This window comes from Chionomys nivalis, chromosome 26 (assembly GCF_950005125.1).
Source record: "Chionomys nivalis chromosome 26, mChiNiv1.1, whole genome shotgun sequence".
NCBI classification, from domain to species: Eukaryota; Metazoa; Chordata; class Mammalia; order Rodentia; family Cricetidae; genus Chionomys; species Chionomys nivalis.
This window is the reverse complement of record NC_080111.1, coordinates 35944732-36016820: the sequence shown is the minus strand read 5'-3', so window position 1 is coordinate 36016820 and position 72089 is coordinate 35944732. Positions and strand designations below refer to the sequence as shown.

Below are 72089 nucleotides of genomic sequence, written 5' to 3'. Positions count from 1 at the left end.
AAATGGGATACCGAACTAAACAGAGAATTTTCTATACAATAATCTCAAATGGAGGCTCGCAGGTGTCCAGGGAGAAGTCCCCAGTTAGTTCCTTGGCAACTGAGGAAAGGGAAACTGAAATGGCCCTATTCTATAGCCATACTGATGAATATCTTGCATATCACCATAGAACCTTCATCTGGCGATGGATGGAGATAGAGACAGAGACCTACTTTGGAGCACCAGACTGAGCTCTCAAGGTCCAAATGAGGAGCAGAAGGAGGGAGAACATGAGCAAGGAAGTCAGGACCGTGAGGGGTTCACCCACCCACTGTGACAGTGGGGCTGATCTATTGGGATCTCACCAAGTCCAGCTGGACTGGGACTGAATAAGCATGGGATAAAACTGGACTCTCTGAACATGGTGGACAATGAGGGCTGATGAGAAGCCAAGGACAATGGCACTGGGTTTTGATCCTACTGCATGAACTGGCTTTGTGGGAGCCTACTATGTTTAGGTGCTTACCTTCCTGGAACTGGATGGAGAGGGGGAGGACCTTGGACTTCCCACAGGGCAGGGAATCCAGACTGCTCTTCAGATTGGAGATGGAGGGGGAATGAAATTGGGGGAGGGGAGAATAGTGGGGACAGGGGGAGGGAAATAGGAGGCAGGGGGGAGGCAGAAATTTTTTCAATTAAAAAAGAATAAACATTAAAAAAATATCTCAAATGGCCAAAATACACTTAAGGAAATGTTCAACATCTTTAGCCATCAGGGAAATGCAAATCAAAATGACTCTGCAATTCCACATTACACCTGTCAGAATGGCTAATATTAAAAACACCAGTGACTGCTTATGCTGAAGAGGATATGGGAGTAAGGGGAAGACTCTTCCATTGCTGGTGGAAATGCAAATTGTACAACCACTCTGGAAAACAGTATGGCAGTTTCTCAGAAAATTAGGATTCCGCCTACCTTAAGATCCAGCAATACAAATGACAATGGTGTAAACCTCTTTATACATTAATATTGATTGCAGAGTAAGGATATTCGTGCTACAATCCACAGACACAGAGTTAGTTAACAACAAAGGATCAGGGAGGGATACATCAATCTCCCTGAAAGGGGCACTAAAATAGGTTTTCTAAATTGAGTGGGGGTAGTTGGGAATGGGAAGAGGAGAAAGCAGGATCAGGGTGCTTGGATGTAGATGGAATGGGGAAAACTACAGGAATTGGAGCACATTTGGGAGTTGGTATGGTACCTAGTACAGTAAATACTCAGTAGATTGTATGAAAATGGCCCTAGCAAAGACTTTTAGTAAAGGGGGATAAGAAGCCTGTGGAATCTTCTCTAACCAGGCAAAGTATTCAATGTTGGGACTGAGACACCAACCCTGCAACAGTACCTTCATTCTACATCTAGTCCTGTTTGCAAGATATGTTGAGTTATTTGATCCCCAGAACTTGTAGGAGTAAACAACAAATAACTCATGAAACTTCAGGCCCATTCTATTAGAGGGAGACCATGCCCATCCTAATTGGATGACCAAGAACCTGAAGCTCACTATACTACACGTCTTTTTTTATTTCTTTTATTATATATATATTTTTTTATTGAAAAAAAATTTTCCCACTTCCTCCTCGCCTCCCATTTCCCTCTTCCTCCTCCCGGCCTTCTCCCCCTCCTCCCACTCCTCTTCTCAACCCTCTCCAGTCCCAAGAGCAGTCAGGGTTCCCTGCCCTGTGGAAAGTCCAAGGTCCTCCCCCCTCCATCAAGGTCTAGGAAGGTGACCATCCACACTGTCTAGGCTCCCACGAAGCCAGAACATGAAGTAGGATCAAAACCCCGTGCCACTCTCCTTGGCCTCTCGTCAGCTCTCATTGTCCACCATGTTCAGAGAGTCCGGTTTTATCCCATGCTTTTTCAGTCGCAGTCCAGCTGGCCTTGGTGAGCTCCCAATAGATCGGCCCCACTGTCTCAGTGGTGGGGTGCACCCCTCATTGTCCCAACTTCCTTGTTCATGTTCTCCCTCCTTCTGCTCTTCATTAGAACCTTAGGAGCTCAGTCCAGTGCTCCAGTGTGGGTCTCTGCCTCTATCTCCATCCATCACGAGATGAAGGTTCTATGGTGATATGCAAGATATTCATCAGTATGGTTATAGGATAGGTTCATTTCAGGTTCCCTATCCTCAGGTGCCCCAAGGAACTAACTGGGGACATTGCCCTGGGCACCTGGTAGCCATTCCAAGTTCAAGGCTCTTGCCAACCCTTAGGTGGCTCCCTTAACTAAGATATGAGTTTCCCTGCTCCCTATCCAAACTTCCTTTATCCCCAATCACCCCGATCCCCCCAGTTCCCCTCATCCTCTCCTTCACACTTTTCTCTCCCCATCACCCCTCATCCCCATCCCACCCCACCTATTTCCCATAGCTGGGAGGATATCTATATGTTTTTCCTTGGGTTTACCCTCTTGTTTAGCTTCTTTAGGATCACAAATTAGAGACTCAGTGGCCCCTATCCATGGCTAGAAACCAATTATGAGTGAGTACATCCCATGATCTTCTTTTTGGGTCTGGGTTACCTCACTCAGGATAGTATTTTCTATTTCCATCCATTTGCATGCAAAATTCGAGAAGTCATTGTTTTTTACCGCAGAGTAGTACTCTAATGTGTATATATTCCACACTTTCTTCATCCATTCTTCCATTGAAGGACATCTAGGTTGCTTCTAGGTTCTGGCTATTACAAATAATGCTGCTATGAACATAGTTGGACAAATGCTTTGGTCATATGATAGGGCATCTCTTGGGTATATTCCCAAGAGTGGTATTGCTGGGTCCAGGGGTAGGTTGATCCCAATTTTTCTGAGAAACTGCCACACTGATTTCCAAAGTGGTTGCACAAGTTTGCAGTCCCACCAGCAATGGATGAGGGTACCCCTTTCTCCACAACCTCTCCAGCAAAGGTTATCCTTGGTGTTTTTGATTTTAGCCATTCTGACAGGTGTAAGATGATATCTCAAAGTTGTTTTGATTTGCATTTCTCTGATCGCTAAGGAGGTTGAGCATGACCTTAAGTATCTTTTGGCCATTTTAACTTCTTCTGTTGAGAATTCTCTGTTCAGTTCAGTGCCCCATTTTTTAATTGGGTTAATTATCATTTTAAAGTCAGTTTCTTGAGTTCTTTATATATTTTGGAGATCAGACCTTTGTCTGTTGCGGGGTTGGTGAAGATCTTCTCCCAGTCAGTAGGCTGCCTTTTTGTCTTAATGACAGTGTCCTTTGCTTTACAGAAGCTTCTCAGTTTCAGGAGGTCCCATTTATTCAATGTTGCCTTTAATGTCTGTACTGCTGGGGTTATACATAGGAAGCGATCTCCTGTGCCCATATGTTGTAGGGTACTTTCCATTTTCTCTTCTATCAGGTTCCGTGTGTTCAGATTGATATTGAGGTCTTTGATACATTTGGACTTGAGTTTTGTGCATGGTGATAGATATGGGTCTATTTTCATTCTTCTACAGGTTGATATCCAATTGTGTCAGCACCGTTTGTTGAAGATGCTTTCTTTCTTCCATTGTATACTTTTAGCTCCTTTATCAAAAATCAGTTGTTCATAGGTTTGTGGGTTAAAATCCGGATCTTCTATATGATTCCATTGGTCGACTTCTCTGTTTTTATGCCAGTACCACGCTGTTTTCATTACTGTAGCTCTGTAATAGAGTTTGAAGTCAGGGATGGTAATGCCTCCAGAAGTTCCTTTATTGTATAAGATTGTTTTGGCCATCCGGGGTTTTTTGGTTTTCCATATAAATTTGATTATTGTCCTCTCAAGATATGTGAAGAATTTTGATGGCACCTTGATGGGGATTGCATTGAATCTATAAATTGCCTTTGGTAGAATTGCCATTTTTACTATGTTGATCCTCCCAATCCAAGAGCAAGGGAGATCCTTCCATTTTCTGGTATCCTCTTCAAATTCTTTCTTCAATGCCTTAAAGTTCTTGTCAAATAGATCTTTCACTTCCTTGATTAGAGTTACCCCAAGATATTTTATGCTGTTTGTGGCTATAGTGAAAGGTGATGATTCTCTTATTTCCCTCTCTGCTTCCATATAAGAGGGCGACTGATGTTTTGGAGTTGATCTTGTATCCTGCCACATTACTAAAGGTGTTTATCAGCTGTAGGAGTTCTTTGGTGGAGTTTTTGGGGTCGCTTATGTACACCATCATATCATCTGCAAATAATGAAAGTTTAACTTCTTTCTTTCCAATTTGAATCAACTTTATCCTCTTATGTTGTCTTATTGCTATTGCTAAAACTTCAAGAATTATATTGAAGAGGTATGGAGAGAGTGGACAGCCTTGGCGTGTTCCTGATTTTAGTGGGATGGCTTTAAGTTTCTCCCCATTTAATTTGATATTAGCTGTCGGCTTGCTGTAGATAGCTTTAATTATATTTAGGTATGACCCTTGTATCCCTAATCTCTCCAAGACTTTTATCATAAAGGGATGTTGAATTTTGTCAAATACTTTTTCAGCATCTAATTAAACAATCATGTTTTTTTTCTTTCAGTTTATTTATATGATGGATTACATTGATAGATTTGTGTATGTTAAACCAGCCCTGCATCTCTGGGATGAAGCCTACTTGATCATAATGGATAATATTTCTAATGTGTTCTTGGATTCGGTTTGCCAGTATTTTGTTGAGGATTTTTGCGTCGATGTTCATGAGTGAGATTGGCCTGTAATTCTCTTTCTTGGTTGAGTCTTTGTGTGGTTTTTGTATCAGAGTTACTGTAGCTTCATAAAAGGAATTTGGCAATGACTCTTCTGTTTCTATATTGTGAAATACATTAAGGAGTATAGGTATTAGGTCTTCTTGAAAGTTCTGGTAGAATTCCGCATTGAAACCATCTGGTCCTGGACTTTTTTTGGAAGGGAGGTTTTTGACAACAGCTTCTAATTCTTCGCGACTAACAGGTCTATTTAGGTTGTTCACCTGGTCCTGGTTTAACTTTGGTATATGGTATTTATCTAAAAATGTGTCCATTTCTTTTAGATTTTCCAGTTTTGTGGCATACAGGCTTTTGTAGTAAGATCTAATGATTCTCTGAATTTCCTCTCTGTCTGTGCTTATGTCCCTCTTTTCATTTCTGATCTTATTAATTTGCAAATTCTCTCTCTGCTGTTTGATTAGTTTGGATAGGGGTTTATCAATTTTGTTGATTTTCTCCAGGAACCAGCTTTTTGTTTCATTGATACTTTCAATTGTTTCCTGTGTTTCTATTTTGTTGATTTCAGCCCTCAGTTTGATTATTTCCATTCTTCTACTCCTTCTAGGTGAGTCTGCTTCTTTTTTTTTCTAGAGCTTTCAGGTGGGCTGTTAAGTCTCCAATGTGTGCTTTCTCTGTTTTCTTTAAGTGGGCAGTTAGTGCTATGAACTTCCCTCTCAGGACTGCTTTCATAGTGTCCCATAGGTTTGAGTATGTTGTTTCTTTATTTTCATTGACTTCAAGGAAGACTTTAATTTCTTTCTTTATTTCTTCCTTAATCCAGGTATGGTTCAGTAGTTGACTGTTCAGTTTTCATGAGTTTGTAGGCTTTCTGGGGGTAGCATTGTTGCTGAATTCTAGCTTTAATCCATGGTGATCTGATAAGATACAGGTGGTTATTAATATTTTTTGTAACTGTGGATGTTTGCTTTGTTACTGAGTATGTGGTCAATTTTCGAGAAGGTTCCATGAGCTGCAGAGAAGAAGGTATATTCTTTCCTATTTGGGTGGAATATTCTATAGATGTCTGTTAAGTCCACTTGATTTATCACCTCCATTAATTCTCTTATTTCTCTGTTAGGTTTCTGTCTAATTGACCTGTCCATTGGTGAGAGAGGAGTATTAAAGTCTCCTACTATTAATGTGTGCGGTTTGATGGCTGCCTTGAGTTTTAGCAATGTTTCTTTTATGTACATGGTTGCTTTTATATTAGGGGCATAGATATTCAGGATTGAGACATCATCCTGATGCATTGTTCCCGTTATGAGTAGAAAATGTCCTCTCTATCTCTTCTGATTGATTTAAGTTTGAAGTCAACTTTGTTAGAAATTAGTATGGCCACCTGTCCAGGGCTGCTGCGGCGGGTCACAAACTCACCCCACCTTTTTTTTGGTTTTTCAAGACAGGGTTTCTCTGTGGCTTTGGAGCCTGTCCTGGAACTAGCTCTGTAGACCAGGCTGGTCTCAAACTCACAGAGATCCGCCTGTCTCTGCCTCCCGAGTGCTGGGATTAAAGTCTCGCACCACCATCACCCGGCATTATACTACAGGTCTATGATAGAACCAAACATGATAGAAAAAAAAAATCCATGAAATGATTTCTCATAATATTCTGCTATTCTCATAGAATGCTACCTCATCCACTTGTTATCAGACTGGCCTATTCCAGGAACAGAAAGCACCAGGAGCAGACACAGGCAGTCAAACAATAAGTGGAGTTAAGGAGACCCTGCTGGCAATGGGGAGGAAGTATCATAGCAAACAACAACTACCTTGATTCAGGACACTAGGTTAACACAGCCCACAGAATCAACTAAGCAGGAGTTATTAGTGCTCACAGAGACTCGTGATCCTCTAGGGGCCTGTGCTAAATGCTTTGCATATATGTTTTCAGTTCATACTTTGGTGTTCTGTGGGACTCTTAAGATGGGTGTGTATATATGTGGGGTGTACTCTAACTCATTTGACAGCTTTTGAGATCCCTTTCCTCATACTGGGTTTCTATATCCAGGCTTTATATGGATTCTGGATAGTCTTAATTTAACTTGTTGTACCATGGATGTGGGCTGGTTTTCCATGTCTACTTGACAATGACCTAGAGACATCAGAGATTATCAGCCTCAGGGAAAAAATGCCCCCATGGGATTCAGAAATGAGGCATTCTCTCAATGACTGATCAATGGCAGAGGGCTCAGCCCATTGAGATTTGTGCCATCCCTGGGCTGCTCCTGGGTTCTATAAGAAGAGAGGATGAGTAAGTCATGTGAGGTAAGAAAGGAGAAGCACGGCCCCATCACATTTCCATCAAATTTTGACTCAGGGATCCTGCCCTCCTTGAGTTCCTTCCCTGGTATGCTTTAATAGTGAACAACAATTTGGAAGTATAAGCCAACTAAGCCCTTTTCACCCCATTTTGCTTTTTGGTCATGGTGTTTCATCCCAACAGTAGAATCCCTAATTAAAACAAGACACCATGTTTTGATGATATGAATGAGATTCTAAAGGTAAACAAAGAAGAGAGCCTTTGGGGAAATGTGAGACTGAGATGAATGGTGGAAGGAAGCACTGCAGTCAAGGTAAAAAAAAAAAGAAGAAACAAAAGACTAATGAAAGAGAGGAATGAGGACAAATGAGGGAAGATTGGGTCAAGGAAAGGTGAAAATTCAGCAGAGCAATGCCAAATCCTGTGGTTCTCTCTTAGGTACATGGGGCTACATATTTTGTTTGTTTGGTTTTTTTGTTTTTCTTTTGTGTTTTTTGAGACAGGGTTTCTCTGTAGCTTTGGAGCCTTTCTTGGAACTAGCTCTTGTAGACCAGATTGGCCTTGAGCTCACAGAAATGCACCACCAATGACTGGTGAGGCTTCATTTTCCAAGGGCTTACTTAATTAGCTTTATCCCTACTGAAGCATTAATCTAATTGATTAATTCCAACACGAGGGAGGCAGAGGCAGGCAGATCTCTATGAGTTCAAGGCCAGCCTGGACTACAAAATGAGTTCCAGGACAGGATCCAAAGCCACCGAGAAACCCTATCTCAGAAAAACTAAACTAAACTGAAAGAAAATAAAATAAAACTCAGGCATCAGGGGCTGAGAGATGGCTCAGAGGTTAAGAGCACTGATTGTTCTACCAGAGGTCCTGAGTTCAATTCCCAGCAACCACATGGTGGCTCACAACCATCTATTATGAGATCTGGTGCCCTCTTCTGGCCTGCAGGGATACATGCAGGCAGATGCTGTGTACATAATTAATAAATAAATCTTTAAAAAAAAAAACTCAGGCATCAGAGATCAGGGTAAGAACTTGAAAGATCAGAAAACCAATTGATCAGCCACTGGAGACTACTATCTCTTCAATTTCTCCATGCAAGCAAAGAGCCCATATCTTCTCTCAAGCCTGCCTTAATAATTCTTACTCCTACCTGGCCAAAGTCCTTTAACCCTCTAGGGTAATTCTCAATCAGATTGTTGTTAGCTGTGTCCTGACTCCAAGCAAGCTTTATTATGAGAACATGATCAAAACGTCATACCTTTTCCCCTTTTTTATTAAATAAAAAGTGAAGAATTTAACTAACACAGTAAAGCTATATACAAAACATACAACAACTATAAACAAATATATATAGGAAACAATGAACAATCCATTTGTATTTGGTAAATTTAGAGAAAATACTTCATTATCTATCCCATCTAGGTAAGTCCAAAGCGTTGTACCTAAATCATTTATATCCCAACCTAAAATAAACTTATTATATCTCTTAACCTTACATATTTCATGCTAGTTTCTGAGTTCTTTCAATTTGGTAACAACAGAGAGAACCACAGTTTTCTAGTATTTAACTATATTAGACACCTGAGAAGGATACAATACTACCTGAGTAAGCAGAAAGTATAGTGTTTATCTATCTCCATGAAGAAATCTCAAGTCCAAATAGATAAAAACATAAAACCAACCACATTGAACTTCATAGAAAAGAAAGTGGAAAGTACACTTGAACACATTGGTACAGGAGACCACTTTCTAAATATAACCCCAGCAACACTAACTCTAATAGCAATATTTAATAGATGGGACCACCTAAAACTGAGAACTTTCTGAAAAGCAGAGGAAATGTTTGATAAAATGGCAGCCTACAGGATAGAAAAAGGTCTTCTTCAACCCCACTTCAAACAGACGGCTGATATCCAAAATATATAAAGAGCTCAAGGAACTGGTCATCAGAAGAATAAATAAGCCAATGGAAAAAAAATGTACAGACTTAAACAGAGAACTCTCAAGAGATGACTATAAAATGACTGAAAGACACTTAAGGAAATGCTCAACATCCTTCCTTAGCCATTAAAGAAATGTAAAGCCGGACGGTGGTGGCGCATGCCTTTAATCCCAGCACTTGGGAGGCAGAGGCAGGTGAATCTCTGTGAGTTTGATACCAGCCTGGTCTACAAGAGCTAGTTCCAGGACAGGCTCCACAGCCACAGAGAAACCCTGTCTCGAAAAACCAAAAAAAAATGTAAAAACAACTCTGAGATCCCACCTTACACCTGTAAGAATAGCCAAGATCAAAAACACTGAGGGCAGTTTATGCTGGAGAGGATGTGGGGTGAAGGGAAAACTTTCCATTGCTGGTGTGTAGGGACATAGCCCCACCCATTGGGGGCGTGTTCGCCTCGGGCTAATGTTTACGGATAAATCTGCCGGGCATGAGCCCAGCAGCCCCTTTTCTTTTGCTCCGCTTTTCCGGTACACCGTGGGAACCTTTGGTCCTGTAAGTTTATTTCCTTATTAAAGCTGTATATATCTATATAATCTGTCTACATTCATTTGCGCCGCCACATTTGGCGTCCCAACGTCGGGCTATTTTGCCCCCGACCCGGCACAGGAGGGGCGCAAGCTCCACCTTTCCCGGCTAGTTGCCTGAGCTCAGGAAGGCGATTTACAGCGCGCTCCCTGCTCGCTTTCCCTTCCCCCACTCCAGGCCACTACAGTCGCAGAGCAGCGACCCCCCACAGAGCAGTTAATAGCTCCCTGCTTCTTTCAAACCCTCACTGCCTGTTTTAAGTGAAGCACCCGCAGTTTTGAAGTAAAAGCCACCAAACCCCTTCCCTTAACAGGCAGTACAATAATTTTTGTTTTGAGTTAATTGTTTCAGACCGGCTCTGGCTTAGACCACGTGGACTCAGGTGCATTTCTTTAGCCACCACTGGCAGGAAAACTTCATTACAGGTACATAATTTTCTTTTATAAATAAGAAAAATGTCTGAAAACATTACCATTCAAGACTTTAACAGCCTTTTCAGTTGTACCATGTGGGAGATTTTACAAGAAGTGTCTGTCAGCCCACAGATATGGATCTTTCTGGGATTCGTAGTTTTCCTTGGTACTGTATGGTTTGATAATAGAAATATGATAAAGTCTTTACGAGACGAGGTTGAACGCTTAAAAACAATTGAGAATGACAACAATCTTCTCAAAAATCAGTTTGAAGTTCTCCAGGCAGAGAACAGATCTTTGTTTAACACAACTCGACAAACTGAAAAAAATTTAGAAGAGGTACAGGCTGATGTTAAGGAGAAATTCATTACTATGGAAGAGGGAACAGCTGATTTGGATCGTAAGCTTCAGTCCCTTTCTGAAACATTAACGGCTGATATTGAGGAGAAATTCATTACTGTGGAAGAAGGAACAGCTGATTTGGATCGTAAGCTTCAGTCCCTTTCAGTAGGAACAGAAACATTAACTGAGAGAATCAAAACTGCTGAATGTGACAATCGGATTTTGTCTAAAGCTTATGACAGATTGACAGAAAGATTATCTATACAAGAAGGCACGGTATATACTATAAAACTTATGTCCAAAGATGAGACATTATCTCTAATGGACAAACTTCATACTTTAGAATCCTCAATGAAGGCTTTAGAACATAATTCTGGACAGGAGATTCAGACATTAAAGAAGGCAATGGTGAATAGAATTGAAAAGATTGAGGAATTTCTAAATTCTGAGGAAGAAGAGCAAGAGGTAGAAAGGCATATTTTAACTAAATCTGTGGGTAAATCCCTCCGGGACAATTCCCACAAAGCTCTACCTACAGTTCTACCTGCCTTTCCAGTTGTAACAACAGAGAAAGTAGTTGGTTCCAGAAACCCTAGGGTCATCAAGGAAGATACATGGGAACCTGTCCGTATGAATGATCTCAAAGAAATTAAACAGGCTGTAATGACTTTTGGAATGAATGCCTCTTTTGTTAAAGAGATGCTAAGATCTTGGGACACGACGAATAGGGTCACGCCCAATGACTGGTTTCAACTGAGCTCTGCTGTCCTTGAGAGTGGAACGCAATTGAAATGGAAATGCTTATTCAGGCAAGAGGCTAGACTTTTAGAACAGCAGGAAAGAGCAAAGGGAATTGAGATTTCCATAGATCAAATTTTGGGAGAGGGGCTATTTTCTGAGCCTCAGGAACAAGCTAATTTGGATGAAAACATACTCTCCGTGTGTACTACAGCAGCCTTAAGGGCTTGGGACAGGGTGCAAGACCCAGGACAGAGGATGGAATCATTTGTCAGAGTTAAACAGGGTCAGAGAGAACCCTTTAGTGACTTTTTACAAAGAATAACTAAAGCTGTACAAATAGGGATATCTGACCCAGAAGCAAGACGTATAATGATCGAGACTTTGGCTTATGAAAATGCAAATGTGGAATGCAAAAGGATTTTGGGACCTTTAAAGCTCAGATCAGCGCCATTAGAAGAATGGGTCTTGCATACACTAGATGTTGATACATTTGACTATGGCACTGAAGCATGGGTAGAAGAAGCAATTTCCAATGGTAAAAGGAGACATCAGAATACCAAATGTTTTAATTGTGGCAAAATGGGTCATATGAAAAGGAATTGTAGACAACGGATTTTCAGAAATAATAATAATGCATCTTCTAGAAATAACAGAAATAGGAGGACTCAGCCTTCAGGTTTATATAGAAGATGTGGAAAGGGCAGACACTGGACGAATGAGTGCAGGTCTACAAGAGATAGACAAGGCAACCTGATACAGACGGGAAACGTGAGAGGGGGGGCCTCACAGGCCCCCATGGCAAACATGGTTCAGTCATTTCCAGTTACTACAGAGAACGTGACTCGTCAGGACAATTAGAAAGCCCCATGCCTACTGTTACAAGCAATAATGATCAGAAAGATGAGTTCCGTGTGTTTTGGCAAACTTCTATAAATGACCAAAGACCAAAGCTGAGAGTGTGTGTAAATGGCATTTTTATTACTGGCCTACTGGACACAGGTGCGGATGTAAGTATCATTACCCCAGAATCTTGGCATCCATATTGGCCTCTTCAGAATGTAAATGTTCAGCTCCTGGGAATTGGAACCCTATCTCGAGTAAGGCAGAGCACGAGATGGGTTGAATGTATAGGTCCAGAGGGACAAATAGGAAAATTAAGGCCATATGTAGCCAATATTGCAATGAATTTATGGGGTCGTGACCTATTACAACAATGGAATACCCAAATTAACATTCCTGCTACTTCTAGAGCCTATATTTCTGGGGATAATATTAAAAGATATTACAAACGGAGAAAACCGGCCATTCGGGCTGTACAAGAACAAGCAATTGATGTCCCTTCAGAGATACCAACAGCCTTGCCTTTAAAATGGTTGACTGAGAAACCAATATGGACAAAGCAATGGCCTTTAGCTGAGGAAAAGTTACAGGCTTTAGAACAGTTGGTACAAGAGCAATTAGATGCTGGACATATAGAAGAATCTACCAGCCCTTGGAATTCTCCTGTATTTGTGGTTAAGAAAAAATCAGGTAAATGGAGAATGGTGACAGATCTCAGGGCTATCAACAAGGTTATTCAACCTATGGGCCCTCTGCAATCTGGAATTCCTTTGCCCTCTTTATTGCCAAAAGGATGGCCTCTCATAGTTATTGATTTAAAGGATTGTTTTTTCACTATACCTTTACAAAAAGAAGATAGAGAAAAATTTGCCTTCACAGTGCCTACTTATAATAATTCTCAACCTTCGAGGAGGTACCACTGGGCCGTCCTCCCCCAGGGTATGTTAAATAGCCCCTCCCTGTGCCAATATTTTGTGAATCAACCATTGCAAATAATATGCAAGAAATTTCCCAAATCGATAGTATATCATTACATGGACGACATTTTGTTATCCGATTCAAACATGGATACCTTGAACAGACTGTTTGAAGAAATAAAAATACTTTTACCAAAATGGGGATTGCAAATTGCTCCTGAAAAGATTCAGAAGGGAGATTCTGTTAATTATTTAGGTTATAAAATAGGTTTACAAAAAATTAAGACACAAAAGGCACAAATTCGGAGAGATCGCCTACGGACTCTTAATGACTTTCAAAGACTATTAGGGGACATTTTCAGTCTACGGCCAGCTATTGGGATAACACCTGATCTAATAATTCATTTGAACAAAACCTTGGATGGTGACAAAGATTTAAACAGTCCCAGAGAATTAACAGCTGAAGCAGAAAAGGAACTGACGATGATTGAGGAAAAATTACAACAGGCACATGTGGATAGGGTAAATCCAGAGCTCGACTGTATTCTCATCATACTACCGTCAAAAATTTCCCCTACAGGAATTTTAATGCAGAGAGATGATATTATCTTGGAATGGATCTTTTTACCACATAAACCAAGTAAGAAACTGAAAACTTATGTAGAAAAAGTCTCTGAGTTAATTATAAAAGGCAAGTTGAGACTTCGTCAACTAGCAGGCATAGACCCAGCAGAAATTATAGTGCCTTTCACTGCTGATGAACTAAAGAAATTATGGGAAGATAATGAACCATGGCAAAGAGCTTGTGCTAATTTCTTGGGAGACATTAATAACAACTATCCAAAAAGCAAGAGGCTTAACTTCATAAAGAGAACTTCTTGGATCCTTCCTCGAATCGTCCGTGATACTCCAATAACTGGAGCCCGTACGTTCTATACTGATGCCAATAAATCAGGGAAGGCAGGTTACAAATCAGAAGACTTGGGTAAGGTGGAACAAAGTCCTTATGATTCTGTCCAGAAGGCAGAATTATATGCCATTCTTATGGTGCTAAGGGATTTTAAAGAACCTATTAATATAGTTACTGATTCACAATATGCAGAAAGAGTTATTTTACATATTGAAACTGCTGAATTTATACCTGATGATAGAGAACTAACCTCTTTGTTTATCCAGGTGCAAGATTTGATTAGGAACAGGCTTTGCCCTATGTACATAACACACATCCGATCCCATACGGGTCTGCCAGGTCCTCTAGCACAAGGTAATGCAGAAATTGATCAATTATTGATTGGTAGTGTGCTACAAGCCTCGGAATTTCATAAAAAACATCATGTTAATAGCAAAGGTTTGAAGAAAGAGTTTTCTATTACATGGCAACAAGCTAGGGAGATTGTAAAGAAATGCCCTACTTGCTCTTTCTATAACCAAACGCCACTGCCTGCAGGGGCTAATCCAAAGGGCACCCAAAGGAATGAAATCTGGCAGATGGATGTGTTCCACTTTGCAGAATTTGGCAAATTAAAATATGTTCATCACACCATTGACACGTATTCAGGCTTTCAGTGGGCAACGGCCTTAAGTTCAGAAAAAGCTGATTCAGTTATCACTCATTTATTAGAAGTCATGGCTATCATGGGTATACCTACACAAATAAAGACAGATAATGGTCCTGCTTATGTCTCTAGGAAAATGAAACGGTTTTTTGATTATTACAATATCAAGCATGTTACAGGTATACCATACAATCCTACAGGTCAAGCAGTCATAGAAAGATCAAATCGAACTATAAAGGATATGTTGAACAAACAGAAAGGGGTGGAAAACACCCCCAGAAATAGGTTACATAATGCTTTGTTAACCTTGAATTTCCTCAACGCTAATGAGAAGGGAACATCGGCTGCAGAAAGACATTGGATAATGGAAAAGTCTACTGAACTAAATCAACCAGTTTATTTCAAGGATGTGCTGACCTCACAATGGAAGCCAGGAGATGTGCTGCGTTGGGGAAGGGGATTTGCTCTTGTCTCCACAGGTGAGGAAAAATTGTGGATTCCATCAAAATTGATAAAGATTCGTTTTGATGAAGAGAAGCCAGTTGGGAAAGATAAATAACAATTCAATCACATGGATGGCAATCATACTGATGGTAAGTAATACAGATAGGTTGGGGGTAGGGTTCTCTTCTTATCTCCACAGGAAAATATCCATCTTCAAAGAATTTAAGGTACCCCTAATATTTAATTACTGATGGAGGGACTTGTTCTGTAAGTATTAATTTATATATATATATATGTCTTAAACTTTCTTTGCTTTTCCTCATATCTGTGTCTTTCTTTATATGTCAGTATATGTCCTTGTTGTTAATGTTTAAATTTCCCATAACAAGCAACAAATTTTCCTACAGTAATCTTTGAAGTTTCCAGGATGAAGATGGGGCCCCACAACATCAACTTCATCTGGTTTTTATGACGTCATGAATTTTTTTTTTTAAAGCGCTAATATTAGACCTGTTTTTTGGTACCAACTACAAGAGACAATTTTGAATGGTGCACATTTTTGACAACACTCTGGTCGGACCTTCTCAAAACGCTCTGAGACTAGTTATAATTTTCTTAGGTCAAAGGTTAATTTGGGAATTTTACCATCATTTGCTTTCACAGGACCCCCTAAGAAGAACGTCGCCCCCATGTCAGCTAGAAGCAATCTTAGAGGACGACATCCCCTCTCCCAACAGAGTTTGCCCTCAGGGTTGGGGACATCTTTTAATGGTTGGTTTAGGGTTGAGGGGATGGGGTGATTTTTTTTTTGGAAAAAAAAAAAGAAGAAGAAGAAGAAGAGGAAAAGAAGGGGATAACTGGTTTTTTGGGATGATTGGTATTTGTGAATTACTGTTTATAAAAAATTGTACTGGTACTGTTTCTTGTATACTGATATGTTGAATATTGAATGTGAGTGTTCCTACCTCTATTTTTGTATGAGTATGCTTATAACTTTGTCTATATTGTATTGATACATCTACCATATTACATTGTACATTTCTACCTCTGATACTATGACATTGTTCACAGTTGAAGATCATTGTCTTCATATATTGCACAGTTGTTTATTCTTTTAGTCTTCAAAGTTAGATAGGTATTGAGAATTATATGTTTGTCATATTTATTTTTAAGTTTATCAGGTCTTTTAGTTACATAGAGATTATATTTAGTATAGATAGTATGATCTTCAGCCTCTTCGAAGAGCTGTAGAAAATGGCCTTTAATCTAACCTAAAATTTCTATGCCAAAGAGACACAATTACTCCTGGCAACACCACTCTACTCCCGAGAGAACGTTGAGCACCAAAGACACTCCACTGGGAGCTTGTCTTCTTGGCAGAACTGGCCTTTGGGTTAAGAAAAGCCCATACCTCAACTTCTGACAAAGATACAGAATATCCCTAAGTGGATGAAACAGGATTGTCTTATCTTGCCAAGACAGGGTAGGATAGTCCTAAGAAAGTTCCTTGCCTTTAATAATGGTATGCCAGTTATGTTAGGCCTTAGTCAAAGTTGGTTGACTCAACATTGCAAACGAGACTTTGGGTGATTGCCCAGGTAGTCAGTTGTCTCTGTCAATTGTTGCACATTTTGGATATCTCTCGATTGTTAAGTAATCTTTATTCCCTTCTCAGATCTTTGACGGAGTTGAAGATTATATAATTGTAGTTACTCTCTATGTTATTTAGACTCCTTGAGATAGAATGTTTAGCAAAAGTTTTGTTCTCAATATTGTTTGTTATATTTATTATTTGTTATTATTGTATATAGTTGTATTTGGTTTGGTTCTATCTTATTTAGACAAAAGGGGGAGATGTAGGGACATAGCCCCACCCATTGGGGGCGTGTTCGCCTCGGGCTAATGTTTACGGATAAATCTGCCGGGCGTGAGCCCAGCAGCCCCTTTTCTTTTGCTCCGCTTTTCCGGTACACCGCGGGAACCTTTGGTCCTGTAAGTTTATTTCCTTATTAAAGCTGTATATATCTATATAATCTGTCTACATTCATTTGCGCCGCCACACTGGTGGGCACACAAACTGGTACAATCACTTTAGAAATCAGAATGGTGATTTCTCAGAAAATTAGGACACAACCTACCTCAAGACCAAGCAATACCACTTTTAGGTATAACATAAATGATTCTCAATCATACCGCAAGGGCATGTGTGAAGCTATATTCACAGCAGCACTATTTGTATTAGCCTGGTAACAACCTAAACACTCCCTGACCAAAGAATGGATGAGGAAAATGTGCTGCATTTACAGAATGGAGCAGAAAAAAATAATAACATTTGGAAATTGCAGGCAAATTTATGGATCAAGAACACATCATACTGAGTGAGGTAACCCAGACCCAGAAAGACAAATATACAATGTCCTCACTCATAAGTGGCTTTTAGACCTAAAGCAAAGAAAACCAGCCTACAATTCTCAACCCCAGAGAACGTAGATAACAAAGAGGAATCTAAGACAGACATCCATGGATATAATCTACATGGAAAGTAGAAAAAGACAGAATCTTTTGAACTAATTGCAAGCATGGAGATCATGGGAAAAGGTAGAAGAGGAGAGGAAGGGAGGAGAGCAGAGAAAAATATATACCTCAATAAAAACAATTTTAAAAAACCAAGAAATGACAAAAACAACTGACTGCCTGGACAGTCACCCAAGATTCCACTGTACTGTTGGACTTTTAACTTTAGCCTATACACCTAGAAGATCTGACCAAGTTTCTGTGAAGCAGGAATTTTGAAGGATTCTCCTGCCTTGCTATGGCAACACTCAGCTGTCACTTTCTTTCGTGTCCTGCCTATCTAACTTAGACAGTATCCTGTCAGTAGTTAAGTCAAAGGGCAGTTTGTTGCCAGTGCCTAAGTCTTGCCAGCATAAAGTTAACTACATTTAGTCATTTCTATGATATCCATCATTTCTCTGAAGTGGATTGGTGTTGTAAGGAACACCTCATACCATCTTAAATGCCATATTTTGAATAGGAAATGTTTGATGAATTATTTAAAATGTAGTTTTGGCCAGGCAGTGATGGTGCCTGTCTTTAATCCCAGTACTTGTATGGCAGAGGAAGGCTGATCTCAGTGTGCCAAAGGCCAGGCTGGTCTACAAAGTGATTTCCAGGAAATCCAGAGTAATACAAAGGAACCCTATCATAAAAAAAATGGAAATGAAATGTCTTTTTGTTTCACTGTGAAAGACTCCCTAACATGATCACAAGTATGATTGTAACATGTAACTATTAACTTGTAATTTTATTAATTTAAATAGCTTTTAATAGTAATTTTAAGAACTAGAGATTTATTTTACATCGTAAAGTGACTTGTTGGACACAAAACAATACATAAGAGTTGAAAAGTATTTATAGTATGTTTTATCAAAAATAACCTTGAATTTGCATGAATATACACAATATGTTAAATAAGATTAGAAACATCCATAATATAACAAAAATAATCTCAAATACGTATTAATATATAAAAGCCATGCTAATGTAAAATATTTAATAAAAATTGTTGTTTTTATTTAAAGTCAATTTAGTAATCTATCATTTATCCTATAATTTATACATCTTCCCTTTTTCTTTTCAGAAGATAACTGAATATTATCTCCTTTGTTTATATTTTTTACCATTACCCATAGTAACTTGTTACCACCTCCACCTCAATGATGATATAAATCATGACCTAATGCATGATCAAACTGCTTACCCCAATGTGAGAATTGCAGCCCCGAGTTGATATCCCTGCCCCCATTTGAGGTGCTTATCTGCAAGGAAAACATAATAAATTCCCTCTGCTCCTGGAGCGGGGAAGGAAGGAATTTTGAGTGCATGGTGACTGGTCCTTGATCCCTGCCAGGGTCAGGTTACAGTCCCTTTGCAGACCCCTCCTCATTTGGTGCCATGTTATAAAACCAGCCCAGCAGACAATAAAGGAAGCTGTTGCACCTCAACCTCCTGCTCTGTGTATTCATTCAACCTGGACACCCTCCGCCAAGACTCTTGGTTCCAGCCCATGCTGGCGTGGCACCCCAACTCTTGGAAATATGGGAACCGTGTTTTAAAAATTATTTTTTGTTGTCTGTGGGCAATGGCATCTATAAGGGTCCCTGAAATAAACCTAGGATAATTTCAATTCATGGGAGAATTGCCTGTATTATCTCTTGTCCAGTCTTTGTGTAATGGGAAAGTGGAGGAATTATCTCAAGTTCTGGCTAGTGTAGTGCATGAGGACCATCTTAGATAGTAATCTTGGAATTGTCCTGAATAATTTATAGCCCAAAGCTGACCTTTGGAGGAGGGTAGTCAGTTTAGTGGCATTACCACACTCTAGGAGGAATCAATGGTGTGGGGCCTTAAGCCCTTGTTTAAGATTTTAATGGTCACTGCTAAGAATGATCATAGTTTACTGTAGAAAACCTTTTAAGTGCTATATGTAGTAAAGCTCAAAGAGGTTAAAGGAGCATAGTTTTTTTTATTTGTATACAGAATTCAAAATCATAATTTTAAGTTACTTGATAGAGATTTAGACCCAAAATCATGAACAGGAATTAAGAAGAAGCCTTTTTTGATGGAGAAAGGTCATTGGTTAATTAATAAAGAAACTGCTTGGCCCTGATAGGTTAGAACATAGGTGGGTGGAGTAAACAGAACAGAATGCTGGGAGGAAGAGGAAGTGAGCTCAGACGCCATGCTCCCCTCTCCCGGGCAGAAGCGATGAAGCAAGCAGCCAGGTCAGACATGCTGAATCTTTCCTGGTAAGACTGGTGCTATACAGTTTATTAGAGATGGATTGATCGGGATATGAGAATTAGCCAGTAAGGGCTAGAGCTAAAGGGCCAAGCAGTGTTTAAAAGAATACAGTTTGTGTGTTGTTATTTTGGGGCATAAGCTAGGCAGGCGGCCGAGAGCCGGGTGGCAGGAATGCAGCCTGCAGTTCCCTACTACACATTTTTAAAATTAGATTTTAGATATAGTGCAAATTGATCTTATTCATAAAATCTGTAGTCAGATAGTAGGGCTGAAAGCTGAAAGATTAGAGAAGCATAGCATCTACCCACTAGTTCCTAACTTTATGAAATTTGCAGTCCAATATGGGAGCCCACATGTGACTCAGTTTCCATCTGAAGTCATTTCAGACTTGAAGATTCCATTTGTGTTCAAGCATGCCTGCTGTTCTTCCAGTAACCTTGTGGGCTGTGAGTAACATCTGTGTTTCCCAACAGAAAAAGCATTTTGCCCAGATGAAAGAGCCTATCTTTTCTTTTCTTTTCTTTTTTTTGGTTTCTCGAGACAGGGTTTCTCTGTACCTATGGAGCCTGTCCTGGAACTAGCCCTTGTAGACCAGGCTGGACTCGAACTCACAAATATTCGCCTGTCTCTGCCTCCCGAGTGTTGGAATTAAAGGTGCACGCCACCACCACCCAGCCCTAATTTTTCTATTAAGATTTGGGCTAGTGTAGGGCAGCCAGGGGCACTCCTTGTTAGTGATTAGAAGATTCTTAGCTGAATCAGATAATGCACAGGTTTGAGCTGCCTCCAAGCACAGTGCAGGGAGGTGGGGGGCTGACTGTACTGCTTTTTGATCTGCCTTTTGACTGTGTTTAGTATATATGCTGGCTGAGAAATAAACTCAGGCTGTTTTCTATTGACCTTTCATCCTCTCAGTCTAACCAATGATTCTGTCTTCATTTCTCTTAATCTAACTTTTCCTTAGCCTCAGCATTCCCTCCAAGGGAAGTCCCTAGATAAATGTTGTTAGACTCACCAAATGGGATATCCTGTCTCCGTAAGTCCTCAGAGTAAATGCTATTTCTACAAAACACTCAGTCCTCAGCTCCTCTCTTATACCAACTTATATTCCTCTCTCTGCCTAGGCATGCCACTTCTTATCTGCAACTCCTTGGTGACAGGATTAAAGATATGAGACACCAGCATTTGACTCCACAACAGAATGATGTGACTACTGGGATTAAATCTATGTGTCAGCCTTGAATGAGGTGTAAGGCTGGTCATAGCATCTGTTTTACTTTATGATCTTCAGGAAAGCTTTATTATTAAAATATAAATTAAAAAATAAAATTAAATAATTAGAAGCAAGCTGGGCGGTGGTGGCGCACACCTTTAATTCCAGCACTTGGGAGACAGAGGCAGGCGGATCTCTGTGAGTTCGAGACCAGCCTGGTCTACAAGAGCTAGTTCCAGGAAAGGTTCCAAAACCACAGAGAAACCCTGTCTCGAAAAACCAAAAAAAAAAAAAAAAAAATAGAATCAAGCATCTGAGATCAAGAAGAGAAAAGTAAAACTGTTTATCACCAAAGAGGATAAAAAATATTCTGAGTACAAACTGGGGAAGGTCCATCATTTTCAAAAACAATGAATAATATAAATAAAATATGGTTCACAAAATCAACAATATAGATGACACCATTGACAAACACAAATCTACACACACACACATACACACACACACACACACATATATATATATATAGTATTGTATCTTAAAGAAGAACGAGAAGGGGGGCTGGAGAGATGGCTCAGCAGTTAAGAGCATTGCCTGCTCTCCCAGAGTTCCTGAGTTCAATTCCCAGAAACCACATGGTGGCTCACAACCATCTGTCATGAGGTCTGGTTCCCACTTCTGGCCTGCATACATACACAAAGACAGAACATTGCATACATAATAAATAAATAAATAAATAAATAAATAAATAAATAAATGAAGAACAAGAAGGTTCTATTCAAAATCAATTCCTAAGAAATCACTGGCCATCACATATCCTGTATACCCCTGTTCTCTCCTTTACCAATAATAGAAAATGGGTTGGGTGAGAAGGGCTGTTTCACCAAAATTTACAATTTTCATTTGAAGTCTTCTTATGTTTTTACTCTACAGAAAACAGATTTAATTACTGAAAGCATCTCATTCTCTTGTGATAAAGAAAATGATGTCTGTTAGGATTACTTACAATGCTGTTTCCTATAGTTGGTGATGGAATCCAAGTCTGCATTACAGTGAGGAAATGAAATCTTTTTAAATGGAATTTCAAGAGAACAGATTTTTAAAGAATCAGTGTACATGTAAATCCACTTGATTTACTCCAACTGCTTGGAGTTCCAAGCACTTTTGAAAATAAGGTTGCTGCTATTTTTTGTGTATGTTTGTATATTTTTGTGTATGATATTCTCTGTATGATTGCTAGAAGTGATCAAAGCTTCATGGAGTCAGGAAGATAGAGGAAGAGAATGAGAAGTTAAAGGAGCTACAAAATGAGGTAGAGAAGCAGATGACTAAGACTACAACCCCAGGCAATGCTGGCTCAGTGATCTTGTCTCTAGAGAAGATGGAGGCTGATGCCAGTTCCATCTATGTTGGCAATGTGGACCATGGTGCAACAGCAGAAGAGCTGGAAGCTCACTTTCATGGCTGTGGTTCAGTCAACCATGTTACCACAGTCTGTGACAAATTCAGTGGCCTTGCCAAAGGGTTTGCATATATAGAATTCTTAGACAAAGAGTCAGTGAGGACTTCCCTGGCTTTAGATGATTCCCTGCTTAGAGGGAGACAGATCAAGGTGATTCCATTCAGCACAACAGACAGGTTACCCGTGTGCCCAATACCGTGCCCAAACTACCAATTACAACAGCTCCCAGTCTGGATTCTACAGTGGTTTAAACAGCTGGCCCCTGGATCAAAAAAAGAATTTTAAAAAAAGAAAGATAAACAGAAGGTGGAAAATTACTTTTTCCAAAACTAACTGAGGAGGGACCTGCTCTGGGCAGTAGGGCAGGTCCAGGGAGTGGGGCAGTGGTGACTTGTTCCCTCTGGAGATTCGATATGGACACTTCTCAAATGTGCAACCTGCTCCCTATTTTCCTGCTCCACATCACTCTCTTTGGGCCTGCTCAAGGGTAGGTGGGCATGGATGGTAGGAGTCCTTTTTTTTTTTACCTAGAGCTCTGGAGGGCACCAATCTGTCCAGTTTGTTTCCTTCACTCATCTTCTCTCTGCCTTTTTTAGTCCCTGCCTGCTCCTGATTTACCAGGTCTAGGCACACCCTTCCCTTCTTTCCTCAGGGCTCCTGCCTCTCCACTTGGTCTGGTGAATGTTTTTTGGTTCCTTTGTGTTTATTTTTCTGTCTTGAGTTTCTTTCTTTGCAGATTTTTGTAGCAGAAAGAACTCACTCCCAGTGGATTCAGTGTTAATTCCACTTACCCCTGGGGAAATACACAACTTTGTTTTGGGAAGTTTTGCAGTGTTGTTTTCTTGTTGTTTACCAGGTGTCCTTGTTTTGTATTATTTTTTCTTTACACTTTTCCCTTTTATTTGGAGGGAATGGGAAGGAGTGGGAATAAGGAGGTGGGAGCTGGATTGTGTTTATTTTTTAAACTCAATTACAAGGGATGGGGATTTTAAAAATAATGTGTCAGGAGGAAAGTTGTTTATGGAAAGAAAGAAAAACGATTTAAAATTTATTTTCTCCTATGTGGATTATGGTCCAAGATGTGGATTATGCTCTATTTATCTGCCCAACACAAGGCACACCTGAGAAATCTTTGCAGATCAGAAATTCCTTTGTCCCCTGGAATTAAGTTTCACTGGATCACACCATTGCAGCTAGTGGCAGCATCACATTAAAAGCATTCTAACCATGCATTGCTAGAAGAACATCAAACCATCATTTCCTACCAGTTCCTAAACTGTTTGTAATCTTTTTTTTTTTAGATTTTTAAAAATTTTTTTTTAATTGAAAAGAAAATTTTCTGCCTCCTCCCCGCCTCCCATTTCCCTCCCCCTCCTCCCACCACTCTCCCCCCCTCCCCCACTCCTCTTCTCTTTCCTCTCCAGTCCAAAGAGCAGTCAGGGTTCCCTGCCCTATGGAAAGTCCAAGGTCCTCCCCCCTCCATCCAGGTCTAGGAAGGTGAACATCCAAACTGTCTAAGCTCCCACAAACCCAAACATGAAGTAGGATAAAACCCCGTGCCATTGTCCTTGGCCTCTCGTCAGCTCTCATTGTCCACCATGTACAGAGAGTCCGGTTTTATCCCATGCTTTTTCAGTCACAGTCCAGCTGGCCTTGGTGAGCTCCCAATAGATCAGCCCCACTGTCTCAGTGGGTGGGTGCACCCCTCGTTGTCCTGACTTCCTTGCTCATGTTCTCCATCCTTCTGCTCCACATTAGGACCTTGGGAGCTAGGGGATCAGGGAAGCATATATCTTAGTTAAGGGAGCCACCTAAGGGTTGGCAAGAGACTGAACCTGGAGTGGCTACCAGGTGCCCAGGGCAATGTCCCCAGTTAGTTCCTTGGTCAGCTGAGGATAGGGAACCTGAAATGACCCTATCCTATAGCCATACTGATGAATATCTTGCATATCACCATAGAACCTTCATATAGCGATGGATGGAGATAGAGACAGAAACCCACACTGGAGCACCAGACTGAGCTCCCAAGGTCCTACTGTTTGTAATCTTTATAACACAAATCTGAAATTGGAATGCAATATTGAGAACTTCTGGAATCTAGACCTTCAGTTTTCTAATCTCTCTTCCCACTGCACACTAAGAGCAGTGTCCATGTGTGGACTCTAGACAATCATGATCATATCCTGAATTTCCAGACAGGGAAGCTCAGAGAACAAGGGACACTGTCAACATGAACCACACAGACCAACATAACTACATGCTAGCTCATGATCAGTCCAAGTCACAGCAGAAATGACAGTTCAACAGACCTGAACACCCAACACTCACCATGGTATAGCTTGTGATCTTCCTTACTACTCCTACTGCAGAGGAAGAATAGAATCATGGAAAGAACCCACAAACTGTCTGCTACTAGTACTCCTGATTTCTAACCCTTCTCAGAATTCCTTACTGGCTAGGGCCACCTCGCTGGGCCTCACAATATTAGCCACTACTCTATAGAAGGATCAGAGATCAAAAGACTCAGACAGCACAGTCCTTCCAGTTCTGCCCTCCCAGCCCACCAGACAGGGGCCTAGATTAGAAAGTTGGTATTTAGTATACATTATTCCACTCCCCTTTAGCACATCCTGTTCCTCATCCAAAGCACAGGGTCCTTTGTGTGTACATTCCATTGCACACTCACTTTCCAGTGCAGCCACCACATTGCCTCAGAGATTGGAAATCCTGAAGACAAACACAGGTCACATTCATAAAGGAATCACTGTTCCTATGTAACTGTGGTTACTTTGTAACTGTTGTTAAACAAAAACACACCATGAATTAGAAAACAATCAGGATCATGTTATGGCTTGGAGGGAACAAAGACAATGTGGATATGATACAGTTTGAATCTCAAAAATTATTTTGAAAACTTGAAACACACTTTATGGTCATGTGCTCCAGAGACTAAGGATTTGTATTAGAGCACAATAAATATTTCTCATGTATTTTCCCTAAAGATGAAGATCTTATTCCATAAAAGTAACAGTCCTGTTAAGCAAGGCCACAACGTTTTAACCAGATCATTTATTTTTGATGAAATATTGTATATATCACAATTAGATTTTAAGATAAGGTCAATCCCATGCCTAGATTGCCATTATCTGCGAACTGCAAACGATGGTCAATCAGGACAATCATACAGCATCACAATTGACTACCTGATTCCACATAAGTAATCTCAGTTGAAGGAGGAAAGCTCTGACCCTCTGGCCAACCTCTCACTTCCTGCACTGTGTCTCCACCAGCTTCAAAGTTGGTCAATGAGTTCAATTTTTATACCAATCCCTCTTCATTTCTAGTCCCTAATAAAAGCCAGAATGACTAGCAGACACTCATTAACTGCTCTATTTTTCTTTCTCACTGACTAGTGAAGGACAAACCTGGAAGGAGTTGCAGGACGGTCTTCCCAGACCTGGGCATCAGAGGCAGGATTAGGTTTTCAAAATAATTCTCAATTACATATCATGAGGCTAGCCTAATGTATAGGATACATTGCTCTACATAGAAATCAACATAACTTGGACTTGAGAGATGGCTCGGTGGTTAAGAGCATTGCCCGCTCTTCCAAAGGTTTTGAGTTCAATTCCCAAAAACCACATGGTGGCTCACAACCATCTTTAAAGAGGTCTTGCACCCTCTTCTGGCCTTCAGGCATATACACAGACAGAATATTGTATACATAATATATAAATAAATATGAAAAAATAAAAAAATTATTAAAAAAAACAAATCAACATAACTTGAAAGAAATGAAATGAAACTATCAATGACTTAAAAATATTGGAGAACAGAAACAAATAGAGATAATAGCAGCAATATACTTAAAGAAAGTATTTGAAACTGGTACAAAAAAGTGATTCTTTTTAATATTTATTTATTTGTTATGTATACAATATTCTATCTGTGTGTATGTCCACAGGCCAGAAGAGGGCACCAGACCTCATTACAGATGGTTGTGAGCCACCATGTGGTTTCCAGAATTGAACTCAGGACCTTTGGAAGAGCAGGCAATGCTCTTAACCACTGAGCCATCTCTCCAGCCCCCCAAAAAGTGATTTTTAAAGTGATGATAATAATCCACTTTTAGCTGGGCAGTGGCGGTGCATGCCTTTAATCCCAGCACTCGGGAGGTAGAAGAAGGCAGATCTTTGTGAGTTTGAGGCCAGCCTTGTCTACAAGAGCTAGTTCCAGGACAGGCTCCAAAGCTACAGAAAAACCCTGTCTCAATACACCAAGAAATGCACTTTTAAGATTTAATAAAATTTTCTATATTGACTTTTAAAAAGAGTAGGCCCTTCCTTAGGAGAGGGGATGTCATTAACAAGAGACAGATTGATGGTGCCCTTACATATGTTGACTGCTGAGACCTGTAACCTGACACATAGAGTTAGTCAATGGCCTGTTTTTCAAATCTTCAAGCCGACATAACTCTGTCAAGCAAGATACATATTTCTTACCAAAAGCAATCTACAGACTGAATACAATGCCCATCAAAATCCCAGCAAAATTCTTCATCGACTTTGAAAGAACAGCACTCAAATTCATATGAAAAACAAAAAACCCAGGCTAGTCAAAATAATGCTATACAATAAAAGATCTTCTGGAAGCATCACAATCCCTGTCTTCAATCAGTACTGAAAACAGCCTGGTATTGTCATAAGAACAGATAGAAGACACAGATATCAATCCACATATCTCTGAACACCTAATATTTGAACAAAAAGCAAAAAATATCAAGTGGAAAAAAGAAAGTATATTTAACTAGTGGTGCTGGCATAACTGGATATCAACATGTAGAAAAATGAAAATAGACCCATATCTATCACCATGCACAAAACTCAAGTCCAAATGGATCAAAGACCTAAACATAAAGCCAGCCACACTGAATATTATAGAAGAAAATGTGGGAAGTACACTTGAAGGCATTGGCACAGGGAACCACTTTCTAAATATAACCGCAGTAGCACAGACACTGAGAGAAACAATTAAATGGGACCTCCTGAATCTAAAAAGCTTCTGTAAAGCAAAGGACATGATCAACAAGGCAAAACGACAGCCTACAGAATGAGAAAAGATCATCACTAACCCCATCACTAACCCCACATCAGACAGAGGTCTGATCTCCAAAATATACAAAAAACTCAAGATATTGGACACCAGAAGAACTCATAATCCAATAAAAAAATGGAGTAAAGACCTAAACAGAGAACTCTCAACAGAGGAATCTAAAATAGCTGAAAGACACTTAAGGAAATGTTCAATATCATTAATCAGAGAAATGTAAATCAAAACAACTTTGAGATTCCATCTAACACCTGAAAGAATGGCCAGGATTAAAAACACCAATGACAACTTATGCTGGAGAGGTTGTGGGGAAATGGAAACACTTCTGCATTGCTGGTGGGAATGCAAGCTGGTACAGTCCCTTTGGATGTCAGTGTGGCAATTCCTCAGAGAATTAGGAAACAACCTTTCTCAAGACCCAGTAATACCACTTTTGTGTATGTAACCAAAGTATGCTCAATCGTGCCACAAGGACATGTGCTCAACTATCTTCATAGCAGCTTTGTCATAGCCAGAATGTGGAAACAACCTAAATGCCCCTCCATAGAAGATTGGATAAGAAAAATGTGGTACAGCCTGGTCTACAAGAGCTAGCTCCAGGACAGGCTCCAAAGCTACAGAGAAACCCTGTCTCGAAAAATCAAAAAAAAAAAAAAGAAATATGTGGAATATTTACACAAAGGAGTGCTACAGAGCAGAAAATAATAACATCTTAAATTTTGCAGGAAAATGGATGGAGCTAGAAAACATTATTTTGAGTGAGGTAACCCAGACACAGAAAGATAATTATCACATATACTCACTCATTGGTGGTTTTCAAGCATTAAGCAAAGAAGCCAGCCTACAAACCACAATCCCAGATCTTAGACAAAAATGAGGATGCTAAGAGAAACTTACATACATCTACTCTATATGGGAAGTATAAAAAGACAAGATCTCCTGAGTAAATTGTGTTCAGGGGACCTTGAGGGAGGGTTGAAGGGGGAGTGGAGAGGCAGCGAGTGAAGCAAAGAAAATTATAGAGCTCAATAAATATCAATAAAGGGCTGGAGAGATGGTTCAGAGATTACGAGCACTGGCTGCTCTTCCAGAGGTCCTGAGTTCAATTCCCAGCAACCACATGGTGGCTCACAGCCATCTATGAGATCTGGTGCCCTCTTCTGGTGGGCAGTCATACATGCAGGCAGAACATTGTATACATAATAAATAAATTTTAAAAAAACTAAAAAAAAAATAAATATGAATAAACAAAGATTGATCATATCTGCAGAGGATAGTTGCCTAATTGCAAATTCAATTTTCCTTCACTCAAGATAACCTTCCTAATCTGGACATCCACACAATCTGATCTGGGTTCATTCACATGACATTAATTTACACATGCTGGGCAATTACAAACCTCTCCTGCTACCATAGTCAGGCCCTTTTTCATAGTGGTGGCTCCAACAGCTGATTGCCTGTGCTGTGCCCCTGCAGTGCACACAATAATCTATTCTTCCTATTGTCATCTGAGGACAGAAGAAATGCTCCATATGCAAATCCTTTTCCTGCGACTGCATTGCAGTCAACTACATGGTTCAAATGCGTGATTTTATTTTATTGGTTTTGTTTGAGACAGGGTATCTGTGTAACTTTGGTACCAGTCCGGGAACTAGCTGTTGTAGACTACACTGGCTTAAATCTCACAGAGATCTGCCTGCCTCTGCCTTCCGAGTGCTTGAATTAAAGACATGGACCACCACTGACCGGAAACTACATAATTTTAAAACTGTGAATTGGTACAGTTATTTAAGAACTTTGATGGTGAGCCGGGCGGTTGTGGTGCACGCCTTTAATCCCAGCACTCCGGAGGCAGAGGCAGGTGAATCTCTGTGAGTTTGAGGCCAGCATGGTCTACCAGAGTGAGTTACAGGACAGGCTCCAAAGCCACAGAGAAACCCTATCTCAAAAAATCAAAAAACAAAAACAAAAAAAAAAAACAACTTTGATGGTATAATATAGAGGACACTCAAGGTCACTGTCCAGGAAAGCAACAGACAGGGACCAAGGCCACCTGAGTCAACATAACAGAAGTTGTCTCAGAAACAATAATTCTATCAGGATGGAAATGCAGCTCTTCAAGAATTAATATGCCTTTCCACTGAGAAATCACATCACACACTTAGAAGATTAATAAAGAAAAGTCTCTTTAATTGAGTTCAAGACCAGCCTGATCTACAAAGGGAGTTCTAGGACAGGCTCCAAAGCTACAGAGAAACTCTGTCTCGAAAAACCAAAAAAAAAAAAAAGGCTCTTTAATGATGTTATGCATTGATCTCTGTCCAATGCTCAAGGGGAGCTAGGTTAGACAGATTTTGCATTCAATATATGCTGTTATTCATAAGTATCCCTTAGGATAATGATCCAGATTATACTCTGAACAATGGAAATAGAAACAGGCAACTTGCCAGTCTAAATATTTAGGCAAAAATATTCTCAGAGCCGGGCGGTGGTGGCGCACACCTTTAATCCCAGCACTCGGGAGGCAGAGGCAGGCGGATCTCTGTGAGTTCGAGACCAGCCTGGTCTACAAGAGCTAGTTCCAGGACAGGCTCCAAAAACCACAGAGAAACCCTGTCTCGAAAAAAACCAAAAAAAAAAAAATATTCTCAGAATATTTTCTCAAGTACACCCGTGACTTGTTACAGCAGGTCATTCTTCACTGACAGGGTTCTAAGGTGAAGATCACAAGGGAGGAGAAAGACTGGACTGGAAAAGTAAAAGATATAAAAGATAGAATGAGGAGGTGTTGCAGAAGATTCGTGCCATGCCTAGTAAGCTTCTGAAGAAAAATAGCATCTTTGCTGGGTGGTGGTGGTGCATGACTTTAATCCCAGAACTCAGGGATTTTTCAGGATAGGGTTTCCCTGTACCTGAGGAGCCTGTTCTGGAACTCTCGTAGATGAGGCTGGCCTTGAACTCAAAGAAATCAATCTGTCACTGCCTCGAGAGTGCTGGAATTAAAGGCGTGCACCACCACCACCTTTAAATCAGTGATGGCTTCTTTGAAATGGTTTGGAGTCAAATATCTGGAAAATCCTGATGAATAATCATTCTATCAGACATTCTAATCTCTTCCAGCCCTAATTAGCATATACTTACATTTTGGGTGTTTTAGACGCAGTTCTCCCTCTGTTAAATTCTACTTTGTGGGACTTAATTATTTTTAAGCATTGGTCAATCTATTGTATCACCAATTCTACTTCTCAACATTATGGTACAGTAGTGGAAAGCTACACAACATGTGAGAAGCCTTTGATAACCTCCACAAATTTAAATATAAATTCAGATTATATTTAAAGCTTAAATGCAAAGTGCTCAATATGGAGAAGATACTGAGGAAACGAGGCTTCTCTGAGTTTGGCAACTTGTTTCCATGAATGCATCAACCCTGTTGAAATTGACTAGGAAGTTTTGGAGCTTCCTGCTCCCAATACTCTAAGGAGATGAAGTCACAGAGCAAAGTTATTCAGAGGCCTGCCCCTAGGCCCTTGAGTTGGCAGGGACCATGAGGGAGTTCACAAAACGGAATTTGACAGCAGGTTCCCACCCAGACCCTTGGAGGTAACACCATAGTGTCTTCCACACCTCGCCCTATGCTCCTCCCCATCAGGAGACAGCATTTCCTCACTCACCATGTTGTGCTTCTCCATTTTGCCAAAGTTCTCAGTTCATCGTCTCTCTGCCACAGCAACTGCACACTAGTACAGGAATCCACTGGCTCCAGCTCCTCTTCAAAGCCAAGACTAAAGGTGGCTGCCTGGAAGAGACCTCCACTGCTTCTGACTGGCAGGTCATCTGGAATGCTGATTGGCTAGTGAGTCCGGAGTGGTTAGAGCACCGCCCATAGGGCTATAGGGTGCTTAAAGAGACAGAATACTGGTTCCTGTCCAATCCATTCACCCCAACAGAGAACTTCTCCAGATCTGAGACCATATGCATTTTAATAGCACTTGCCCCTGGCTACATAAGCAGTCAATGTCATCCTTTTCTTTTTTTTTTTTTTTTTCGAGACAGGGTTTCTCTGTGGTTTTGGAGCCTGTCCTGGAACTAGCTCTTGTAGACCAGGCTGGTCTCAAACTCACAGAGATCCGTCTGCCTCTGCATCCCGAGTGCTGGGATTAAAGGCGTGCGGTACCACCCACCACCGCCGGCTCAATGTCATCATCTTGCACTCCTAGGAACTTTCCCATTTTCTTCCAGCACACTATGTGACTTGTAAGGTGCACTGTGCTAGGTGGGTGGAGTAATTTCCTGTTGCACAGAGGTAAGGATGCTTGGAATACTAAGAACTAAAGAGAGTTTTAAAATTTTAAAATGAAATATTTGTTCTGTGGCTTCATTCAGAGGTCAGATGAACTGAAGGAATTTTTTACACAGTTTTCATAGGGATTTTACACAATAGAAAAGAGAAAAGCAGGAACCAGGTCTCAATCAAGATAATTAGTCTTTCCCCCATTGGAAAGCTGGATGATGACTCCATTGCTTTATGGGTTTATTCCTTAAATTTGAAGCAAACTCCAGGCAAATGAATAATAGTAAAAAGAGTAGTGTTCATGGAAAATTGAATACGTAGAGAATAATGGAGCTAGAAAGAATGTCTTCATGAGCACTATTGTTAGCCAGCACATCTCCCTGAATGGTCAGTTAAATAAAATATACAACTGCAGTATTCAAGATTTTCTACATGAACAGGACAGGTAGAATAAATCTCACCATTATGTAAAAAGCAAGCTTATTAGAATGTCTGACAAGCTGTTGTCCAGGTAACTTAAGAACAGCTGTTTACCAATGGCAATTGAAGAATCCAATAGCTTGCTTCTCAGCCTTTTGACTAAGATCAGGTGAAGAATCCAGTAGTTGTTCTGCCCACAAGGCTCTGTGACTCAGCTGGTTTTAAGTATTCACCAAAATTACAATGAACCAGGCACTAATGCTAGTAAAGGAATGAGCTTGGTAAGCAGAGCTAGAGCACAGAGGCAAAAAAAGAACTTTTCACGGGGCAGTGGTGGCACACTCCTTTAATCCCAGCACTCGGGAGGCAGAGGCAGACGAGGCCAGCCTGGACTACAAGAGCTAGTTCCAGGACAGGAACCAAAAGCTACTGAGAAACCCTGTCTCAAAAAAAATAAAAAAAAGGACTTTTCTTCTTCTTCAAAATACTTTATATGTGACTGCTGCTCCAACAGAATGGGAGATGCTGATTAAAATTGGGTCATAGTCTTTGTTTGATTCAGTTTTTTTTGGGGGGGGGATTTTAAGACAGGATTTTTCTGTGTATTTGTAGAACTCATTCTGTAGGCCAGACTGATCTCAAACCAGAAAATCCCACTACCCCTGCTCATGAGTGATGATGTTAAAACTGTGCACAGACACGGGCTGGAGAGATGGCTCACTGGTTAAGTGTACACAGACACCAAGAAGGTTAAGGTGGGGCCAATCATCTCAAATTACACAGATTAATGGAGGATTTTCCCATTTCAAAACCTTAAAGTAAAATCTCTCAGGTATAATCAATTCTTTGTGTATAAGATGATCCCAGGTGTAGTCAGTTTTAACTACCAAAAATAGCCATTTCAACAGCCAACAGAAGAAATGAGAAAAAAAAATTCTTGCCTGTAGGAGGCACAAAGACCATGGGAGTTGTTTTCAAAACAGTGTTTTCCCCAACAAATGAAGCACAGGGATTTTATGTAGGAAGTCTGAACATGCTCATGCAATGTTCTCCCTTTCCTGAAGCATGCTCAGTTAACAAATCCATTTCTAACCTTAATCACAATGTAAAAGCAGAGACATTAAGGACATTATCCAACTTAACCAAAAGGCAGAGAGAGAACATCCAAATTAAAAAAATCATAAATGAAAAGGTGGGCATAGCAACAGACACTGAGGAAATCCAGAGAATCATTTCATCATACCTCAAATCCTGTATTCCACAAAATTGAAAAATGTAAGGTAAATTGACAATTTTCTGAATAGGTACCACATATCAAAATTAAATCAAGACATGGTGAACAATTCAAATACACCTATAACCTTCAAGTAAATAGAAACAGACATCAAAAGCCTCCCTTCACCTAAAAAAAACCAAAGACTGGAGGGTTTCAGTGAAGAATTCTACCAGAACTTCAAAGAAGAGGTAACAACTATACTCCTCAAATGGTTACACAAAATAAAAACAGAAGGAGCATTTCCACACAAACATTTCCATTTTATGATGCTACAGTTACCCTGATACTAATTCCATACAAAGAATCAAAAAGGAGAATTATATGCTAATCACCCTCATGATCATTAATGCAAAAATACTCAATAAAATACTGACAAACTGAATCGAAGAACACACCAAAAAAATTATTCACCATGATGAACCTAGCTTCATCCCATGGATGTAGAATGGTTTAACATATGAAGCATATGGTCTGTCAATGTAATTCACCATATAAATAAATTGAAAGAAAAAACATAATCCTCTCATTAGATGCTGAGAAAGCATTTGACAAAATCCAACACCCCTTCACGATAAAGGTCTTGGAGACATCAGGGATACAAGGAAGATATCTTAACATAATAAAAGAAATATACAGAAAACATAGAGTAAATTAAATGGAGAGAAACTCAAAATGATCCCACTAAAGTTAGGAGCAATTTAAGGCTGTCCTCTCTCACCATACCTAGTAAACATAGTTCTTGAAATTCTAGCTAGAGAAAAAAGAAAACAAAAGAAGATCATGGGGATCCAAACTGGAAAGGAAGAAGTTAAGCTTTTGCTACTCACAGATGATATGATAGTATAAATAAGTGACCCCACAAACTCTATCAGGGAACTCCTACAGCCCATAAATACCTTCAGTAATTTGTCAGGAAACAAGATCAGCTCAAAAAAATCAGTAGCCCTCCTATATAGAAATGACAAAGAAGCTAAGAAAGAAATCAGAGGAGCATCACCATTTATAATAGCCACAAATAATTTAAAATATCTTCAGGTAACAATAACCAAAGAAGTGAAAGACCTGTTATTTCAAAACTTTAAGTCTTTAAAGAAGGAAATTGAAGAAAATACAAGAAAATGGAAAGATGCTCTTCGATAGGTAGAATCAACATAATAAAAATGGCAACCCTACCAAAAGCAATTAATATATTTAATGCAATCTCCATCAACATCCCAAGATGATTCTTCACAGACCTTGATAGCATACTACTCAAATTCATAGCAGAAAACAAAACACACACAATAGCCAGTCTCGTGGACTGAACAATTACTGAATTCTTCACTTCATCTTAGACAAAACATCGAGAAGTAATGTCCTGGATTTTTCCAATTACCATTGGTAGGCAACTATTTTTAAGTTACCTGGACCACAGCTTGTGAGACATTCTAATAAGCCCACTTCTTACAATCATGGTGAGATTCATTCTACCTGTTCTGCTCATGTAGAGAATCTTGAATACTGCAGTTTTATATTTTATTTACCTGACCAAGGAAAGAGATGTGCTGACTAACAATAGTGCTTATGAAGACATTCTTCCTAGCTCCATTATTATCTATGTATTCAAATTTTCATGAACACTACACTTTTTTATTATTATTCATTTGCCTGGAATTTGCTTTGAATTTCAGGAATAGAACCCATAAAGTAATGGAGCCATCATCCAGCCATCATTTGGATTAGACAAATCTTCTTGTTTAAGATCTGGTTCCTCCTTTTCTATTTTCTGTTTTGTGAAATCCCTGTGAAAACCATGTTAAAAGTACCTTCAGTTCATGTGACCTCAGCATGAAGCCACAGAATAATCATCTTTTGTGACCTTAAATTTATCTTTAGCTGTTAATGTTCTGTGCACCCTTCCCCCTGTAGGACAAGAAATCACTGCATCCACCTAGCACAGCACAGTGCACAGTACAAGCTAGCTAGCCACATTGTGTCCTGGAGGAAAAGGGAAAAGTTCCTATGGAGTGCAATATTGTGACAGTGTCTCCTTTTGGAGCAAGGGGCAAGTGCTATTGAAATGCAAAGGTTGGCCAATCTAGAAAAGATTTTTGACTCAGGTGGAAGGAATGGCCAGGAACTACTGCTCTGTGTCTTTAAGCAAACTGTAGCCCTGTGGACAGTGTTCTTGCTACTCAGACCACACCAGCCAATCAGGCCCTCCAGGTGACCTGCCAGTCAGAAACAGTGCAGGGCTCTTCCGGGCATCCACCTTCAAACTCGGCTTTGTGGAGAAGCTTGTGCCAGTTGTTTCCTGTGCTGTGGTGAAGTTGCTGCTGCAGGGAGAGGACGATCTGAGAGCTTTGGTGATTTGGGGAACCACAACATCGTGAGCGGGGGAATGCTGTCTCAAGATGGGGAGGAGCAGAGGGTGAGTTTCAGGAGACAGCATGTTGCATCCTTGTGGGATCTGTGTGGGAACCTGCCGCCATATTCCCTGCCTTGTGAAGTCCCATGTGGTCCTATTAATTCCTAGACCTTGTGCTGTGGGCTTAATCTGCTTAGAGAATTGGGAGCAGGATTCTGTGTGTACAAACATCTTTCTTCTCAACTTCAATAAACCATACTCAGAGAGGCTTAGTTTCTCCAGTATCTTCTCAAAATTGAGCACTTTGCATTTAACCTTTCATAAATCTCCATTTGTGTTTAATTATGTGGACGGTATCAAGGCAGCTCACCTGTTGGGTAGCGCTGCACTTCTAAGCTGCCACGTAGAAGAGTTGAATTGCTGATATAAAGGATTTTCCAATGCCTTGGAAATAGTTCAGTCTCACAAAGTAAAATTAGCTGAGGGAGGACTGCCTCTACATCACCCAAAAGATAAATGTGTTTTAATCAGCCTGTTAGAGATTAGGATGCTAGGGCACACTTTGTTCAACTGGATTGTCCAGATATTTAGCTCCAAATTACTACAGAGAAGCCACCACTGATTTAAAACCAGACATCAGGCACATCCCCATATAAAAAACCCTCTAGCAAGCTTTTCAAGGAGGCATTACATGTTCCTAAACAACCTTAAGGCCTGATGTTGCTCAAAGTTCCAGTTTTCTTCTTTAGAAAAGCACTGTTCTTCCACACGGGTTTTATTTATTCCCTCAGGCAGGGAGCAGGGACATTCCTAGGAGATCTAGTAACAGCCTGGGGGCTAACCTTGTGAGTTTCCCTAAGGACCTCATGTATTGATTATAAAACAGAGCTCCTTCTCTAAAACCAGGAATATGCTTTGGAGAGCTGGTAATGGTCTGGTGCCAAGGCCTTTGTGGAGGGGTTCCTTAGGCCCTAAGAACCCAACCCTTTCACCATATGGAGCTATGGTTATCAGTCCCCAGGCCAGTGTGCTCTTAGTAAAGTTCTTGAGATACCCTGTGTTCCAATTGAGTAGAATTGTCTGATTAACATCCCCCCCAAACTCACATGATATTGTTTAATGACTTCTTAGGGTCATCTGAGGAATTGTCAATTGAGTATGTGCTTAGATCAGAATGTCTGATTTCTGTCTGAAAGTGATTATGTTGATTGATGATTGATATTGGAAGAAGACTCTTCCACTGAGTTGGCAATGTCTCTAAGCAAGTGGGCCTGGGCTGATTAAGGGTGCTAGCTGAGCACCAAACAGTGACAAAGCACAAGAGAAAACCAGGAAAGAATGGTTCCAAAGCTTTTGCCTCCAGTGATTAACTTGAGTTCCTATCCTAAGCTCCCACAGTGGTGGATTCTGACTTAGGGGTAACAAACAAATCAACGTGTCCATTACCAGAGTTGCTTTAGGTTAGATAATTTAATCACAGGAACAAAGGAGCAAGTTGGAATAAAAATGGTACCATAAAAGTGGTTTTGTTGCTGCAATGGACTTGGGAATATTGACTGGGGAAGAATTTTCAAGCTAACAGGATTTTAGATGGCAAAAGTCATAGAAAACTCTACACAGCTTAACTGACTGTGATTGTAGGGCCTTAAAGACAGGAGTATTGAGAGTAGTGGCAAGCAGTGGAGGTCAAGGTTATAGGATTTTAGTGGACAAAAGGATCTGCAGGGAACAAAGGAGCTGGATTGGCCCATCTACCCTGAGAGACATGTGTCTTAGTTATTTCACATTAAAATCCATGGCTCCTGGAGCACAGTATGTTTTTTTAAGTTGCTGACATGGTGGTGCACTCCCTCGAGCAGTGAGTCATTCAGGCTAATCTGTGTTTCTCTGGGTAATCCCTTAGTGGTCAAGGAAGTATGGAAGTTCAACAGTACAGTTGGTCTGAGACCACAATCCTGTATTCCCTGTATAGCTTGCCGTCTTCAAGATATCCTGGCAACTACACTGTATTGATCCTGGAAATTGCCATTATTTTCTGTTTCTTATAAAGATATAATAATTCTGATTGCTCTCATAACCTCATCTTGTTCTGGTCCCTCCAGCCCAAGCCTGGCTTTATTCCTTGTGGCCCTACTGATTTATTTTGGCCTGGTAAGTAAGCGCAGGAGCTTAGAAAACTTCATAAAAAGTTTGCTGGAGATAAGTTGTGTGACACTTTGGCCCCCAATCTTTCTTAAACTTTCCATGTCCCAAGAAAGTGCCTAAGGCAGAATTAAAAATTAGTGGACTGATATCTTAGACAAAATATTATTTCTGCTGGATGGTTATTACTGCTGACTTCTTCAAATCTACAGTGCAAAAGAAACATAAGAAGAATGAAAAAAATCTATGTTTTTTTGAGGAAAAATGCACTAGGTTGTTTCAGATGGCTGTCCAGTAGTGAAAACAAGAGGAATTTTCAAGGATTTTACACAACTAAAGAGAAGGCCCTTGCTTTACATTTAAATCTTAACAAGGAGCCCTAAAGTGTAAGGCTCTATCCACCTAAGCTCTTAATTTATGGAAAGAATATTCAAAGTAATTCATTGTATCAAAAGCAGCATCATACAGAAGCTGCAGTAAATTTTGTTCAAGCATAGTTGGATACCCCATATGGTCTGTCCAACAGAATTCAGCTGGGGGTTCCCTGGGAAGGGATGCTGAGGCTGAGGAAATGTTAGATTAAGAGAAATGAAGACAGAAGCATAAAACAGACTGAGAGGACTGAAAGTCAATATGAAAGAGCCCCAAGTTTATTTCTCAGCCAGTATAAATACTGGATATTTTATGAGTTATTCTATTTTATTTTATATGTGTTGGTATGTAGGTATCAGATCTCATGAAACTGGATTTACAGATATTTAGGAGCTGTCATGTGGGTACTGGGAATTGAACTCAGGTCCTCTCAAAGAGCAGTCAATACTGTTAACCGCTGAGCCATCTCTCCAGCCCTAATCTATTCTTCTTTGGAAATTTACTTGACATGAGACATAGCTTGTGCAAGACTTCCCTAACCTGTTTTTATCTTTTCTGCCTTATACTTTTCCTATCCTTCACATCCCCTGGAATCTCCATCTTGTAACTCTAGATAGAAATGTACCAAAATCAGAGCCATCAACTCATTTAAGTGGCTAATGAAAACCTTGTAAAAATGGAAGAAAAGTCTGACATCTCATGATCCTGTCACTGAAGATGGTCCTACTGTTTAAGGTCACTGGTTTATATGAGAAATAATGCTGGGAAGACTTTACTGTGTAAGTCTTCTATCTGTCTAGTTGGGTAGACTTGTAGCCTTCCATCCCTATTTAAATTGTTGAGTGTGGATCCTGAACCTAAAAGACATAAGGATAAGAAAATATGTGAAATGCAAAAAATTATTCTAGCCTGGGTCCTCTTTGAGCATTAGTCAGAGATGTATGTGAATATTATTAAATGATTTTTTTCTTTATTGTTCTCGCAAACATGTAGAGTGATTTCTCCCTAGAAAGTCATATTAATTCTAGAACTGCTGTACTTCAAGTATTTCAGAAAATTTTTTAACACTATCTATCTTATCTTGACATAAAAGTATTTGGTCCCTGTCTTCTCCTCTCCTGAGCAATGACCTTGTCCTACATTACACCTTTTTTTTTTTGGATTTTTGAGACAGGGTTTCTCAGTAGCTTTTGGTTCCTGTCCTGGAACTAGCTCTTGTAGACCAGGCTGGCCTCGAACTCACAGAGATCCGCCTGCCTCTGCCTCCCACATACTGGGATTAATGGCGTGTGCCACCACCGCCCACAAACAACTTTAAAATCTTTAATTAAATGATTCTACCACCAGTTTCAAAGTTATAAATTTGAGTTATGAAACTGAATATCCATTGCAGGTAAAGGAAAAAGAAAAGGATTTGCATGTGGAGAGTGTTTTCTACCTCAGTCCAGAATAGAAGCAACAGTTTTGAGTGTGCACTGCACAAGAAAAGAGGGCTGCTGGAGTCACAATTATGAAAAAGAACCTGATTGTAGTTGGAGAGCAATTTCATTACTTTCCAGCATTTGTTACTTGATTTTTTTTTTATGAAGACAGACCAGACTGGTAGGTGCACAAAGAGATGCCATGTATTCACTGAAGGTGAAAGAAATATCCCAAAACATTACGTGTAAGCCACAACCTCATGGTGATACATAGATGAATAGAAATGGATGAATTGAACATGTAAAATCTAACCAGGAATATGCCTGAGCCATTGGACAAACACTGTTGTAATTATATAGTTTGTGTGTCATTTTTGGGTCTAGGCAGTCAAAAGATGAAAGTGTAGTCCCCATTTACATTATGACACCAAATGTTTGACAACTAAGTCCACATAAACCCTAAGAAAGTTTAAAACAAGGGATTCTAAAAGCACAAAAATGGGGGCTGGAGAGATGGCTCAGAGGTTAAGAGCATTGCCTGCTCTTCCAAAGGTCCTGAGTTCAATTCCCAGCAACCACATAGTGGCACACAACCATCTGTAATGAGTTGTAGTGCCCTCTTCTGGCCAGCAGGCATACACACAGACAGAATATTGTATACATAATAAATAAATAAATAAATATTTAAAAAAAATAAAAGCACAAAAATGGAAGTCAATTGCAGCTTTCAATTACAAAAACTCTCCTCATCAGAAAAGGATTACAAATACACAGTAAAAACGTTCAGATAAAAAGGCCTCTGAGGGGGTGATAGTTTATTTGATAAATGTCCATGGGCTTAAGACAGAGAGGATAAATATAGACAGAGTCATAGATTAAAAATAGTTTTTTAAGGAATTTACACTGAGGTACTTAAAGAAAAAGTAAATAAAACAATTAATGGGCCTTGAAAAGATAGAAAATACACACAGTGTCTGGGTTACACATTGTGCTTTCTTTGAATTTTTGGACTGCAATGAGAGACATTTGATTTAGGGGCTGCTATGGTAACCCCACATATATGTTAAAGGTATCTTGACTTCAAAATTTGAGCCTAAGGGCTTGTTACTTTGGAAAAGAGGCTCTGCTTTTGCTGCCACAGACCTTCCAGGCTAATGTTATGCCCTGGGTTTTTTGATTGAGTTGAAAACGATTATATCGTTAAAGTTTTCCTTAGTTATGGTGTGTGTAAATTATATATAAAAGTTTAGACTCAGAAAGATAGGATAGATTTCACCTTAATTTGCCAGTTTTTCCTTTTCATTTATCTAGTTTTTTTTTTAATCTCCAGAATTCCTTCAGTTTGCATTCTTTTACTTGCTTCTATTTCAATTTTTAGTTCTTGAACTGATTTATTCATTTCTGTCAACTGTTTGCTTGTTTGACTTTCTTTAAGGAGTTTATTATTATTCTCCAATATTTCATTTATCTTTCCCTTGCTTATTTTAACAAATTCATTCACTTCCTTCTTAAGGACATATAACATCTTCATAGTTGAACTAACTTAATTGTACTTGGACTGTGTTTGAATATTCATGGTGTGCTGTAGTAGGAGAGTTTGAATATGGTAGTGACATATTGTTCTGTCTGTTGTTAATCATGTTATGCTGTTGTCCAGGTGTCTGGGTTTGAGGTGACTGCAGGTCTAGGTGCCAGTATCTCTGTTTGTCTTTGTTGGATGCAGGTTTGGTTCTTTGGTTTCTATTTGCTCTTTGGTATTCTGGTCTGTGTTGCCTATGATAGAAGTAGCTTTTTTCTCCATTTTGGGGTCTGGAAGTCATTCAGTAGGCATGACATTAGTACTGCCTAAGCATTCGGAGTCATTGAATTATAGGTGCATGTACTTCTTCCTGCTTGTTATGCTTACTTTACATTTTTAAAATTAGTATAACTATTTTATGTATGGGCATGACTATGCACCACATGAATACCTGGTCATCAACATGACCAAAGGATCTAAGAATTTGTGAACTTGGAATAACGGATAGTTATGATTCCCAAATAAGTACTGGTAATTCTGCCACATCTATTCAAGATCATCAAAAGCTAGGTACTACTCAGTCAACTCTCTCCCAGCCTGGGTTTATTATTTATGCCCAAGATATATATTGCTAATGTTTTCATCTGTCCATTTGTAACTGTTTTAAACATAATGCTCTGTTAGTAAAATATTATTGGTATTACAGTTTAAATTAGGGCACTTCGGATGTTTGGAAGATAAATAGAAAAGTTGAAGTGAACACATACTTTTTTGTAGGAACTTCAGTAAAAACCTCTGAGTTCTTCTATTCTTCTTGCTTGATTTGCTGATTTTTGCAATGGAACTGTGCCTTTTTGTTTGTTGTTTGTTTATTGTTTATTTGATTTTTGAGACAGGGTTTCTATGTACCTTTGGAGCCTGTCCTGGAACTAACTCTCATAGAACAGGCTGGCCTCAAACTCAGAGAGACCCACCTGCCTCTGCCTCCTGATTGCTGGGATTAAAGGCATGCATCACCACTTCCTGGATGATAGGGTCTTACTATGTACTTCCACCTGTCCTGGACCTGATTGCATAGACATGTCTGGCATTTAACTCATAGAAAAACATACCTGCCTCTGCTTTTGAAGGTGTGATCTTAAAGGCATGAGTCAATACACCCAGTTTGTCCAACTTATTTTTCTATTTGTAGTTAGTTAATCTTCATAAAAATTTCTCATTTGTACTATGAACTGTTGATCTGTTTCCTTGTTTCTCTCTGCTAATATATATTGTTCCTGTAAGGTGATATCTCATTTAAAGAGTACAGAAATGACAGAGAAGACTCTCCTATTCAATTTCCTTCTAAAATTACTGTGTATGTCTTGGAATATGATTAGGGAACAGCAGAATTACATGACTATCCTATCAAAGAAGTATACATTTACAATGTTGTCACTATCATGTCACTATCATATATGGCATATTTTAGAAGGCAGTGACCTATGATGATGTGCATATCAACTTCACTGAGGAAGAGTGGAATTTGCTGGATCCTTCCCAGAAGAATCTCTACAAAGATGTGATGCTGGAGACCTACAGGAACCTCACTACTATAGGTAAAAATAAATTTCCTTCATGTTTCAAAATAAAGGGACAACGTTACCTTGGTTAATGATATTCTTCAATAATTTGATTTAGAAAGCAGAAGAAGAATGAGGTAAATAAAGCAGGCATGGTTCTAAAGTTTACTTAAAATAGCTACTTAAATATTGCACAATCTTCAATATTATATCATACATTTTCTGGTACTACATTTTAGGATACATTTGGGAAGAACATAATAGTAAAGAACATTGTCAATGTTCTAGAAGACATGAAAGGTAATTTTCTTGTGCATGCTGAAAACAATGAGCCTCTGATGAAATGATAATGTGTCCTAGAAGATTTAAATCAAGGCAACAGTGTGAATAAGCACAGGTTTAAGTGCATTTATGATTATTAACTTCTGAAAAATCCTCATAAAATTTCATGTAGGTGAATTGCATTTTCAAGGCATCCTTTTAATTAAAAAGACAAGTGAGAAATGGCTAAACAGAAATCACCATTTGAATCATTGTACCATGAGAGCTGTTCTGTAGATCTGCCAATCCATTTATTTCTTGCTACTCATATACAAAATGTGTATACATTGAAGTGATGATAAGTATATCTGCAAGACTTTCTACTAAACCGAGAGCACATAGTAAATCTTGTATTACTCATATACTTCTTATTACTATGTTAAGATTGGTGAGAGAAGCAGTTAGAGTTCAGTGGCAGTTGTTGTGAAGAAACTTTAATACCTCTACCACACATCTACGAGAAATAGAAAGTCACACCGTGATAATTCAGTGTGGAAATTTTTTGTTTGTGATTCTTCCTTTACTGTGTACACCACATATTACTCTCTATACAAGCCTATGAGCAAAGGAATATGGGAAAACGCAGCATACCTCTCTCTAAAAACAATTAGAAGATAAGCATTAGTTCCCATGTTGAGTACCCTTGCTGAAATTGATTCAACTATATAAATAATTGATTTTCACACATCACTGTTAATATGTAAATAAACTGGCAGTGCAGAGAAGCCACACAAGTTCTAGAATTGTGCAAATACTTCTGATCTAGTTCAGTTAGCAAATGTAGTATGATTCACAGTATAGGACAGTTTAAGAATGTAATAAAGTTGTTCTGAGTTTATCCAGTTCTCTTCAAATATGAGAAATATGTCAAATAGAAAAATATTTCTCTAAAGGTGAAAAGGTAAACCATGTAATAAAGGAATTTATTATGACAGGTGTCTTCAAAAATGCAAAACAACCCTTAATTAAAGAAGAAAGCATGAGTTTAAGCAGGTATAAAACCTTAATATCTGATTTCTATTTACAATTGGAATAAATTATAAAATTAATACATAGAGATATGTAGGTTCAATTCAGTATTGGATATGATAAAGCTTTTATATGTTCCAATTATGCTTGCAGGATTGAAAGAAGTAATTCTGGAAGGAAACTTTCAGTACATCCTCAATGTGTTAAAGCCTTGGCATATGACAGTCAACTTCAGAGGAATAAAAGAACACACGATAGTAAGAAAGCCTATGAATCTAATCTGTGTAATAAAGTCTTTGTTCATCACAATGCTCTTCAAATGGACAAAAGGACACATACTGAAGAGAAACCCTGTGAATGTAATCAATGTGGTAAAGCCTTTGCACAGCCCTGTAATATTCGATTGCATAAAATAACACATACTGGAGAGAAACCCTATGCATGTAATCAGTGTGGAAAGGCCTTTGGAGGGCCCCATACCCTTCAATTGCATAAAAGAACAAATATTGGAGAGAAACCCTATGAATGTAATCAGTGTGGTAAGGCCTTTGCTCACCACAGTGCTCTTCAAAGGCATAAAAGATCCCATATTGGAGAGAAACCCTATGAATGTAATCAGTGTGGTAAGGCCTTTGCTGAAAACAGTCATCTTCAAAATCATAAAAGAACACATACTGGAGAGAAACCTTATGCATGTACTCATTGTGGTAAGGCCTTTGCATATCACAGCAATCTTCAATCGCATAAAAGAACACACACTGGAGAGAAACCCTATGAATGTAATCAGTGTGGTAAGGCCTTTGCTCAACACAGTGGTCTTCAAATGCATGAAAGAACTCATAGTGGAGAGAAACCCTATGAATGTAATCAGTGTGGTAAGGCCTTTGCTCAACACAGTGCTCTTCAAAGTCATAAAAGATCACATACTGGAGAGAAACCCTATGAATGTAATCAGTGTGGTAAGTCCTTTGCTCAACACTGTCATCTTCAAAGGCATGAAAGATCCCATACTGGAGAGAAGCCCTATGAATGTAAAGAGTGTGGTAAGGCCTTTTCTCAACACAGAAATCTTCAAATGCATAAAAGATCCCATACTGGAGAGAAACCCTATGAATGTAATCAATGTGGTAAGGCCTTTGTTCAACACAGTGCTCTTCAAAGGCATCAAAGAACACACACGGGTGCGAAACAGTATGCGTGAAATGAGTTGGAAAAGTCTTTTCAGGTCTTATTCATCTTCAAATGCAGAAAAGAAAACAGATTGGAGAGAAACTTGTGAATGGAATTTGTTTTTCAAATCCTTTGTCATAATAATCTCCAAATACATGAAGCAAACCATCCTGTTGAGAATCTGTAAACTTAAGGAATGTAGTCTTCAAAAACATGAGAATAACCATACTGTAGTGAAAAAATAAACTTAGTGTGGTATATGTTTTGTAGTTTTTACAGGTTAAAAACTCTTTGTGTGTCATCAATCTGATAGTGTTTACATACCTGAAGCCATCACCCTTACAGTCTATTAACCAACAGTATTTATTCTGTAAAGAAACAATAGTGTCAACAACCTGTTCAAGCATTATGATACCGGCTTTTATTATATTTGCACCAGGAAACTGATGGACAAAACCTAACTCGTGGGTCTGGAGAGATGACTCAGCGGTTAAGAGCACTGCCTGCTCTTCCAAAGGTCCTGAGTTCAATTCCCAGCAACCACATGGTGGCTCAGAACCATCTGTAATGAGATCTGGTGCCCCCTTCTGACCTGAAGGCATACACGCAGACAGAAAACTGAGACTACTGTACACATAATAAATAAATAAATCTGAAAAAAAAACCCAATTTGTGATTTTATGAAGTCTTATGGGAAGGAGATAGAGCCAGGATAAAAATCACAACCTGGTACTGAAATGCGATACAGAGGAAAACACTTTGCCCCTAAATCCAGAACTAGTGAAAGATACAACATCATCCTGAAAACAGTCAAACATAAAAAACAGACAGTGAAAGAAATCTGCTTTGACTCTCAAACCAGCACCAAAGAAATACATGTTTTCCAAGACATAGTTTCTCTTTAGCTTTGGAGTCTGTCCTGGAACTAGCTCTTGTAGACCAGGCTGGCCTTGAAATCACAGAGATCTGTCTCTGCCTCCCAAGTGCAGGGATTAAAGGCATGTCTCACACCCAGGCAGGTGGCTTTCTAATTTTCTGAGAAATAACCATACTGATAGCCAATGTAGCAGACTGAGTTTGTAACCCCATCAGAAATGGAGGAGTGTAGGGCCCGGGTCTACCCTTCTCCTGGGGTGCATCTTGGGGACAGTTTCTGGTCAGCCTGCTAACTAAAGCATTCAGTTTGTTCCTGTGCTCCCCCTGCCCTGCCTGGTGATTAGCTGTAGGGCATTGCTGACTCCATCTTTGGCATGGTAATTTCCCACCTGCCTGGGAGGAAATCCTTGTGCAGCAGCTAGGTACATAAGGATTTCCCCAAGGTTGAATAAATGGCATTCAGCTGATCTCCTTTTGAATGACCCAGATCTCTTTGTGTGTTCTGTCAATCTCCAGGCCCTTGCCTGACTTGTGTACTGTACAGTGGTGCCTGAATTGTACCGAGGGGGTAACACAGAATCAGGTGTTACAGAGGAGTGTTCCCTTAATCTCATATCCTCTCCAGCTTAAGTTGTCATCAATGATTTTGTTTTGATCAGAGTTGTTCTGATTTTTATTTCTCTAATGGTTAAGGTGTTTGGAAATTTCACTAAGTGTCTCTCAGTAATTTTAGATTCATATGTTGAAAGTTCTTTGTTTATGTCTGTACTCCATTTTATATTGGATTATTTGTTCTTTTTATGACTAATTTTTTTATTTCTTTGTATGTTTTCAAGATCAGTCCTCTGTCCAATGTGGGGTAGGTGAAGATCTTTTCCCATACTACAGGCAGCCTTTTTTTGTATTTCTGGTCATGTCCTTTGGTTCACAGAAACTTTTGTTTCAGAAGTTCACATTTCTTAATTATTTCTCTCAGTGTCTGTGCTGCTGGGGTTATAATTTGAAAGTGGTCTCTTTTGCCAGTGTGTTCAAGTATACTTCCTATGTCTTATATGTGGTTTAGTGTATTTGGCTTTCTGTTATGGTCTTTGATCCATTTGGACTTGCGTTTTTTTTTCATGATGATAGATGTGGATCTACTTTCCTTCTTCTCTGCCTTGATATTCAGTTATGCCAGCAAATTTGTTGAATATCCTTTCTTTTTCCATCATATATATATATATATATATATATATATTTATGAATGAGGCAATTTATTAACCCAGCATCCTTTGTTCTAATGTTTCTTGTTGGCAGCTGCCACCTGTCCGGCAATGCTGTCCAGATCTCTGTTCCTCAGGTGTAGCTTGTGGCCACCATCTTGGTCCTTTTCCACCATTTCAGTCCCTCCAGGGCTTGGAGAATGTGACGGGCCACACTCTTGGAGCCTCTGCTGAAGTGGCTGGGCCTGACACCGTTTCTCTGCCATCCTCCATAGATCTTGGTCATGGAGCCAACCCTGGCACCACCATGCTGGTACAGGTGCAGTGCTGTAGAGGCAGCTCGTGTGTAGAACCAGTTCTCATCATAGGAGGCAAGCTCTTTCTGTTTGGCCAGCTTGACTGTGTCCACCCATTCAGAGACTTTCAGCTTCCCAGACTTTTTGAGGAAGGCTGCCAGAGCTCTGACAAACTCCTGCTGGTTAACGTCTTTTACAGTAACTCCAGGCATTGTGTGGCCTCCATGATGCTAGCCAGGGGAAAGGGCTCATCTTATATTTTTTGATTCTTTGACAAAATTCAGATGTAGTAGGTGAGTGGATTGATATCCAATTCTTAGAATCAGTTCCATTGGTCATCCTGTCTGTTTTTGTGCCAATACCAGGCTCTTTTCAGTACTGTAGCTCTGTAGTAGACTGAAGTCAGGGAATGTGATGACTCCAGAAATTATTTTTTGTATATGGTTGTTTTGGTTATCCTGCAATTTTTTTTTTGCTTTTTTATATGAAGTTGAGTATTTTTATTTTGAGGTCTGTGAAGAATTTTTCTGATATTTATATGGGAATGATATTGAACCTGTATATTGCTTTTGGAAAGGTTTTCATTTTTACTATCTTGATTTCTACCTAACAAGGGCAAGGGACATCTTCCCATTCTCTGGTGTCTTCTTCAGTTGTTTTCTTCAAAGATTTAATGTTCATTTCCTAAAGTCCTTTCACTTCTTTAATACGTTATTCCATAATATTTTATATTATTTCTGGCTATTGTTAACGGTGATGTTTCCATAATATATTAATTCTAGCCATCTTTTTTCAAAAACTTTTCCTTGTAACCACCTTCTGTCTACCTTCCTGATGACCACTCCCAATCTTCTGATAACCATAATTATACCCCAACTTGTAAGGGAACTTTTAAACAAAACATACAAGTAAACGTATGAGAGATTTGACTCTTTATGCGTCTCATATTTCACTTAATGGTATCCTTTGGGCTTAAAAACATCGTTGAATTTTATGGTTATATGGTTCTGGTTTGAGAGCCAAATTGTGTTTCTTTCACTAGCCCCCCCCCCTTTTTTTAATGTTTTGTCTGTTTTCAGGGAGATTTTTTTTTTAACCTGGTTCTAGATTCAGAAACAAAGTGCTTTTCTTTGACTCTGGTTTCAGGCCCAGTGTTGGAATACCCTTGTTGTAGCCCATAATACTTCATAAAAGGTTTTATCAAATACAATCCTGGCTCAAACTAAAATAAAAAGAGGTATCATGATGCCTAAACAGATTGTGGACACTATCACATTTTCCTCTACACAAAGCTGCTTTGGTTAACTAAATGTAAGTGGCTTAAGATCTTAAGGAATACTTTAAAATAAACCCCTAGTTTTTTCCTCAGGTTCAAAAGATTATGATAATATGTACAAGCTTTTTCAGATTGATTACACACAAAGTCAACTCTTATATGAAGCACAAAACAATATGACACTGAATTAATTTATAGAGTTTTACTACAGTATGATGTTTTCTCATGTTTTTGAAGAATAAACACATTAATTTCAGAGTTTCTCTACATGTATTTGGAGATGATTGAAGGAGCTGAGGGCTGCTTCCTGCCACCCAGTTCCCAGCTGCCTGGCTAGCTTACACTCCAGAATAACACACAAATTGTATTCATTTAAACACTGCTTCGCCCATTAAATCTAGCCTCTTCTAGGCTAATTCTCACGTACTGATTTAGCTCATTTCTAATAATCTGTGTAGCACAATGAGGTGTGCTTACCGGGAAAGATTCAGCATGTCTGACCTGGTGGCTGGCTGCATCGTGTCTGCCCCGGACAGGAGAGGAAATAATATCTGCTTCACTTCCCTCTTCCTCCCAGCATTCTGTTCTGTCTACACCACCCACCTAAGGGCTGGCCTATCAAATGGGCCAAGACAGTTTCTTTATTAACCAATGACCTTCCTCCATCATTTCCCTTTTTCTGTTTAAACAAAAAGGAAAGGATTTCACTTTAACATAGTAAAATTACATATAACAAAACAGTTACAATTAAGAATTACAATATTTACATTTATTATATCTTTATCATAACTAAAGAAAACTATAACTATCTATTCTTCAACTCCATCAAAGCCTCCAGAAAGATATAATATTACCTAAGTAAATGAGAAGTAAGCAACTTACAAAACTCTAGAAATCACAGAGACATCTCGCTGCCTGGACAGTCACCCAAAGTTCCTCCATACTGTTGGGGCATCCATCTTCAGCCTACAGGCCTATAGTTTCCAGCAGATACTCCAAAGAAGCAGGAAATTTCAAAGGCAGTTCAGTCACTATCTGCTGTGTCCTGCAGAATGTCTTGCAGACTCTTTCATGAATCAGGAACCCCGAAAGATCATCTCACCTTTAGGCAAGGTCAGCAGTCCTCTCTCTGAGGGTTTTCTGTGTCCAGTTTATGAAATAGTCCAGGCAAGAGCAGTTTCTTGCCCAAATGGCTATCAAACTCCATAAGGAGCCTTTTCAATGCTCATCTTCCTCTTGAAGTAGTTGGTGTTGCCAGGAGCAGATGTGTCTCATTGCCATGCAAAACCCTAAGTTATTAAAATATTTTAAATGCCATATTCTGCAGTCTTTGAATGATATGAAGAATGCCTATCTGAAATATTTCTATGTACATCTAAAAAATATAACTAACATGACTACAAACTTGACTATTATAGATGATTATCTATTAACAATCGATATACATTACAGTTTTAAATGAACTACACAATCACAATACCTTAATCAATATCAGAAATATATACACACAACAAAATTAACCTTAAATTAGTATCAGTAAACCAAGATTCATATCAATTCAAATTATTTATATCTATATCATATCCCACTTTAAATGTAAAAAAACATTTAGGAATGTGGACATAGTTATTTCTCTCCAAACTGCTTCCTGGTTTATAGGGGCACTGTTAATCAGGTCTTTGAGGGTATAACCTGTGTGCTAGATTCATCTCAGTCAGCAGTTAAGTAATTCTCTGAAGGTGTTCACAGCAACCTTTCAGGAGGGCGTGGTCTATCATACCATATTAGAATAGAAGCAATCCATAGGGTCTTATCCTCTGAAAACAAAAGAAGAATCTCTTTTCCAAAGTATCATATCCTTAGATCCAAATTCTGAAGTCAAGGTATTTTCAAAATATCTATCTTGGATTAGTTCAGCAGCATTTATAAACAAATATATTTTAGCAGATGTTGGTCTTTCCTCACCATTAAAACAATTCAAAGAGAGCATAATAGCATACAGTATCAAGATTCTCTGTGTATTTTACATCTTTGTGCAGCTTTATTTTAACCTCTATTTTGTTTTATTTTATATTCTCTGTATATCTTTGTCCTGGAATAACTCTGTAGACCAGGCTGTCCTTGAACTCTCAGAGATCTCCTGTCTCTGCCTCCCAGGCATTGGGATTAAAGGCGTGTGCTACCACACCTTGAAGTCACAGAGGTCAATCTCCCTCTGCTTCCCAAGTGTTGGGATTAAAGGTGTGTACTACCACACCCAACTAATCTCTTTCTTCCTTTTTTTTTGTTTTTTACTTTAAGAACTTTAACTTTTAGCCTGCATATATTTTTAATCATTTAAAGGTTTTCTTTGTTTTTAAATCTCTTTACTATATATCTATCTCTCTTTTTCTGACCACATGAGCTTTCAAATTACTGAGCAATATGGGTAGGATTAAAGCCGTGGCTTTGGTGGTTAGATCCAGCCCATTCCTTAGCTTTCAGCCTCATGGCAGAGGTACCGGCTATAGCCATGTTTATTGCCACAAGTCTATGGCGTTTCAAGGTCCCTGCCAGCAAGCAAGCTGCTGCATTCTTCTCCCAGACCACACTCAGTCAACTGCCTGCCTGAAAGAGTCAGAGTTTGCCCTAGCAGGACAGCTGAAAAAGCTGGCATTTTAAAATGGCACAACTTTTTTCCTGCTACTGCTGAAAACAAACAAGCATTCAGTCATCTTTTATCAACACCATTTAAGTGTTTCTTGGCATAACCTCTTAAGAGCTGCAGGGTTTTGCAGCTAAAGCTCAATCAGGAAGCCTCTCTTACATGAGAGCACTTGCTTGCATCTAGCAAGCAGAGCAGACCTGAGAAATTGCTGCTACCAAGAAAACATGCTTTACTCTATTCTTTCCCAAGCTTTCTCAGGCTTTATGTGGAAGCAGTTGTCCACGTGGGCACCATTCTGTTGAAGGAACTGCGGGCCGCTTCCTGCCACCCAGCTCCCGGCCACCTGGCTAGCTTATGCCCCAAAATAACAACACACAAATTGTATTAATTGAAACACTGCTTGGTCCATTATATCTAGCCTCTTCTAGGCTAATTCTCACATATTAACTGAGCCCATTTCTAATCTGTGTAGCACCATGAGGTGCGCTTACCAGGAAAGATTCATCATGTCTGACCTGGTGGCTGACTGCATCGCATCTGTCCTAGACAGGAGAGGAAATGATGTCTGCCTCACTTCCCTCTTCCTACCATCATTCTGTTCTATTTACTCCACCCACCTAAGGGCTGGCCTATCAAATGGGCCAAGGCAGTTTCTTGATTAACCAATGACCTTCCTCCACCTACCACAGATTCCATTCATCATTATCTCTACAGTATGTGTTATTTTATGCCTTTCAAGAGTACAAGGGTCTATAAAGGCCTTACCACACTGATTACATTCATAAGGTTTCTTTCTAGTGTGCATTCTTTTATGAATATGAAGACTAGTTTGATATTTAAAGGTCTTAACACACTGATTGCATTCATAGGGTTTCTATCCAGTATGTGTTCTTTCATGCAATTGAAGATGACTGTGACATGCAAAGGACTTACCACACTAATTACATTCATAGGGTTCTCTCCAGTATGTGTTCTTTTATGCCTTTGAAGATGACTGTGTAGAGCAAAGGACTTACAACACTGATTACATTCACAGGGTTTCTCTCCAGTATGTGTTCTTTTATGCCTTTGAAGTTGACTATGACATGCAAAGGCCTTACCACACTGATTGCATTCATAGGGTTTCTCTCCAGTGTGTGCTTCTTTTTTTTTTTTTTCGAGACAAGGTTTCTTTGTGGTTTTGGAGACTGTCCTGGAACTAGCTCTTGTAGACCAGGCTGGTCTCGAACTCACAGAGATCCGCCTGCCTCTGCCTCCTGAATGCTGGGATTCAAGGCGTGCTCCACCACCGCCTGGCTCCAGTGTGTGTTCTTTTATGGAGTTGAAGACCACCAAGTTGGGCAAACGCCTTACCACACTGATTATATTCATAGGGTTTCTCTCCAGTATGTGTTCTTTTATGCAACTGAAGTTGATAATGACATGCAAAGGGCTTACCACACTGATTACATTCGTAGCGTTTCTCTCTAGTATGTGTTGTTTTATGCAATTGAAGTTGATAATGACATGTAAAGGCCTCACCACACTGATTACATTCATAGGGTTTCTCTCCAGTATGTGTTCTTTTATGTTTTTGAAGAGCACTGTTGTTAGCAAAGGCTCACCACACTGATTACATTCATAGGGTCTCTCTCCAGTATGTGTTCTTATATGCACTTGAAGAATACCATAACATCCAAAGGCTTTACTACAGTGGTTACATTCATAGGGTTTTTCTCCAGTTTGTGTTCCTTTATGAGTTTAAAGAACACTGTATTGAGTAAAGTCTTTACCACACTGATTATATTCATAGGGTTTCTCTCTAGTATGTGTTCTTTTATGCATTTGAAGATGATTGTGATAAACAAAGGTTTTATCACATTGCTTAATTTTAGAGCATTTTTCTCCGGTATGTGTTTTTTCATTCCTTAGAAGATGAGTGTTATAAGACAAGGCTTTAGCACGGTGAGAATATACGGAAAATGTCACTCCAGTTTGATTTCTTTCAATTCTGCAAGGATAATGTACACATGTAAAAGCTTCACCACATTCAGTGCACTGTTAAACCTCATATCTATATGAATTAAGTTCATATTTTTTTCCAATTGTAAAAAGGAATCAAACATTATCGTTTTATAGCTTAGTTTAAATTCATGTTTTGTTCACCCATTAGGGGTCATTTTGCATCTCAAAAAATATTTGTGATGATAAATTCCTTTGTGCCTTGGTTTACCTTTTCATCTATACCTATATTTTTCTATTATGTTTTTACATTTTTGAAGAGAACTGCATACACTCAGTGCTTTACTAAGTTTACTGCATTTATAAATTTTACTATATTGTGAATCATTATACATTTGCTAAGTGATCTAAGACACCTAAAAGTATTTGCACAGACCTAGAACTCATCGTGTTTTTTTTTATAATGTGAGTTTATGTATTAACAATGTGGTAGAAGGGGGCTGGAGAGCTGGCTCAGTGGTTAAGAGCACTGACTGTTCTTCCAAAGGTCCGGAGTTAAATTCCCAGCAACCACAAGGTGGCTCACAACCATCTGTAATAAGATTTGGCGCACTCTTCTGGCGTGTGGGCATACATGGAGGCAGAATGTTGTATACATAATAAATAAATCTTAAAAAAATGATGGTAGAAAATGAATTAACTTTATATTCTTGATCAAATTCAACAAGTAAACCACAGAGAAACCCTGTCTCAGAAAACCAAAAAAAAAAAAAAAATACTGTACATAGGAACTACATTTTATCTTCTTAATTGTTCTTAAGGAGAGGTATGCTAAATCTTTCCATATCCCTATGCTCATACTCTTGTGTCAAGAGTAACATATGATATATATAGGAAAGGAAGAATAGTCAATAAAAGATTTCCACATTGAATCCTCACGGTTTGACTTTCTGTTCCTCACAGACTTGTGGTATAGATATTAAGGTTTCTCCACAACATCTGCCCCTTGATCCTTGACTCCAACAGCTGCTTTCATTAGACTTAACACAGTCACAAAAAGTATATGAGTAATGCAAGGCTTACCATGGGCTATTGATTTAATAGAAAGTTTTGCAGCTATATTCATCATCACTGAAATGTGTATACATTTTCTGTCATGAGTAACAAGAAACAAATGGACTGGCAGATGTATAATATAGCTCTCATGGCTAATGGTGAAATCTGTTTATTCATTGCTTCCTTGACTTTTTCTTAAATGGATGCCTTGCAAATGCAATTCGCATACAGGAATTTGAGTTATATGGATTTGTGAGAATTTAATAACCATTAATGCATTTAAATCTGTGCTTATTTACACTGTTGTTTTGTTTAAAAGTGTCATAACACATTACAAACTCATCAGAGGCACATTGTTATAAACTTGCACAAGAAAATTACCTTGCATGCTTTCTACAACATTGACAATGTTCTTCAGTGTTATAGTCTTCCCAAATGTATCCTAAAATACAGTACCAGAATATGTATGTTATATTACATTGTGCAATAATTAGCTTATTATCCTAAGAACTATCACTGTGTTATTCACCTCATTCTCCTTCTTTCTAAATCAAATTACAGAACAGCCGGGTGATGGTGGCGCACGCCTTTAATCCCAGCACTTGGGAGGCAGAGGCAGGCGGATCTCTGTGAGTTCGAGGCCAGTCTGGTCTACAGAGCTAGTTCCAGGACAGGCTCCAAAGCCACAGAGAAACCCTGTCTCGAAAAACTAACAAACAAAAACAAACAAACAAAATAAAAACAAATAAAAAAATTACAGAACAACATCATAAACCAAGGAAAAGTTGTCTCCATATTTTGAAACATGAAAGACATTTATTTTTCTCTATAGTATTGTGGTTCCTGTAGGTCTCCAGCATCACATCTTTGTAGAGATTCTTCTGGGAAGCATCCAGCAAATTCCACTCTTCCTTAGTTAAGTTGATATGCACATCATCATAGGTCATTACTTTCAAAAATATACCACACATGTGTACAATGTAAGCATGACAGTGGCAGCATTGGAATGCATACTTCTTTGAAAGTACAGTTGTATGATTCTGGTGTTACCCACTCTTATTCCATGACATAGACAGTCACTTTAGAATGAAATTTAAAAGGAGAGTAAATTCTTTTATTTCTTTACCCTTTGTATGGTATACCACCTTATAAGAGCAATATCTATTCGTAGGGAGAGAAACAGAGAAAAGATTAACAGTACATTGTATGCTTGAGAAAATTGTATAAAAAATTACTGACTACAGAAAGGGAAAAATGATGGACAAACTGTGTGTATTGAAGTATTGTGCCTTTAACCACAACACTCAGAAAACAGAGGTGGGAACATTTGTCTCTGAATTGAATGTCAGTCAAGTCTAAGCATTCAGGTCCAGGAGAGGTGGAAATACACATTAAGACCCTGTTTCCATTGCAAACCAGAATGAAACAAACAGTGGAATAGAAAGAACTGAAAGACTTTTATTGAACTTCCCACAAAGAATTGTTTTCACTCCAGTGTTAATGACTCAGAATACTCAGGCAGTATTAATGTTATGAATACATGGCATCCTGGCAATCAGAGTGATGCCCTCTGTCAATTTTTAAAATTCAAGACATTATGAACCTCAGCACAGCATCATATACTTGACATAAAAAATACCTACATTCTAGGACCATCATCCAATAACATAAAAACAAATAGAGGCAGTAATGATGCCTCCCTTTAGTTACTGGAATTGAGAGCCACACAGTTACTCAGATAAGCAAACAAAACAATTAAAACAGCAGGTTACCAAACTCCTGAGCACTGAATAACAACTGTTTCTGCTATATTTTATGTGATTTAAAGATCGAGCCTATAATGATGTTAAAAGCCTTTCAGTATAAGTAGGAAGCTGGCTGATTAATGTCAAACACAACACAGTAGATTTAAATGTCAGGAAATTACTTGAGGGTATTGAGATTCATAGGATACAATGAGGAATTTCATCTAGAAGGGCTTCTTCTCCTACTAAAGATTCACAGAAAATTGAAAGAAAACCACTATGGAGAGAAACTTGTTCAAATACATGATCTATTCTGGGAGGTTGTTCATTCAGTCAAGTACATTGTGAACCCGGTTACTATTAGTTCATGGTCAACAATGGAAAAATGCATTTAGTCAATTCATTGATTCACATCTAATGTTGCTTGAAGAAGGGTGCTTTAAAGAAATACAACACCAGCTTAGAATTGAGAAATAAATGTATATTTATTTAGGGATGAACTCACAAATCAGAATCTTATGCTTGAACAGAGATCAGAATCTGAATCACACAGCCAGAAAAGAGGCCAAACTCATGCTCCACATTGGCAAATATAGTATAAGATGCCACACCCCAATGGGTGGGGAACCACTGGCTGTAATTCTTTCTACAAGATCTCCCCCTTTTGTATAAATAAGAGAGTTCTAAGCCCAATACAAAATTATATACAATAAGAACCATATATTCAATAATTATCCCATCCTAACTAGTTTAATTCTTGTTTAATAAATAATTTGGACAAGTCATGAGAGGAAAGTAACTACAACTATCTAGTCTTCAACCCCATTGAATCCAAGAAGGGAAATATTACTTGAGTAAGCAGGAAGTGCAATTAAGCAACTTTCAAAATGTGCAACAAATTACAGAGATAACTGGCTACCTGGGCAATCATGCAAAGTCTCATTTGCAAAGTTGAAGGAACCAACTTTGCTAAGACCTAGTATAACTGACAGATCATTTTCAGAGGTAGGGAATTTTTCAAAACCATCTTACCCTGTCTTGTCAAGATTTAACAGACCTGCTTATCCATATTCGGATACCATCTATCTTGTCAATAGTTGAGGCATGAGCATGTTTTTGTCCAAAAGACAGTTTAGTCAAGGAAAAAAAAACAAGCTCCAAGTGGAATTTTTTCGGTGCTCAACATTCTCTGGGGGAATAGATCAATGCTACCAGGAGCAATAGTGCCTCACTTCAACAGAATCCTAAGTTAGTTAAATGCCATATTTTATAGTTCTTTGAAGTGGTTGAAGATTACCTATCTATGCAGAATATAATCTCTATTTATCTAAAGAACCTGATTATTCTCACTATAAGTATGACAAACATAGATGACTATTGATCTATAATTTTTAATACCTCTATAACTTAAGGACTAAGATTTCATATTAGAATATTATATAATAACCAACTTGCAACAAATGAGGACAATGACCTCAAAGTGTAAACAATGTATAAGTATCTTGATCAGTGGTAGAAATGTACATTGCAATATGATAAATATATATCAATATATAAAATATTTTAAGCAGAGGTAGAAGCATGAATGCATATAATATTCAATATGATTTAACATTTTATCAATATATAAGAATCTATACAAATACAATTGCCTATAAATTATAACTCACAAGCATTCACTCTATTAGTCACTATTATTAGTGTGTGTAAGCTCACAGTAATCTATTATTTCAACCAATTTTCCCATTTTTTTTCAAAGAGATCCCTCACCCTATAAAATTTCCCCTCCAACCCACAATCCTATACCAATTATCATCAACCCCTAAATGATGTCCCTAACCCTCAGGACAAACTTTGCTGGGAAAGGGGATGTAGCCTTTTAGAATTACTTCCAGCTGTCATGGGGGCAATGGTCTTTCTTTGGGATTCTGTGAAATAAAATGATGGTTAAGTTCCAAGATTACTGTCTGGTATAATTGCAAATAGTATTAGTATTTGGTAAGGCTTTTCTGAGCATCCTATAAGGAGGTCAATCCAGAACATTGTAAAAAATGTACCATTTCAGCTAACCAAGATGGGACCATCTTGAGCAGCTGGTACTGAAAACAGATCATGTATTAGTGCTATTATTATCCTGACGTAATATCAATCAGGTTGAGTTGTTGTTGTGGGGCCCTATCTTCTACCAGGAAATTTAAAAATTACTGCAGGAAAATTCATTGTTCATTGTGGAAAACTTAAACACTATTTATATAGACATATACAGACATATATATTCAAAGGCATGTACAATAGAGACAAAAATAGATATGAAGAAAAGTGAAAAAAAATCTAAATTCTTTTTTCTTTCTGTCCCATGCTCCTCACATGAAACAAAAGCTCTAAAATTTTATTTTAACAATATGCTTGGATTTATAGAGGGACATAGCCAGTTTCTACCACTATACACTCATAAATATACATCCACCTAAAAAAAGTCACCCAATGAAATAATAGGATAAAAGTGTAGATTACTGAATCTGCTCTAAAAAAATAAAGTGGCATATGTATATATGATGAGATAAAAGGGTAGGCCATTAAAATTAATTTTAAAAGTAACTACTTATTTATACATTTTACATTGATATAGCTATGGATGCTTCATTCTTTTTTTATTATTTATTTTTTATTTATTTATTTTTTTTGGTTTTTCGAGACAGGGTTTCTCTGTGGTTTTGGAGCCTGTCCTGGAACTAGCTCTTGTAGACCACGCTGGTGCCGAGCTCACAGAGATTTGCCTGCCTCTGCCTCCCGAGTGCTGGGATTAAAGGCATGCGCCACCACCGCCCGACTTTTTTTAAATTTTTTAAAAATTAATTTATTTATTATGTGTACAACATTCTGCTTCCCACACACCAGAAGAGGGCGCCAGATCTCATTACCGATGGTTGTGAGCCATCATGTGGTTGCTGGGAATTGAACTCAGGACTTCTGGAAATGCAGTTAATGCGCTTAACCTCTGAGCCATCTCTCCAGCCCCGGATGCTTTCTTTTGATACAAACTTGACATAATTTTTGTTAAAACATACTGTCTATGATGTTACATTCTTACTCAAGATATTTTACCTAATACAACACACTTAAACATGCAATGAATATTTCTAGTCTCAGAAAGTTTTATCATAAACAAATTAGGATATAAAATACTGCAGGTTAGTAGCTTGTTACTTATTATAATTGAAATTATACTCAAGTTAGGTATATTTTCAACATTATATAAAATTTTATTAGATGATTCAAATGAACATAATTTAGAGAAAATGTTTGCTGAAGTAAAGCAAGCTTTGTCTCCTTGGGGATTAAAAATTACTTCTTAAAATATACAAAAAGGAAACTCTATTAATTATTCAGCATGTAAAATGCTTTTACAAAAGTTTGAGCCCTAAATTTAAAAATTAGGAGAGATTATTTGTGGAATCTTAATAATTTTCTGAAATTGCTGCAAGGCATTGACCATCTATATCCCACTATTTGGGTAAAATATTCAAAACAGTAATTAGAACCAAATTATAAAAGGTGACAAAGATTTAAATGGTCAAAGAGAATTATCATCTAAAGCAGAGAAAAAAAATTGGTTAAGTGGAAATAAAATTAAAGGACGCACATACGGATTGTTTGGATCTGAAGTTTGGTTACATTCAAGACATTTTTTTTGATACAGGCTTTCTCTTTAGCTTTGGAACATGTACTACTCCTAGCTCTTGTAGACCAGGCTGGTCACGAACTCCAACTGCCTCTGCCTCCCAAGTGCTGGGATTAAAGGCTAAGCCACCACCTCATGGTCTTCATTCTAGTCATTTTAACCTCTATGCATTCCCCAATAGAAATTTTATTGCAGAGGAAAGATATTATTTTAAAATCAATATTTTTACCATATAAACAGACTAAAAGCTATAAAGTTATGTGGAAAAAAATCTGAGTTGATATTAAAAAGAAAATTGAAACTTCATCTATTAGCAAGAATTAACCAAGGTTAAATTATAGACTGTTTTACTAATGTTAAAATTGAATCATTATGGACAGGAAGTAAACACTGGCAAAGTGCTTGCAGTAATTTCTTGGGAGAGATTAACAACAAATATCCCTTTTGCCATAATATTAATAATCATAATGATCATCTGGAGTCATTTCAGACTTAAGGAAGCCCTTTGAGTTCAAGCATGCCTGCTGTACTTCTTCCAGTAACCTTGAGGGCTGTGAGTAATATCTGCATTAGCCAACAGAAAAAGCATTTTACCCAGCTGAAAGAGTCCATTTTTTTCTATTAAGATTTGGGCTAGCGTAGGCCAGCCAGGGTCACTCCTTGTTAGTGATTAGAAGCTGCTTAGCTGGATCAGATAATGCACAGGTTTGAGCTGCCTCTAAGCACAGTACAGGGAAGTGGGGAGCTGATTGTACTGCTTTGTCATCTGCCTTTTGACTGTGTTTAGTATATATGCTGGCTGAGAAATAAACTCAGGCTGTTTTCTATTGACCTTTCATCCTCTAGGTCTAACCTATGATTCTGTCTTCATCTCTCTTAATCTAACTTTTCCTTAGCCTCACCATCCCCTCCAAGGGAACCCCTAGGTGAATTTTGCTAGACTGATTAAATGGGGTATCCTGTCTCTATAAGTCCTCAGAGTGAATGCTGTTTCTACAAACCACTCAAACCTCAGCTCCTCTCTCATACCACCCTATATTCCTCTCTCTGCCCAGACATGTCACTTCCTATCTGCAACTCATTAGTGATAGAATTAAAGATATGAGACACCAGCATTGACTCTACAACAAACTGGTGTGACTACTGGTATTAAAGGCGTGTGTTAGTATTGCCTGGAGTGTAAGGCTGGCCATGGCATCTGTTTTACTTTATAATCTTCAGGCATGCTTTATTATTAAAATATAAATGAAAAAATAAAATAAAATAATTAGAAGCAAGCATCTGAGATCAAGAAGAGAAATGTAGAACTGTTTATCACCAAAGAGTATAAGAAATATTCTGAGTACAAACTGGGGAAGGTCCATCATTTTCAAAAACAATGAATGATATGATTAAATTATGGTTCACAAAATCAACAATATAGATGGCACCATTGACAAACAAGACACAAACACAAATATATATATATATATATATATATATATATATATATATTTCTTAAAGAAGAATTGTAAGATTCTAATCAAAATCAATTCCCAAGAAATCACTGGCCATCATGCATCCTGTAGACTCTTGTTCTCTCCTTTACCAATAATACAAAATGGGTTTGGTGAAAAGGGCTGTTTCACCAAAATTTACAATATTCTCTTGAAGTCTTCTGGTGCTTTCACTTTACAGAATATATTTTTGATTACTCAAATCATCTCATTCTCTTATGATAAAGAAAATGATGTCTGTTAGGATCACTTACCATGTTGCTTCCTACAATTGGTGATTGAAGTCTGCATCACAGTGAGGAAATGAAATCTTTTTAAATGGAATGTCAAGAGAACAAATTTTTAAAGAATCAGTGTACATATAAAGCAACTTGCTTTACTCCAACTGCTCTATAAGTTCCAAGCACTTTTGAAAATAAGGTTACTGCTATTTTTGTGTTTGTGCATAATAGAGAATATCATACACACACAGACACATACACACACATACACACACACAAACAGGTGACATACTGAAAGGAAGTTTGCTGAATTGGAAATATTAGAGATTTATTAACTGTAGGCCCATATTTCTGTATGGTGTAGCAGCCAGGCATAAAAGCCATAGGCCCGGTCTGAGCTGATCACGTGGCTCAGCAGACAAGCTGTCTCTGCTTAACAATAGCAAGGATATATAGCTCCTTTCTTCTTTTGTTAGAAATGTAGATCTCCTGAGGAGAGGTGTTGGCTGAAACTGGTCAGGATGTTTGGTGCTTATTTCTTGGTAATTTGGAGCAAGTCTTATAGAGATACTAATTCATGGCCTATGAGACAGCTAGCGTACAGGTAGATGTGGACGTGACTAAAAGTCCATTCACCTGGTTGCCTGGGACACAGCCTAATGTGTTTTCCCATTCAATTTATGTGATGATATATAAGGTGTTTGGATAACAAACAAGAAGAGATCTTCGAGAGATCTTGCCCTACAAGGATGACCCTGTAAGTTGTGTCTGATCATTCCTCGTGACTCCATTCCAGTCCAGTTAGGGAAAATAATTATCTGTGTTGGACCCACACGGGCTTCATCCATTTACCTATCAACTAGCATGTAGGTATCTGAATTCAAGTCATCCACAAAACGAATATGTGCTGAGCCACCTGCTCTGACACATAAAAGCTCTTATCCAACCTAGATGCCCTTCCATGGAAGAATGGATGAAGAAAGTGTGGAATATATACACATTAGAGTAATACTTAGAGGTAAAAAAAAATGACTTCTTGAATTTTGCATGCAAATGGATGGAAAGAGAAAACATTATCCTGAGTGAGGTAACCCAGACCCAAAAAGATGAACATGGGATGTACTCACTCATAATTGGGATTTAGCCATAAATATAGAACAGTGAGCCTATAATTCGTGATCCTAGAGAAGCTAAATAAGAAGGTGAACCCAAAGAAAAACATATAAGCCGGGCGGTGGTGGTGCATGCCTTTAATCCCAGCACTTGGGAGGCAGAGGCAGGCGGACCTCTGAGTTCGAGACCAGCCTGGTCTACAAGAGCTAGCTCCAGGACAGGCTCCAAAACCACAGAGAAACCCTGTCTCAAAAAAATAAAAAAGAAAGAAAAACATATAGTTATCCCACTGGATATTGGATGTAGTCAAGATTGCTGTGCAAAAATTTGGGAACTGGGGGGTGGGGTGGGATGGGGGAAAGGGGAGATGGGGAGAGAAAAGTGAGAAGGGGAGGATAGGGAGAACTTGGAGGAATGGGATGGTTGGGATAATGGAAGGGTGGATATGGGAACAGGGACGTATATATCTTAATTAAGGGAGCCATTTTAGGATTGGCAAGAGCCTTGACTCTAGAAGGGTTTCCAGGGGTTCACAGAGATGTACGCAACTAGGTTCTTGAGCAGCTGAGGAGAGAGAGCCTAAAATGGCCAGATCCTATAGCCATACTAACGAATATCTTGCATATCACCACAGAACATTCATCTGGCAATGGATGGAGATAGAGACAGAGACCCATTGGAGCAATGGACTGAGCTCCCAAGGTCCAAATGAGGAACAGAAGGAGGGAGAACATGAGCAAGGAAGTCAAGACCGCAAGGGGGGAACCCACCCACTGAGACGGTGGGGCTGATCTATTAGGATATCACCAAGGCCAGCTGGACTGGGACTGAAAATGCAGGGGATAAAACCGGACTCACTGAATATGGTGGACAATGAGGGCTGCTGAGAAGCCAAGGACAATGGCACTGAGTTTTGCCCCTACTGCATGTACTGGCTTTGTGGGAGCCTAGCTGGTTTGGATGCTCACCTTCCTAGACCTGGATGGAGGGGGGGACCTTGGACTGCCCACAGGGCAGGGAACCCTGACTGATCTTTGGCCTGGAGAGAGAGGAAGAGGGGAATGGGATGTGGGGAGTGGGGGGAGGGGGAGGGAAAAGGGAGGCGGGAAGGAGATGGAAATTTTTAATTAAAAAAAATTAATAAAAAAAATATAAAAAGCTCTTATCCAGTAAGTCAAGTCTTTCTCAGATTAATAAAAACAAGAAAAACAAAACATAAAAAAGAAGAAAAAGATGATCCTTATGAACATGATCTATAAAAATTATGATTTTGTGTATGTTTCCACCATTTTATAACTGGACAACAGATAACAAACCAATATTCACAGTAGAAACACTCAGAAGGCTCAAAGTATTATGTATTGATCATACCAACACTTAAAAAGCAAAGATTTAAATATGAAGAGAGCAACAACTGGAAAACACATAAATGCCAGGAAATGGAAAGAGGCAAACATCTAAAATGAATAAAAGCAGTCTTTCAACAGAAACTTTCTGAAAAAACAATAATGACCTGATAAAATTAGAAATTTTCTGAATAAAATTGATGAAGGCCCATTATTTTAAAGATAACCAATAATATATTTAGATTACAGTTAGATTACAGAAAAAGTAGTATAAAAATTCATGGATAATGAATTCTATACTTTCCACAATTATACATAAATAAAAATGTGCACAATTTTTGTGAAAGAATTAAGGGGAAGCATATAAAAAGGCAAAAGTAGACACAGAAGTATATAGTCAACTTTTAATCAAAACACCAAAGAATACTTAGGCAAGGAAAAGTGTAATCTTGACCAATGTTACCCAGCTACCTTTGGTTATATGTGTACAGAAATTAAATAAACACAAACTTCACAACTTTCACAAAGTCATCTCAAAGTAACACTTAAACTGTTGTTTCTGACCTCCAGATACTAATATGTCTTCCAAAGACAGAAGTCTCATGATATAGATGTTCTCTTTGCAAACAGAAGAGATTGCTTGTGATGGTTTTCCAGCCCCTTGTGCTTTCTTCTGGTTTCAGATAAATGCTGCTCCACTGATGCCCAATCCCAAACAACCTAGAAAAATGACTTAAGGAGTAGTGGGGGAAGAGGTGGTTGGAGATTCGTGCCTGAGCAGTGGGTCTGGGGCTTTTGGGGAGCCTGGGAAGGAGACCAAGGGGTGCAGGGGACCATGGGAACAGCCTTCCCAAAGAGCACTGGTCCTGTGTTCCCCTCTACAGGTTCTGGGCACACCTGGGGAGTCTCTGGCAGGCAGGAGCAGGAGGAAGAGTCAGGACTACTGAAGGTGAACCCCAGGGACAGCACCATTGAGGGCCCAGAGCTAAAAGTGATCAAAGCTTCAGGGAGTCCGGGAGATAGAGGAAGAGGATGAGAAGTTAAAGGAGCTACAAAATGAGGTAGAGAAGCAGATGACTAAGAGTACAACCCCAGGTAATGCTGGCTCAGTAATCACGTCTCTAGAGGAGAAGATGGAGGCTGATGCCAGTTCCATCTATGTTGGCAATGTGCACTATGGTGCAACAGAAGAAGAGTTGGAGGCTCACTTTCATGGCTGTGGTTCAGTCAACCGTGCTGCTACAGTCTGTGACAAATTCAGTGGTCTTGCCAAAGGGTTTGCCTACGTAGAATTATTAGACAAAGAGTCAGTGAGGATTTCCCTGGCTTTAGATGATTCCCTGTTTAGAGGGAGACAGATTAAGGTGATTCCCTTCAGCACAACAGATGGGTTTCCAATGTGCCCAATACCGTGCACGAACTGCCAATTACAACAGCTCCCGGTCTTGATTCTGGGGGGAAAAAAAAGAATTAAAAGAAAAGAAAGAAAAACAGAAGATGGACATTTTTTTTTCGAGACAGGGTTTCTCTGTGGCTTTGGAGCCTGTCCTGGAACTAGCTCTTATAGACCAGGCTGGTCTCGAACTCACAGAGATTCACCTGCCTCTGCCTCCCAAGTGCTGGGATTAAAGGCGTGCGCCCGGTGGAAAATTTTTTTATTTTTAAAAAGATATACTGTGGAATGGGGATAATCCCATAACTAACTGTGGAGGGACCTACTCTGTGTAGTAGGCCAGGCACAGGGACTGGAGCACTGGTGACATGTTTCCTCTGGAGATTCGATATAGACACTTCTCAAATGTGCAAACTGCTCCCTGTTTGCCTGCTCCACTTCACTCTCTTTGGGCCTGCTCAAGGGTAGGTGGGCATGGGTGGTAGAAGGGCTTTTTTTCACCCAGAGCTCTGGAAGGGCACCAATCTGTTCAGCTTGTTTCCTTCCCTCATCTTCTCCCTGCCTTTTGCAGACCCTGCCTGCCTTCTCCTGTCCTTTCAGGTCTAGGCAAACTCTGCTTTTCTTTCCTAGGGGCTCCTGCTCCTCTAGTTTGTCTGGAGAACTATTGTTTGCTTTTTTGTTTATTTTTCTGTCTTGAGTATCTTTCTTTGCAGGTTTTTGTATTGGAAAAAACTCATTTCCAGTGGATTCAGTGTAAATAACACTTACCCTTGGGGAAATACACTACTTTGTTTCGGGAAGTTTTGCAGTGTATTTTTGTTGTTGTTGTTTCAGGAGGTGGGAGCTGGATATTGTTTATTTTTTTAAGCTCATTTAAAAGGGATGGGTTTTTTTTTAATTAATGTTCATGAATAAAGTTGTTTATATAAAAAAAGAAAAATGATTTAAAATTTATTTTCTCCTACATGGATTATGGTCCAAGATATGAATTATGCTCTCTATCTACCTGCCCAACACAATGCACTCCTGAGAAATGTCTGCAGATCAGAAGCCCCTTTGTCCCCTGGAACTAAGCCTCACTGGATCACACCTTTGCATCTAGTGGCAGCATCACATTAAAAGCATTCTAATCATGCATTGCTAGAAGATCAATATCATCATTTCCTACCAGTTTCTAAACTCTTTGTAATCTTTATAACACAAATGTGACATTGGAATGCAATATTGAGAATTTCTGGAATCTAGACCTTCAGTTTTCTAATCTCTCTTCCCACTGCACACCAAGGGCAGTGTCCATGTGTGTACTCTGGACAATCACCATCATATCCTGAATTTCCAGAGTCTCCCCTGCCCCCAATAAATTCATATACAGGGAGGCTCAGAGGACAAGGGACACTGCCAACATGAACCACCTGGACCAACATAGCTACAGTCTGCCTCATGATCAGTTCAAGTCACAGCAGAAATGACAGTTAAACAGACCTGAACACCCAACACTCACCATGGTATAGCTTGTGATATTCCTTACTACTCCTACTGCAGAGACAGAGTAGAAACATGGAAAAAACCCAATAACTGCCACTAGTAATCCCCATTTCTAACCCTTCCCAGAATTCCCCACTGGCTAGGGCCACCTAGCTGGGCCTCACAATATTAGCAGCTCCTCTATAAGAGGGTCAGAAATCAAAAGACTCGGACAGCACAGTCCTTCCAGTTCTGCCCTCCCAGCCCAGCAGACTGGGGCCTAGATTAGAAAGATTGTAATTAGTACACATTATTCCACTCCCCTATAGCACATTCTGTTCCTCACCCAAAGTACAGGGTCCTTTGTGTGCACATTTCATTGCATACTCACTTTCCATTGCAGCCATCCCACTGCCTCAGAGATGGAAAATCCTGCAGACAAACACATGTCACATTCATAAAGTAACTACTGTTACTGTGTAACTGTGGTTACTTTGTAACTGTTGTTAAAGAAAAACAGACCATCAATTAGAAAACAATCAGGATCATGTTAGGGCTTGGAGGGAGCAAAGACAATGTGAATATGATGTAGTTTTAATCTCAAAAAATATTTTGAAAAGTTGAAATAGGCTAAAGGCCATATGCTCCAGAGACTAGGGATTTGTATTAGAGCACAATAAATATTTATCATGTATTTTCCCTAAAGATGAAGATCTTAATCCAGAAAAGTAACACTCCTGTTAAGCAGGGACACAACAATTTACCCAGATCATCTATTATGGATGAACTACTCTAAACATCACAATTGGGTTTCAAGATAAGGTCAGTCCCATACCCAGATTGCTATTGTCTGTGGACTGTAAACAATGGTCAACCAGGACAATCATACAGCATAACAATTGACTACCTGATTCCACATAAGTAATCTCAGTTGAAGGAGGAAAGCTCTTATTCTCAGGCCAACCACTCACTTCCTGCATTGTGTCTCCACCAGCTTCAAAGTTGGTCATTAAGTTCAATTCTTATACCAATCCCTCTTCATTTCTAAGTCCCCAATAAAAGCCAGAATGAATAGCAGACACTCATTAACTGCTCTATTTTTCTTTCTCTCTGACTAGTGAAGGACAAAGCTGGAAGGAGTTGCAGGACTCTCTTCTCAGAACTGGGCAGCAGAGGCAGGATTAGGTGTCCAAAATAATTCTCGCCGGGTGGTGGTAGCACACGCCTTTAATCCCAGCACTCGGGAAGCAGAGGCAGGCAGATCTCTGTGAGTTCGAAACCACCCTGGTCTACAAGAGCTAGTTCCAAGTCAGGCTCCAAAACCACAGAGAAATCCTGTCTCGAAAAACAAAACAAAAAAAAAATTTCTCAATTACACAGCATGAGGCAAGCCTAAAGTACAGGAGATATTGCTCTATATAGAAATCAACATAACTGGAAAGAAATGAAATGAAACTATCAATGACTTAGAAACAAGGAAGCCGGGCGATGGTGGTGCATGCCTTTAATCCCAGCACTCGGGAGGCACAGGCAGATGGATCTCTGTGAGTTTGAGACTAGCCTGGTCTACAGAGCTAGTTCATGAGAAACCCTGTCTTGAAAAAAAAAAGAAAAGAAACATTGGGGAACAGAAACAAATAGAGATAACAGCAGCAATACACTTAAAGAAAGTATTTGAAATTGATACCAAAAAGTGAATTTTTTTAAAAAAATATTTATTTATTTATTATATATACAACATTCTGTCTGTGTGTATGCCTGCAGGCCAGAGGAGGGCACCAGACCTCATTACATATGGTTGTGAGCCACCATGGGGTTGCTGGGAATTGAAAAGATGACCTTTGGAAGAGCAGGCAATGCTTTTAACCTCTAGCCATCTCTCCAGCCCCCCCCAAAAGTGATTATTAAAGTGATGATAATAATGCAGTTTTAGCTGGGCAGTGGTGGTGCATGTCTTTAATCCCAGCACTCAGGAGGCAGAAGCAGGCAGATCTTTGTGAGTTTGAGGCCAGCCTGGTCTAAGAGAGCAAGTTCCAGGACAGTCTCCAAAGCTACAGGGAAATCCCATCTCAAAAAACCTAAAAGAGTGCACTTTTAAGAGTAAATAAAATTTTCTATATTGACGTTAAAAAAAGAGTAGACCCTTCCCTAGGAGAGGGTATGTCATTAACAAGTGATAGATTGATGGTGCCCTTACATATGTTGTTGACTTCTGAGATCTGTAACCTGACACATAGAGTTAGGCAATGGCCTTTTTTTTCACATCTCCAAGCCAACATAACTCTGTCAAGCAAGATGGATCATATTTCTTCCAAAAGCAATCAACAGATTGAATACAATGCCCATCAAAATCCCAGCAAAATTCTTTGAAGAGTTCAAAAGAACAGTACTCAAATTCATATGAAAAAACAACAACAAAAAAAAAAAACCAGGAAAGCCAAAACAATCTTATACAATAAAAGAACTTCTGGAAGCATCACAATCCCTGACTTCAATCTTTACTACAGAGGTAGAGTACTGAATACAGCCTGGTATTGAGATAAGAACAGACAGGAGGACCGAAGGACCTGAATAGAAGATGTGGATATCAATCCACATATTTTCAAAATCCTGATATTTGACAAGGAAGCAAAAAATATTAAATGGAAAAAGAAATCAGATTTAACAAGTAGTGCTGGCATAACTAGATATCAACATGTAGAAAAATGAAAATAGACCCATATCTATCACCATGAACAAAACTCAAGTCCAAATGGATCAAAGACCTCAACATAAAGCTAGCCACACTGAAACTTATAGAAGAAAAAGTGGAAAGTACACTTGAAGGCATTGGCCCAGGGAACCACTTTCGAAATATAACTGCAGCAGCACAGACACTGAGAGAAACAATTAAATGGGACCTCCTGAAACTAAAAAGCTACTGTAAAGCAAAGGACATGATCAACAAGGCAAAATTACAGCCTACAGAATGGGAAAAGATCATCACTAACCCCACACCAGACAGAGGTCTGATCTCCAAAATATACAAAGAACTCAAGATATTGGACACCAGAAGATCACATAATCCAATAAAAAAATGGAGTAAAGACATAAACAGAGAACTCTCAACAGAGGAATCTAAAATAGCTGAAAGACACTTAAGGAAATGTTCAATATCCTTAGTCATCAGAGAAATGTAAATCTAAACAACTCTGAGATTCCATCTAACACCTAAAAGAATGGCCAGGATTAAAAACACCAATGGCAACTTATGCTGGAGAGGTTGTGGGGAAATGGAAACACTTCTGCATTGCTGGTGGGAATGCAAGCTGATACAGTCCCTTTGGATGTCAGTGTGGCAATTTCTCGGAAAATTAGGAACAACATTCCTCAAGACCCAGTAATACCACTTTTGGTATATAACCAAAGGATGCTCAATAGCCCCACAAGGACATGTGCTCAGCTATCTTCATAGCAGCTTTCTTTGTCATAACCAGAATGTGGAAACAACCTAAATGCCCCTATATAGAAGAATGGATAAGAAAAATGTGGTACATTTACACCATGGAGTGCTACACAGCAGAAAAAAAATAATGACATCTTGAATTTTGCAGGAAAATGGGTAGAGCTAGAAAACATTATTTTGAGTGAGGTAATCCAGACACAGAAAGATAATTATCACATGTACTCACTCCTAGGTGGTTTTAAGCATGAAACAAAGAAAGCCAGCCTACGAACCACAATCCCAGATCTTAGACAAAAATGAGGATGCTAAGAGAGTCTTACATACATCTAATTTACATGGGAAGTATAAAGTAGAAAAAGACAAGATCTTCTGAGCAAATTGGGTGCATGGGGACCTTGGGAGAGGGTGGAAGGGGGGGGATGATGAGGCAGGGAGTGAAGCAAAGAAAATTGTAGAGCTCAGTAAGTATCAATAAAAAAAATCAATCATATCTGTAGAGGATAGTTGCCTAATTGCAAATTCAATGTTCCTTGACTCAAGATAACCTTTCTAATCTGGACACCCACACAATCTGGTCTGTGTTTATTCACATGACATTAATTTATACATCCTGGGCAATTACAAACCTCTCCTGCTACCTCAGTCAGGCTTTTTTCCATAGTGATGGCTCCAACAGCTGACTGCCTATGCTGTGCCCCCTGCAGTGCACACAGTAATCTACTCTTCCTATTGTGGTCTGAGAACAGAAGAGATGCTCCATATGCAAATCCTTTTCCTTCAACTGCATTGGGCAGTCAGCTACATGGCTCAAATGCATTATTTTATTTTATTTTAATTTATTGGTTTTGTTTGAGACAGGGTGTCTCTGTAGCTTTGGTGCATGTCCAGGAACTAGTTCTTATAGACTCTGCGTGCACCACCAGTCCCAGGCAAATACATAATTTTAAAACTGTGAATTGGTACAGTCATTTAAGAACTTTGAGAGTGTAATATAGAGGACACTCAAGGTTGCCCAGGAAAGCAACAGATGGGGACCAAGCCCATCTGAGTCAACATAACAGAGGTTGTCTCAGAAACAATATTTCTATTGGGATGGAAATGCAGCTCTTCTAGAATTAATATGCCTTTCTACTGAGAAATCACAATACACATTTAGAAGATTAATAAAGAAGCCAGGCAGTGGTGGTACATACCTTTAATCCCAGCACTTGGGAGGCAGAGGCAGGTGGATGTCTATTAGTTCGAGACCAGCCTGGTCTACAAGAGCTAGTTCCAGGACAGGCTCCAAAACCACAGAGAAACCCTCTCTCAAAAAACCAAAAAAGATTAATAAAGAGAAGTCTCTTTAATGATGTTATGCATTAATCTCTGTCCAATTCTCAAGGGGAGCTAGGTTAGACAGATTTTGCATTCAATATATGCTGTTATCCATAAGTATCCCTTAGAATAATGGTCCAGATTATACTTTGAACAACTGAAATAGAAACAAGCAACTTGCCAGTCTAAATATTTAGGTAAAAGTATTCTCAAAATATTCTCTTAAGTACGCCAATGACCTGTTACAGGAGGTCATTCTACACTGACAGGGTACTAAGGTGAAGATCATGAGGGAGGAGAAAGACTGGCCTGGACAATAAAAGTTTAAAAAAAGATAGGGTGGGGAGGTCATGTAGAAGATACATCC

At 39.1% G+C, this 72089-nt stretch overlaps 1 protein-coding gene and 3 pseudogenes across 1 annotated transcript; 3 read left to right on the top strand and 1 right to left on the bottom strand.

Annotated features, from left to right (window-relative positions):
* The first annotated feature begins 21678 nt into the window (after positions 1-21678).
* On the top strand, positions 21679-22621 carry LOC130866868 (polyadenylate-binding protein 2-like; annotated as a pseudogene).
* Positions 22622-22697: 76 nt separating this feature from the next.
* Positions 22698-45237, top strand: LOC130866867 (zinc finger protein 120-like). The gene is made up of 5 exons (XM_057758473.1): positions 22698-22771; positions 31096-31249; positions 42656-42782; positions 42986-43046; positions 44190-45237. The coding sequence occupies exons 1-5, from the start codon at positions 22698-22700 to the stop codon at positions 45235-45237; spliced, it is 1464 nt and encodes a 487-aa protein (XP_057614456.1).
* Positions 45238-47358: 2121 nt separating this feature from the next.
* LOC130866937 (40S ribosomal protein S19-like) lies at positions 47359-47792 on the bottom strand (annotated as a pseudogene).
* Positions 47793-64938: 17146 nt separating this feature from the next.
* On the top strand, positions 64939-65552 carry LOC130866866 (polyadenylate-binding protein 2-like; annotated as a pseudogene).
* The last annotated feature ends 6537 nt before the right edge of the window (positions 65553-72089 follow it).

Bases quoted from the DNA above. Each gene is read 5' to 3' on its own strand.
- LOC130866867 (XM_057758473.1), top strand. From the start codon at position 22,698: ATGGACACTTCTCAAATGTGCAACCTGCTCCCTATTTTCCTGCTCCAC. The intron at 31,250-42,655 runs GTGAGTCCGGAG...GGCATATTTTAG, and splicing joins TCTGGAATGCTGATTGGCTA to AAGGCAGTGACCTATGATGA. The intron at 42,783-42,985 runs GTAAAAATAAAT...ACTACATTTTAG, and splicing joins CAGGAACCTCACTACTATAG to GATACATTTGGGAAGAACAT.